Source organism: Malania oleifera, chromosome 8, assembly GCF_029873635.1.
Source record: "Malania oleifera isolate guangnan ecotype guangnan chromosome 8, ASM2987363v1, whole genome shotgun sequence".
NCBI lineage: Eukaryota > Viridiplantae > Streptophyta > Magnoliopsida > Santalales > Ximeniaceae > Malania > Malania oleifera.
In genome coordinates this window covers 60734681-60806769 of record NC_080424.1, presented here as the reverse complement: position 1 = coordinate 60806769, position 72089 = coordinate 60734681, and the positions used below count along the sequence as shown (strand labels likewise).

The 72089-nt window shown below is 37.8% G+C and overlaps 1 protein-coding gene and 1 non-coding gene across 2 annotated transcripts; both read left to right on the top strand.

Annotated features, from left to right (window-relative positions):
• Positions 1-21406: 21406 nt before the first annotated feature.
• On the top strand, positions 21407-21511 carry LOC131163184 (small nucleolar RNA R71). Its single transcript, XR_009138961.1, has one exon. It is a non-coding gene; the product is annotated as a small nucleolar RNA R71 (small nucleolar RNA).
• A 9256-nt stretch (positions 21512-30767) lies between these two features.
• On the top strand, positions 30768-34664 carry LOC131162499 (protein ECERIFERUM 2-like). Its single transcript, XM_058119055.1, has 2 exons — positions 30768-31374; positions 33680-34664. The coding sequence occupies exons 1-2, from the start codon at positions 30895-30897 to the stop codon at positions 34526-34528; spliced, it is 1329 nt and encodes a 442-aa protein (XP_057975038.1). The 5' UTR covers positions 30768-30894; the 3' UTR covers positions 34529-34664.
• The last annotated feature ends 37425 nt before the right edge of the window (positions 34665-72089 follow it).

Below are 72089 nucleotides of genomic sequence, written 5' to 3'. Positions count from 1 at the left end.
ACGCTTATGTTTGGCCGAAGAAGTACTCTATCGGGTGATGGAGGAGGATTCTCCAACGGCTATATGGCGAAAGTTAGAGAGTCGGTACATGTCCAAATCTCTTAATAATAAACTTTTCTTAAGCAACGTTCATATTGGCTTAAGATGGTTGAAGGATCAAACTTAGATCAATATATTAATGTTTTCAATCAAATTATAAGTTATTTGATGAGAGTTAATGTTAAGTTTGATGAGAATGACAAAGCTTTGATGTTGTTAAACTCTTTGTGCTCGACTCATACCTATGAAAATCTTGTGACCACTCTTACGTGGGGAAAAGAAACTCTTTATCTTGAAGAGGTAACAAGTGTTTTGCTAAATTTTCATCAAAGATTGAAAATATGTTATGAAGGAGAAGGACTTGTGGTAAAGGGTAATAATGAGCGAGGCAAGGGAAAATCCAAACATGGATCAAGTTAGAAATCCTGAAATCAATCTAAGAAGAAGAAATTTGGCGTTATAAATGTTATAGAGACCTAGAAAATAGAAATGATAAGAAAAATAGAAGAAAAGAGGAAAATGGCTTGGTGAAGAGAGAACCGGCGACTGTTTTCTCGAATACTAAGAAAACCATCGACGGTTATATAGTTACCGCAGCCGGGTAAAAGGGTAAACAGTGAAACTCGTATGATTAAAGACAAAACCAGTGACGGTTTGGGAACCTAAGAAAACCATCAACGGTTTTTGCCAGAGACAAAATACTATAAAAAGGCTGCAAGTCACTTTTCTTGTAAAAAACTTCAAAACCCTCATTCTCTCTCCTGTAGCTGTGAACACCCTCTCTCTCTCTCTCTCTCTCTCTCTCTCTCTCTCTCTCTCTCTCTCTCTCTCTCTCTCTCTCTCTCCTCATTTTCTCACTTTAAACTTGCCCCATCGACGACCAAACTCCATATTTTAGGCCTAGTGGCGATCCTCGTCAATTTGACTGGAGCAAAATTATGTTTTGAGGATCTCAGGCACCACTCTAAAGTTGACATAAGGGTGTTAAATGTTGGTTTTTGATTTATTAAATGAAGAATATGAGTTTATAGATATTTAAATGATTATAATTGTGGGGTTAAAGTCAATTGAATTGGGAAAAATATAAATTTCGAGGTTTTGGTGCGAATGTCGCAGGCACAAGTTTAGGGTCCCTACGGGCGTTTCCTCAAAGAATGAGGTAAGAGTAATAAATAGTTGATTATTCGATGTTACATTGATTAAATGGAGTATGTGGGTTCGGGAAAACGTGAATGTGATATTATTCTGAGGGATACATGATTTCGAGGTTCTTGAGTTTTGAACGCTGCGAGTGTGAGTATGAATTTTAGTAGGCCTCTCAATAATCAGGTAAGGGGAATAAGTTAAACTAGTTAATTTTCAGAAATTTTATCAATTAAAGTATAACATGTGTTTATGGGATTTGAATTTTACATCTATTATATGCTTGTGAAAATTCAGAAATTTGGGTTACAGAAAAGTTTTGCAAATGATATATATTATTTTTATATAGCAGGAAAATACAGTTTTTCCCGTATAGATTATAGTATAAGAATTTCATTTAAAATTGTGTGGCATGAGAAATATCAGATATAGTACAGAGATTTAATACGGAGTTTTATACAACCATTTTTGAACCATGATATTATAACTTTTACAGAACCATGATTATATACAGCTTTAACAAAACCATGATTTACAGTTATTACAAAACCATGATATGCAGTTATTACAGAGCTATGATTTATAGTTATTATACAAAATCATGGTTATTTCAGTGTATACAAAATCATGGTAAAACAATAATATATAGACATAGTATTATATAGTATCAGAACCCTGATGGACTAGAGCAGATCACAAAGCACGGTACCATAGCTATATAGTACAGATAGTGCAACCACACATCTCAGATAAAGTATGGAATTGACAATCGATTGTGCCTAGAGGAAAGACGAAGGCTCTCTAGCAGTCAGGTCCAGGTTGAGGAGTCCAATCGTACTATAGAGGTTATAGTTTGACTTAGCCTAGTAGGCCAACCAGAGTTAAGTTTAGCCCATGAGTCGCACAACCTGAGCATGTGGTGTTAAATCATGCATATAGTTATCCATGCAGGGAAGCTTTCACAGTTATATAGATAAATTTATATAGTTTTACTAAGAATAGGAACTATCTATCACAAGTAAAAGGATGTTCAAATAGAAAGTTTATTTTAAAATAGGTGTGAGTTATGATATGTTTTACATTGAAATGTTGTCACAGTTATAGTTGATTAAATAATTATGTTATTCAAGTAAAACTCATTTGCCACACACTAGTTGTAATTTATTCCGTCTTATTGAGAGGTGTCTCAGCCCAAAATTCCAAACATTTCATGTGATCCCGATAGACATGCGGAGCAAGCTCTGAGATAGAGGGGACTTTAGTACTGCCCTAACTGCAGGGGAAGTTTTTGAGTTGGGAGTAGTATTTTTGGGTATTCCCCTAAGTCATTGTGTTTCTTTGGGAGATGTATATGTATATTTTGGAAAATACTGAAACTCTGGTATTGTAAATAAGGTTAAAGTTTTTTTTTTGTGTTTTTCGCTGCATAGATGGTATGTTTAATAACAGGTATCCTCGATACCACTTTGGGTCCGAGATGTTTAGTGAATAGTATTATAAGTATTAAAGTAATAGTATTTATTAAGTATATAAAAAATGGTAATAATTTTGGGGTCATTACAAATGTGGTAAAAAGGGGTATGTGAGACCGGAGTGTCCGGATTGGAAGAAGGGAAATTCTGAGAAACATAAGGGTACTTCAAAATCTATGAATGTTATTCAAGAAGGAGATTCAACGCGTAGTGATGGTGATGTTCTATCAATTTCAGCAGGGTTGAAAAATCTAATGGACTCTTGGATACTTGACTCGGTATGTTCTTTTCACATGACTCCGAATAAGGAGTGGTCCAACACTTACAGGTTAGTGAATTATGGATCAGTTCTTATGGGTAATGATGCTTCTTGCAAAATCATTGGCATAGGAAATGTAAAGATAAAAATGTTTGATGGTGTTGTAAGAACGTTGAGTAATGTAATTCATATACCAGAGTTGAGGAAGAGTTTGATATCACTTGGAATTTTGGATTGTAATGGCTTTAATTACAAGTCCAAAGGTGGAGTTCTGATGGTATGGAAAGGTAATCTGACTATAATGAAAGGGCTGAAACTGGATGGGAATATCTACATATTGCAAGGAACTACCGTTGTAAGTGGAGCTGCAGCCATAAATGCTGAATCAGATGAGACCATCTTGTGGCATATGCGCCTTGGGCATATGGGGGAACACGGCATGAAAGAACTACACAAGAGGAAATTGTTGAAGGGCTTGAAATCATGTTAGCTAGAATTCTGCAAGATTTGTGTTCTTGGAAAATAGAATAGGGCAAGATTCAGATCAACTATACACAAGATAAAGGGTATTCTTGATTATGTGCATTCAGATGTTTTGGGTCTAGTTAGAGTTGCATCAAAGGGTGGACATATGTACTATGTGAGTTTCATTGATGATTACTCACTAAAGGTCTGGGTTTACTTCATGCGTCATAAATCAAATACGTTTTCCAAGTTTAAGATTTGGAAGGCTGAAGTGGAAAACCTGACAGGGAGGAGAATCAAATACTTGAGGTCGAACAATGGGACTGAGTATGCTAATTCTCGGTTTATGGATTTTTGTACGGACCAGGGCATCAAGAGATATTTTACAGTTCGTCAGACACCTCAACAAAACGTGTAGCAGAATGGATGAACCGGACTCTTTCTGAAAGGGCTCGGTGTCTCAGATTAAATGCAAGACTACCAAAGAACTTCTGGGCCGAGGCAATGAGTATGGCTTGTTTTCTAATAAACCGATCATCAAGGGCATCACTAGATGGTAGAGTGGCAAAAGAGGGGGTGTCCAGCCTATGTTCACATATCTAATGAGGAGAGGTCTAAGCTTGACCCAAAGTCTCATCATTGCATCTTTTTGGGATATCCATAGGGTGTAAAAGGGTACAAGCTATGGGACCTACTGGCAAAATGGTGGTCATCAATAAGGATGTAGTCTTTGATGAGAAGGCTATGGTGAAACGTACTCAAAAGTGTGATGAACAGAAACAAGAGCCAGAAAGTTGCGGCAGTGATGAACATGCTATGCAGGTGGAGTTGGAAGCTCAGGGCAACAGCAATGATTATGGTCCTATGGTTGCAATGAGCTCCAGCTCGGGAAACCAGCAAGTTGATGATATTCCTATACGAAGTTCCAGATGCACTATCAAACCTCCACCAAGGTACGGATTTGAAGAGTTAGTATCTTATACTTTTATTACTAGTTGCAATGATCCAACTACATTTCAAGAGGCAGTGCACGGCCAGAAGAGAGATAGGTGGATGGGTACGATGATTGAGGCGATGGAATCACTACATAAGAACCAAACTTGGGATTTGGTGGAACTTCTAGATGGGAAGAGACCGATAGGTTGCAAATGGGTATATAGGAGGAAGGAAGCAATTTTAGAAAAGGAAGGAGAGAAATTCAAGGCACAATTGGTGGAAAAGGGATACTCACAAAAGAAGTGGATAGATTATGATGAGATCTTTTCTCCAATGGTCCGACATACTTCTATCAGAATTGTTTTGGGGTTGGTAGCCCATTATGATCTTCATTTGGAACAAATGAACATGAAGACAGTGTTTCTTCACGGAGACTTGGAGGAGCAAAACTAAATGGTACAACCGAAGGGTTTCATTGAACCGGGAAAAGAAAATTTTGTTTGCAATTTGAAGAAATATCTTTATGGGCTAAAATAGTCTCCAAGGCAATGGTATAAACGGTTTGATTCTTACATGATCAAGATTAGCTACAAGAGATGTGAGTATGACTGTTGTGTATATGTGAACAAGCTTGAGGATGGTTCTCTTATTTTCTTGTTACTGTACGTCAATGATATGTTAATAGCTGCAAAATATTTAACTGGGGTGAATCAGTTAAAGGACCTATTGTATAAGGAATTTGATATAAAGGATCTTGGCTCAGCCACGAAAATACTTGTGATGGAGAATCGGCGTTGTAGTAACCCAAACCTGGAAAATTAAATAAAAATGAATAATGGAAAAAAGGGAAAATAAAAGAAAGGGAAAATAAAATTTAAAAAGGACATCAAGTAGGGACTCGTCGCATACTAGTTTTCCTCGTCGACAAACAACCTTTTGGGTTTCATCTATGAGTAATCGTGTCTCGTCTATGAGGAATTACCAAGATCAGGAAAAATTCAGGTTTTTAAACGCTTCATCGGCGAATATGATGACCTCTTTGATGAATGTTCTTCTTGGCTTCGTCGACAAACCTTTTAAACTCATCAATGAAGGCCAGGTTATAAATAGGCCTTGGATCTTTTTCTTCCACGAATTCTCTCTCCTCTCTCATTTTCTCTCTCTAGGTTTCAGTGGGTAATCTTCCCTATTCTCGGGAACTATCACTAAAAAATGATTATGCATGTGAAAGTGTAATTTGTATGTTCTACCTCTACTAATGTTGAATAACAAATGATTATATTTTTTATTTATGTAAACTCTCTACCACACACTGTTATGATTTATTCTTCCTTACTGAGATGTGTTTCACCCTAACAAATGATTATATTTTATGGTCCATCAAATGATCGAGCTTAGAGCTTCGGGCAGGGTAGTATTTTTGGTAAATTTAGGGGTGACTGTAAGAACATTTTATGTATAATTTATGTTTTAAATACTGGGATGTAATATAAACAGATGGAAGCTATTGTTTTTGGGATTTTTAGATATACTCTAGTATTTAAATTGAAATTGTTTATTTATTTTCGCTGCATGATTGTAGCACTTGACAGGTTCAGGGTGTTACAGCCATGACAGAACTGCAGGGAGATTATGGCTATCTCAGGGTAGTTATGTACAAAAGGTATTAGAAAGGTTTAGCATGGCTAATGCAAGATCGGTGTGTACACCTTTAGAAAATCATTTCAAGTTGTCTACTACAGATTTCCCAAGTACGGATGAGAAAATCCAAGACATGTCAAAGGTCCCCTATGCTAGTGTCATGGGGAGTTTAATGTATGTCATGGTGTGTATGAGGCCAGATTTTGCTTATGCGGTGAGGGTGTTTAGTAAGTTTCTCTCTAATCCAGGAAGGCAGCATTGGGAAGCCGTCAAATGGATACTTAGATACTTACGGGGTACATCGAGATATGGCATCATGTTTGACAAGCAACAGGGTTGTCCTTTAGTTATGGGGTTTGTAGATGTTGATTATGCTCGAGATATGGATGACAGAAGGTCTACAACAAGATATGTATTTACCCTTGTGGAAGGACCAGTATGTTGAAGATCCATGGTACAGTCTTTGGTAGCATTATCCACAACTAAGGTGGAATATATGGTAGTTTCCGAAATTGCAAAGGAAGCCTTATGGCTTACTGGTTTAGTTAGAGAGTTGGGGTTACAGTAAGATGGAGTGGTGCTACATTGTGATAGAATATCATTTACTTGGCGAAGAATTAGATATACCATGCTAGAACCAAGCATACTGATGTGAGGTTCCACGGGGTTCAAGAATTGATTGCTTCGGGTGAGCTTGTGTTAGAGAAAGTTCACACATCTGAAAATGCAGTGGATATTCTAATGAAATCAGCTACTTCTAAGAAGTTAAAGCATTGCTTGGACTTACTCCATGTCTCCAATTGATAGAAGGGAGGCAAACCCAACCAAACGGTTAAAGTTCAAGGTGGAGTAGTTAGACATGTTTTTCAGGCTTCTCCTAAGGGGCGTATAATCGCCAAGGTGGAGATTGTTATTTATGGTGTGGCTCTTATACTTTGGATTTCATAAAAAAAGAAGAAATAAAAACATAAAGGGGCAGCACAGTAGGGAATCGTCGATGAGTACCCTATGATCGTCGACAAGGAGATAGCAAGGACTCGTCGATGAGTGTCCTGTTTTCTTCAACGGGAAGATCCCAAGAGGCCTAAAAGTTCAGAGTTTTTGAGATACCGAAAGTTAAAAAATGGGATCGTTGACAAGTGGATAGATTCATCGATGAGTGTTCTTCTTGGTCTCGTCGACGAATCCCCTGTTCTCGTTGACGAGAAGTTCTGAGCTGTGAGCATTTTTTTTTTTTTTTTTAATTTGAATTAGAACGTTGGGGTGGTTGGGTAATCAAAGGGAAACCTCTGAGAGAGTGTTATATATGTCATTCTGGGCATGTATTGAGAATGTGAGTGATCATTTGTGAAGTGTATAGTGTACTTTGAGATTTCCATAGTGAAATTTGTGTGTCATTGCTTCCGTGGATGTAGGCTTTTCCAAACCACGTAAATCTTGTTGTTGTTCTTGTTTTGGTTGTGTGTCATTTACTTGTTGTGTACTTATTCCGTTGTGCTTTATATTCATCCCATCCATATTGCAACATCATACTTGCAGGAATGTGGTGCGTTGTGACCCTAGCTTGGCCATTCTCTTTCTATTTTTCATTTTTTATTTGGAGCAGGTATCTATGTATTTTTCTCTCTTTTTTTTTTTTTTCTTTTCTGCTCATCAATTTTTTTTTTTTTTTTTCATTTTCTTTCATGGCCAACTAGGACAATCAATACAACTGATATTGTCTTCGTACTACCGATAGGGAACTAAGCTTAAAAAGAAAGTACATGAATTATGATCATCTCTAGGGGTGGCTTAATACTCACGTCTTAAGTAGGCTACAAGACCAAAGTTTATATCTCCTTACTAGACATCACCTCTAGGCTACAAAATGGAAATAAGGAGACTAGCATACAAAGAATAACTTGAGAAGAAAAATTGAGTTTCATGAACTCAAAGTTTATGTCAAAAACTCTTTTTTAAAAAAAAAATGAATGGCTCAACAAAATCCTCACAAGGAGTAATAGTTGCCACAATTGTTCTCTCAGTGCTCAAAAGGAAACCTAGTGAAACAAATCATGTGAAAGTGTGTCCTAGTCTTGTAATACACTATGTAAATACCAAAACTTATATAACAACATTAAAGTGAATAAACTCCTAATCAACCCTCATCGAGTTACCAAACAAGAAACTAACTATACTTATGAAACTACGCACAAACAACTTATTTCATTGTTAGTGATCATAATAAATTCATTTAAAAGATACAACATGAAGTTGTAACACAAATTCTATGTAAAAGTATGTAAAGGGCATATGAATAAACTCCTAATCATGACATACTGCATACAATGTTCACTAAAATTTTAACCTATACCAAATTTTAAAAATATGTCATATTTATCCCCCAAATGATACGTGTAGTGCCTTCCTAACCCAAACAACCCCCAACTTAAGACTTTAGTGTCCCCACTGAAGTAAGGATAGAAAACATATGGAAAGTAGAGGAAGAAAACACTACACGATGATGAGAGCAAAACACGTGTACCTACACAAGAATGCACCCAGCATAAAACCAAAATATAGTAATGAAAATTGCAGTACACTAAGCACAAATGACAAAAAGCAAGTCACCATATATTCCATTAAGCAATTGGGTAGTACATTATGATAATAGATACAATGAAATCCACATTATATCCAGTAAGACAAATGGAGGTGATTATAAACAATAGAGACCTCACAGATCACAACAAAACACACAATAGTAGAAATATGAGGAAATACAAAACAAATAAGTTGTGCAGCAATCAAAAGTCATCATTAGTAGAGCCACCAGTGCCATCATCAAAGTCACCAATGCCCAGATCACCAGAATCATCTCAAGGTGTGCAAGCATCGATGACGTCATTCGCAGACTTGCTATCGACATCAAAAGGCGCTACCACCTCATCCTCAGATGCGCTAGCACTGGAAGTAGTGGGTGACTCACCAGTAGCAGGAGCAGGTGATGGAGGTGTGGGTGCGCACGACGAAGTAGGCACGAGGTTGACCTTATGTCATGTACCAACTGCTCAACCATACTGTGAAGAGAAGGAACAAGTGGTGGTGTCGGCTATGCTATGGCTAGAGGCTTCGGTGGTATGGCGACATCCATAGGTAGGATAAGTGCAATCGTCATAGGCATGGTCATAGGACGGTCTGGAATGACGCTTTCTACCTCCGAAGGCATTGTGGCGGCAACTGAGGACAATGAAATGGAAGCAGACTCAGTAGATGGCTTAATAAGGGGCATTGGAGGACCCGCAAGGGACCGAACCTCACCTATAGGAGCGGTGGCTGGTGCAGCAGGCTCTAAAGTTGAAATCAACGTGTCACTTGTGTTGAAAGTATCTATATCAATCATCACTACCGGGCTCGCCGGTGGGGTACTGTGCAGAAGTGGAGATGGAGGGGAATGATGTGGCACAGGAGACTGAGGAGCTGGAGACTGTAGAGATGGAGATGGAGGGACAGATGAAGAGGAAGCCCCCTAGGTAGCTATAACGGCAGATGGCAATGAGGCTATGGTGCAGGAAATTGAGGAACTAGAGAAACCAAAGGCCCATAAGCAGTGGTTGGGGCCTCAGTCAGCTTAGGCAGTGTTGCAAATCTCGAAAGCATAACAAACTCTATGGCTCATGGGAAGCAAACACTGAATACATCAATGATCACTCTAAAATCCTATTGCATCTCTGCTCGAGCCTTGGATAGCTCATGCTACACCGGTGATGTGAACCTCTGAAAATCCTGACGTAGATGGCCTAGGCTATCCCTTGCCTAAGGTATAGAAGTAGGGGAAGCCAACGGAGGAGGCGCAATCTCTAGCTGGGCAGTAGCCAATGTGGAGGGTGCAACAGTCGCTCTCTTCTTCTTCTTAGGAGCCCTTTGTGGTGGTGGCACCGGAGGATGTAACTGCACCTTAGGCCCGGGGTAGAACAAGGGTACTTCATGCTCTATCCCCAAGGTGCCCTCGAATGGTGCCCACCTGTTGAACTTTAGGTGCACGATGGCCACCAAACTCAAACTTTGGCTCCACGTCTTCTCATTAGTGAACTCTCTGATGGAAATGTGCGCATCAAAATCGCCCAGGTTGATCTTCTTCTACATCAGGATCGACATAATCAACTAGGCATATAGAATCAATTGCCTATTGAGCTCCTTGCCGAGCTAACCACGCATCGGCCTCGGCTTAGGCCTTTTTAGTCTAGGATTCTTCACATTACTCTCATAGAATATGAGCATGTCCTTTAGAATGAGTTACGAAATATCAATCGCCATATCCATATGTATGGCATAGAGGACTTGCAAATAAACGTCGTGTCGCTCCGAATGGTGCACGAATATGGAAATTTTGTACTGTAAGATGAGGTCAAGCAGGAGTAAGTAGTCTGGTAGGTGGTTCCGTGCCATGTACATCCCATTTTGATACTCGCCACCATCATAACATAAACCATGAAACATGTGGTGGATGATGTGGTGGGCATTAGTTGAATCGATCATCGGCCAAGGGATATCATCAACCTCCTCATGGGACCACGCCCTATCGATCAGCCCAAACGTCAATTCAAATGCAATCCCTTGAACCACCATGCTCTAGGTACCAGTGAATGGATCATGCTGCAAATGTGTGTAGAACTCTTGGACCAACTCAAGATGGTATGACGTGGTCTGCAGAGTCATGTAGTGGTCAAGCTTCCTCCTCTCAAGGACCTCGACGTAGCCCCTCTTCCTTTCATGGGCTCCGTTCTCGTCAAGTCGGAAAGTGTACATTGACCTGAAGTCATAGTCGTGGAGGGTCATCCTCTGAGCCCTCTTCCCTCTACTAGTTTGTGCCTACTCTCTTTGGGCCACCCAACCCCTCTTCTTTGGCTAGTCCGATGGAATCCAATTCGAATCAGAAGTCAGCCCTAGGCTAATCCTTTTCCACTTGAAGGTGGTCTGGGACAACTGGGGCTGCTTAGAAGCAGCCTAGGATGCTGAGCGGCATGTCATGGTCTACGAATGCCGGGTGGAGATAAACCAGATGCGATGAGGTAGATGGCAAAGAGACAATGCCCCTGGAAAGACCTATGCATCTAGATGGGTGAACCCTAATAGAAGGGAAGGTGTGACAGAAGGCCAAGGAGGGTGCCGAAGCTGGGAGAGCCACCGAAGATGGTCGCTAGAGGTGGTAGGAGGTGGGGCGACCAAGGAGGAAGTGGGGGCAACGAGGGGATGTGAAGAGAGAGTGAGATGAGGGAGTTAGGGCTTTGAGGGAATAAATAGGATTTAAAACAATTTTCACAAGTTCGACCAAGTCATACCCTAGATTGGCCTAGTCCCGCCCCCAACTTAGTTAGGGAAATGGGCCTTTGACCAGGTCATGCAATGATGAAGTGCTAGTCGCACTCTGGTCAAACCATTCTGTAATTTAGAAGGTCAATGGGCACCTAGGGATTCAACCAAGTTGCACCATAGTGAAGTGCTAGTCGTGCCTTAGTTGAAATACTCTATGAAGAGGGTTACATTTTTCTAATTCAAGACCATAAGGGGTGGACCTAGTTACACCTAGGGAATCCCTAGTCGCACCTATATTGAGATAGACAGACCCTAAAACCTACTCTAAGGACCCTAGACCCAAGCACACCTTACAATATACAACCTAAAGACTCAAAGGAAATTAAAATAAGAAAAAAAAAATGGGTTGCCTCCCAAAAGCGCTAAGTTTACCATCTTCAGCCAGACGCACTGAAAGCTTATGTCGAACCCACCTGGGTTCGATAATGGGAATGTTTTGGCTTTTTGAGTCTAATCTCTGTTTTGATGCTAACGAAACATCAGTATCTTATGTGTGTGTTGACTTTTTGAGTCCAATCCCTGGTTTTGATTATGACAAACTGCATGTTACTAATGTGTGTGCCTAAATACTTGAACAGGTTAATCAATCAAATCACACACATGAAAGTGAAGTGGAAGCCAAAAAGGACTTAAAGCACATTATCCTGGCTGATTCCATGAAAAGTCAAGAGCAAAAGAAGAAGATATTTGTTTTAATTGTATATGTATTTTTGTTTCATTATTTGGTCTACAATAATTTATGGTCTGTAATAACTGCATCACATCCATAATAGGTATTTATGCTCAACATGACCGTAGATTGACCATAGGAAACCAAATGACCTTAGGGCACCCTTTAGTCGACCGACGCTGGATTTTTAGGTTAGCTTAAAGACCTTAGAGAGACCCTAGGTCCTTGCATAATCACTTAGGAAAATCTCATCTATTCTATAAGTCATCATATATGCAATAAGGGATTAAAAAATGACTTAGGTTCTAAAATGAAAGGGGTTCGGGCGACCAAACTTGTGCGTTCAAAACGCCTCAGTCGACCAAATGTATGAAAAGTCAAAATGTTGACTGAAGATCAGGCGACTGAACTAAAACGAACTGACCTTTCTCAATTGACTGAATTTTTATTACTAACTTTTCCAATAACCCAGGCGCCCGAACTTCACATTCAAAATACGCTCGGGCGATCGAACATGCAAGTTTGGTAGACTGAACTTAGGTTCAGGGGACCTAACTTCGGATATTTTGAAAATCTCCTTGACCTCAGCCACTCAAACTTAACCCTGTGCACCTAAACTTCAAAAGTACCTTTTTCTGCATGCGTCTGTTATAGCTCGGTCGACCGAAACTCTTGGGTTGACCAAAATTTTACTGCGACTTAATAAGGGTAAATCAGGGTTAATTTGCTTAAACATAACTTAAACAATTCTAATAATTCCCTTTATGTCCCAAATGGTCAAAATTTTGGGCATCACTATATATATGGGTTCATTTGTCCTGATTAAGCATGGAATAGCAAGTAGATTAGCGAGATATTCTCTCAAACTTTCTCTACATTTTTTATTGCACATATTTTAAAAACAAGCATACATTTCAACTTTTGCATTGCCAAATCTTTTAAAAGAAAAGAGAGCTTCATCTATTCAGCCTCTTCACTTGCAAACTCATTGCAACATGAAGAGTGATTGTGTTGCATTGTTGTGAGCTTACCTTCATATACTTAAAAAGATTAAACTCTCTCATACTCAACATTTTGAAAAATCTTTTCAAAGTTTGTTTAGAAAGTTTTCCAAAGTATTCATTCAAAACATCATCTGGGAAAACTTAGTATAACTTGTAAACTTTGACATCTTCATTCCCAAATCTAAAAGCTTGCTTAAATTATTTGACAAAACTTGTTTTGCAAGCTTAAACCCTAGTCTTTGTTGTGCTTATTATCTGATAAATATCAGTTAAGATTTTTACTTAGGGTGTAGTAACCTGAACCCAGTAAATAAAATAAAAATGAATAAAGGAAAAAAAAAAGGAGAGTAAAAGAAAGGGAAAAGAAAATTTGAAAAGGGCATTAAGCAAGGACTCGTCGATGAACTAGTTCTCCTCATCGACAAGCATCCATTTGGATTTTTTCGACAAGTTTATGAGTCTCGTCAACAAAGATTTACCGAGAGAGGTTTTAGGTATTCTTGAGTTTCATTGACAAACTCACAGCTTCATCGACAAATGGTATTCTTGGGCTAATCGACGAATCCACATGTCTCGTCGACGAAGCCCTACCTATAAATAGTGTTGCTTTCATTTTAAGCGATGTTTTCTCTCTCCTCGTGCCTCCCTCTCTCTACCCTACGGTTCCCTTACTTTCTCTATCTTCGATTCTGGCTCCATTAAAGCCCAGATTGATGATCAGGAACCACCATGATATTTCTGGGAAGATTCTTTATAACTTAGGCGGAGCAAATTTTCAATTTGGGGTTCCGGGGCACCATTCCAAAATCAGGGTAAGTGAGATATTTTAGGGTTTATGTGTGTATTTGGAGTATGCTAGCCTAGGAAAGGTAGTAAATGATTTTTATACTGGGTTTTAGTTGATTTTATTGGGGATAATGTAATTTCAGGGTTTGGAGTTTTGAAGGCCTCAGGTGTAGTTAGGATTTTAGTAGGCTTTTCAAGAAGCAAGTAAGGGGAATTAATTATAGCAGGTTTTTATTTAATTTTAAACCGATTAAATTTGATTATACAAATATATATATATATATATATATATATATATATATATATATATAGGTATGATTTATTTGAACAGTGAGGCATTTGGAAAAATAATGATTTTTGATGTAGTATATATATGGAAAAAAATTGTGTGGCAAGAATGTAACTTTCATAATTTAATTGGTTGTTGTGAATGTTGATTGGTAGTAAATACTGACTGCTTGTGAATATTGGCTTGTTGTGGATACAATTTATTTATGAATATGGATTGGTTGTGAATACTAGCTATTTGTGATTGTTATGATGAATAATGTGATGTGTGTGAATGGGTCATTTTGTGTGGTTATTTGTATGTATCACAATATAACGTTGGCAGGCCTAAGGAGTTCATTATATTGCCTAGATATAATCACGATATACGTTGGCGGGCCAAAGGAGTTCGTATATTGTCATTATATATTGGGGTAAAGCATTGGCAGGCCTGAGGAGGTTGTTCTACTGATATACTACGGGTAGGTCATGGGGATTGGATACTGGTGAATAGTGGTATCTGTGTGAAGCATGTGTTATGGAAGCTGGAGTGAGTCCTGTGTGGACCATGTATCTTGTGTGGATGAGAGTCCTGTATGGACTATGTATTCTGTGTGGATGTGAGTCTTGTGTGGATAGTATTCTCCTATGTGGATAATTTACATGGAATGTGATTTGAAAAGATAAATGATATATGAATTTAATATTATGTATATTTATGGCAAAGTAAAACTTTCTGCCGAGGGATTGCTGAGAAAGGCGAGTGCCCTGGTAATTTTTAGTTAGGTACCAGATTAGAGGGAAGCTACTTATATGGGCGGGTAACCTTCCCTATTCTCTGAGACTTTGCCTATATACATACCCGAGGTCTTACTGAGTAAGGTGAGTGCCCTGATATTAGTATCAGAGTAGAGGGAAGCTACTTGTATGGGTTGGTAATCTTCCCTATTCTCGTGAATTATTACTAAAAGAAATTATGTATGTGTAAGTATAATTTGATTGTGCTTTCTTTACTGATGATGAACTAAAAATGATTATATTCTGTATTTATTTAAAATCTATGCACACACTGCTATGATTTATTCTTCCTTACTAAGATGTGTCTCACCCTAGCAAATGATTACATTTTTAGGTCCACCAGGTGATCGAGCTTAAAGCTCCGGGCAGGGTAGTATTTTGGTAAATTTTAGGGTGACTATAAGAACAGTTTATGTATAGTTTATGTTTTTAAATAATGGGATGTAATATAAACAGATAGATGTTATTGTTTTTGGGGATTTATAGATAAACGCTGGTATTAAATAGAGATTTTTTATTTTTTATTTTTTTTTGGCTGCATGATTATAGTTTATGGTATTAGAAACAGGTGAATGAAACACGTAACCTTCGGGCCCCACTTGGAAGGTCCGAGGCATAACATAGGGTTTCATTACTCCTTTGATTATGTTTAATTGCTAGATTATTTGAATCAAAGGAATTCACTCTCACATATATCCAAGTATATACCCATTGGTTGAGAGTAGAAATATTGCTTAACCCAATCTCACTTGAGCATAAATTTCCTATCATATGTGAGTGCATTAATTGATTGTGCGTAGTGGTACATAACTGCTTAGTGTAAGAAGCATATTTGTTTGTACAAAAAATTTCATATCTGTTGTATTCCCGACGTGTGGTCAGAAGAGGGAGACTTGCCCTGTGAAAAGTCTCGGACTGGTTCAGACCCGGTTTAAAGAACTAGGTGCACCATCCTAGTAAGGTGTTGTATTATGTGCTGCTCCACCTGTTAAGTGAGCCATAGTGGAATCCTCTTACTTGTGAGCTTGAGGCGAGGATGTAGGTAGCATTGGCCGAACCCCGATAACATATATGGTGCAGCTTTTATTTTCCTATACTTTTAATTTCAGCACATGTATGTTTTATGTTTGATTTATTATATGCAGTACATGTGTTTGGTTGTTTGAATATTTGATTGGGTTTATGATTATATAGAAAGACCCTAGGCTTATGTAATACTGTTTGTGGAATTTGAAGTGACTTAGGAGAAAATTTTTAAATACCTAATTCACCTACCCTCTTAGGAATACACCAATTCCAACAGTGGGTACTCAGCATGTGAATAGGTCTTTATTTCAAACACACACATAAGGAAAGGAAATGGAGGCTATACAGGACTTAAAGCTCACATCATATGGAATAATAGAAGAAGAAGAAGAAGAAGAAGAAGAAGAAGAAGAAGAAGAAGAAGAAGATATTTCTATTGTAAATGCATTTTTTAGTTTTTAATTTGGTCTGTAATATAATGCATGGCATGCATGATGTGGATAATAAGCTCAGAATGGCCATAGACTAACCCTAAGGACCAGCACTTTACACAAAAAATCATTTCTTAAATAACTAACTGGTTAGGGTTAAAGGTTAGGGCTAAAACGAAGTTTACAAAAGCTTCGGTCGACTCCCGTCGGATTTTTTTGGGCTTAATTAAAAAGCCTACACCATAAATTGACCTTAGGACACAAAATATTTCATGGAAAAATCCCTCACTTAAAAATCATACCTATACATTTAAGGGAAAATTTTGTTAAGGTCAAAATCAGGGGGAAAATAGGAATTTCACTTGCCTCTGTCGACCGACCATCGCAAAATCATTTGACCTTGGTCGACCCAACTGAAAAGTTGAACAAAGTCAAAGTTTTGATCAACCAAACCTGTGGCGCTATCATTGCCATGGTTGACCAAATCATTCGGGAGTCAACATTTTGACTTCGCACGGTCGACCGTTCCGAAATGAACGTGTCGTCTACAGATGACCGAATCAACAGGTGTCTGACACCCCAACTACTCGGTTGACCAAATATATAGTTCATTTTTGCCACAGTCGACCAAACCTTATTAAGTAGCCGACCGAGCCTTGCCTTGGTCGACCGAATAAATAGAAATAGAAATGGTCAACCGACCTTGTCTTGGTCAACCAAACCTATGAAGGGTTCAAAAATTGCCCTAAGATGGTCGACCAAATTCCTAATTCAAAATTGCCGCAGTCAACCGAACTCAGCAATATGGTCGACCGAAGCTCTTGTGTTGGTGATATTTTTACCACAGTAAAATAGGATTAATTTTAATTAAACATAATTAAACAATTCCCAAAATACCCGTTATGTCCCCAACGGTCATATTTTTCCCAATATCTATATGTACCCCTTCATAACTCCAGATTAAGAACTTGATTAGCCCAAAAACTCTCTCAAATTTTATCCTTACAAGAGAGCATTGTTTTAAACATTCTTTGGGCATTCGTTTTGCAAATCAAATATCTTTCACTCTCATATATTATTCATTTTTTTATATCTTATTTTGAGAGTATTATTTTAGTTTCTCCCATATATTTCATTTGATAAATATTCTTGGGAGTTAATATTATTTCCTTGGAAATCTTGCCCCTTCATTGCAAGATTCAAATGCTCATTTGCTTGTGCTTGCGAAAATATTTTTGAACCATAAACCCTAGATTCTCCAACACCTTATTTAGAAAAATATTTTTTGCAGAAATTTCTTATTTGGGCATAAAATCTTTGAGCACTCATCATACACATTTTTATTCAAAGATTATTTTTGGGAAAATCATATACTCACATTGAGCTTATTTGCATATCATACGTAAGTGTATTTCTAAGCATATTGTTGTAGAAATCTCCTTTTAAGAAGCATTATGGTTGTATGAAAAATATTCCATTTGAATATTTGTTGTAATCTCGATGGGTTGTCGGAAGAGGGAGACTAGGCTTGTGAATAGTCCCAAACTTGCTCAGACCCGATTAGGAGAGCACCGGACTAGTTCAGACCCGGTTAGGCAAACTAGGTGCACCATCCTGGTAAGGTGTTGTAAACGGTGCCACTCCACCCGCAAGTGAGCAACTTAGTGGAATCCTCTTGCTTGTGAGCTTGAGGCGAGGATGTAGGTAGTATTGGTCGAACCTCGATAACATATTGTTTGTCTGCTTGTAATTTCCTACACTTTATATTCCTACGCATGTATGTTATACTCAATAGATTGTGAATGCTACACATGATTTAATTTCCGCATATTATATTTATCTGCACAATTGGTATTTACTTAGAAAGCCCCTAGGTTATGTATTACTACTGCTGGTTAAATTGAACCTAGGAGAAAAATTTTAAATACCCAATTCACTCCCCCCCTCTCTTAAGAATACACCAATTCCAACAGAATGTCCTCCACTAGTCCCCTACTAGCTCTCTTTTTACATGCTCATATCCTACTCTCTAGGTTGGAGGTCAAGTCATAAATAGCAAAGACATGCTCATACGGGTCCTCTAGACCTAAGAAGGAAGGGTGATCAATCTGTAGCATAGCCTCAAGGGGATCCTTCGCAAGAATCGATGGGACAACCTCCTCAACACACTTGTTAATCATGTCCACATCCGAAGATTGGACGTCATAATATGGATGTCGGGAAGCATGAAACACATTCAGTTGGAGCTTTATGTTGCCAAAGGATGCATCCATGTGTAAAATAATAATACCAAGATTTGCTTTTGAAGAAACGATTGAAGAGATAAAACAAAGTTTTATTACAACAATCAGATTACAACAATATGTCCAACCATGCACTCATTAGATAAGCTTCAATGGTGAAAGGACAACAAATGAAAAAACAAAAAAGGACACAACCAGACAAGATGTGTGTGTTTTGCTCTGGTGGGAAGGGGTCTTATTTATAGTCTCTGGTCCGTGGAAGAAACACATGGGCGGCTCACCTACCATGGTAGGTGGTAGCCCTTCACCTACCATAGCTGTCATTGACATTAGTGGTCATCATTCACCAATTTTGGTTGTTGTTCACACTGGTAGCCATTGCTCACCTATCGTGCGCACCAGTGGCGCTGCCCCTAGACCCCTGTGTCTCGAAGGAGAACGTCTTCTGTCTTCATAGTACCATTGCGGTCTACCACTTCAACCTCATCTGAGTCATACGTCATGTAAGTGTGTCAATTAACTGGTGGGAGGTGGGCATTGCACACATACACACTAACATGATTCGGTCCGACACTGGATGCAAGCATTAGTCGTAGCTAAGAATAGTTGACCTAGAAGGACAAGGATCAAATCTTTGGCTGGGTTGGTAGGTTCCATGTCTAATACAATGAAATCAACGAGGTAGTAGAACCTATCGACCTTTACTAAAACATCCTCGACAACACCCTGAGGCCTTTTAACAAATCGGTCAGCAAAACTTAAGGTGACCGGGGTAGGCTTAAGCTCTCCTAAATCGAATTGTTTGTAAACCGAGTAGGGAAGGAAGTTCACACTCGCCCCCAAATCTACAACAGCCCTATCAATAGTTTAATCATCGATTACACATGAGATGGTGGTAGCACCGGGATCCTTAAGTTTTGGAGGAATAGAACCTAAAAGAATTGAGCTCACATGCTCGGTCAACCTAACTCTTTTATTCATGTGCACCCTAGATTTACGCTTTTTGGTGCACAAGTCTTTGAGAAACTTGGCATAAGCAGACACTTGCTTAATGGCATCTAAGAGAGGAAGATTAACCTTTACTTGCCTAAATGTGTCCATCATAGACTCTTTAATTTCTTCTTTCTTAGGCTTAGAATGTCCTTGAAAAGCTACAGGATATGGCACTACAAGGAGATAATGGGGCAATGCTCCTTCAATAGAGGAAGTGAAAATCTCGAGATTGCTCACTAGATTGGAGGAGGAAAAAAATACATGATTCAATATAAGGCTCTATCCTCATCTTCTCCTTACCCTTACCTTGGTCTAACTTCTCCCTAACCTTATTATCTACCTCTCTTCCACTCCTAAGGGTGGTCACAACCTGGGCTTGCTCATGATATGTCGAATGACTAGCAACTGCCTCACATTCTATCCCATACTGGCCTTTTGGGTTCGCAAGGGGCTGACTCAGCAACTTACCCTCATCCCTCCTACTCGATGATGTAGCTAGTTGGCCCATGGTGGCTTCTACCTTCACTATAGATTGAGAGTAAAAGTAAAGTAATTGTCGATCAACTTAACAATCAGCCTCGATACCCTTAAGGGCTTTCAACACCGTCTTCTGAAAAGAGTGATCGTATTGAGGTTGAGGGGGAGGTGGTTGTTGATAAGTTAATTGTTGCGGGGCAGATATGGGAGGGTTTTGAGGATTTGAATTTTGAAATGGGAGAGGAGGTGGAGCATTAGGTGATTGCTAAGGTCTTTGAGTTGGAAAACCCGGAGCTTGTGGCCTCCATGATAAGTTAGGATGTTTACTCCACCTAGGATTATACTTATTAAAGTATGGATCATTGGACGACATGTCATATCGATTATGGGTGGCTTTAACTTCTTCTTGCACAAACTTATGTGTGGAAGGCCCATGGGATCAATTATAGCATGTGTGAGAGGGATCACAGCAGATGGCACACACCTCTACACATGCCACCGGTTAAGGTGGTTGTCCCAAGGACAAGAATTGATCTAGTTTTTTCACAATGGTGTGCAAGGTGGATGCAAAGTCATGACAAGCGGCTAACTCATAGACTCCCTTGGGATGGGAAGTAGAAGGTTGAGAAGGTCTACGAGAAGCAACAATATGTTGCTGAGAATTCTCGGTGAGGGGCTCAAAGAGAGTCCAAGCCTCATTCTTATGTTTCGTGAGAAAAGTACCTCCACATGATGCATCGACCATGGATCTGTCATGCTCAACTAACCCCTCCTAGAAGGTTTGAACTAATTGTCACCTAGGGACTTGGTGATGTGGGCATTTATGCAAAAGGTCCCTAAAGCACTGGAGCATTAGGTGATTGCTAAGGTCTTTGAGTTGGAAAACCTGGAGCTTGTGGCCTCCATGATAAGTTAGGATGTTTACTCCACCTAGGATTGTACTTATTAGAGTATGGATCATTGGATGACATGTCATATCAATTATGGGTGGCTTTAACTTCTTCTTGTACAAACTTAGGTGTGGAAGGCCCATGGGGGCAATTATAGCATGTGTGAGAGGGATCACAATAGATGGCACACACCTCTACACATGCCACTGGTTAAGGTGGTTGTCCCATGGACAAGAATTGAACTAACTTTTTCACAATGGTGTGCAAGGCGGGTGCAAAGTCATAGCTGGCGGCTAACTCATAGACTCCCTTGGGATGGGAAGTAGAAGGTTGGGAAGCTCTACGAGAAGCAACAATATGTTGCTGAGAATTCTCGGTGAGGGTCTCAAAGAGAGTCCAAGCCTCATTCTTTTGTTTCGTGAGGAAAGTACCTCCACATGATGCACTGACCATGGATCTGTCATGCTCAGCTAACCCCTCATAGAAGGTTTGAACTAATTGTCACCTAGGGACTTGGTGACGTGGTCATTTATGCAAAAGGTCTTTAAAGCACTCCTATGTCTCAAAAATTGCTCACCATCTATCTGTGAGAAAATGGTGATTGCCTTCCTAATCTGGTTAGTCTTCCCAATGGGGAAGTACTTTTTCAAGAATTCGTGTTGCATGGTGGCCCAGGTGGTCACTGAGTTCGGCTCTAAGTAATTAAGCCAATATTTGGCTTTGTCCTTTAAAGAGAACAGAAAAGCCTTAGATGGAGGGCATCATCACCAAAGTTTGGTATACGAATGGTGGAACAAATTTCAAGAAACTCATCAAGATGCTTGTATGGATTTTCAGTTGAATTCCCAAAGAAGTTGGGAAGCATCAAGAGGGTTGAGGTCTTGATTTTGAATTGCGCCGCCTTGACATCCGCAAATTAGATGTAAGACGGCTACGTGTATGCATTGGGTGTGAAATAGTCCCTAAGCGGCCGAAGAGGTTGCTCCTCCTCCGCAGGTCGATGGGGAGAAAGAGGTTCCGGGTTTTGGTTTTAATGATGAAAATAAGGAACCGGTTGACGTTCAGCCATGATTTTAGGTTCAAAGGACTCAGCTAGCTAACTCTAGACTAAAGTAGATTTCCTAAGTGACATATGGGATCTCTCAATCTTAGGGTCTATAGGCACTAACTTGGGATCCAAAGATTGCAAACCCAACATATACAAATTTAGCACACAATCAAGCCTTCAAATATCAAACAAGAATAAAAACAAAAGAAACATAAGGGAAACTAAAAATACGCAGTAAACTACACTAAGAATTGGCTCACTACTCCAACCAAGTCCCCGAAAAATGGCGCCAAAATTTCGTAGGCTCACCAAGACTTGGGTGCTTAACTACCAAAAATAATATTTATAACTTAACTAATCCCAAGTTCAGTAGAATAAGGAGAGAGTCGGGTGTCAATCTCAAGGACTCTAGTGCAGCAGTGCACCAATTTTAATATAGTTAACTACACTTGAACAAGGACAAAAAGATGGAATTTTGGTTTGTTCATTAAACTACGAAAGCAATTAAAACTAAATTAAAGTACTTATGGAAAAGCAATTTCGTGGTTATGAATCCACCCTAGTCTTTACTGAGCTATAACTAGGTTTGGTCGATTATTTCATAATAGGGTTTCCAAGATAAGTAATTCACTCGAGTGGCATAGGGTATCAAGGTTTGCACCAATTGTCTGGAGCACAATCGGGAGAACGGAGTATACCCTATCCAGCAAATATGAATTCCTTTTTAGTGTAATCCACTCGAGTGGCATAAGGTAGCTAAGTCGCACCAATCGTCCAGAGCATGATCGAGAGACGGAGTATACCCTATCCAGCCAACATGGATTAGTTTTTAACACCGACCCCATTATGCACAATTTCCTGAATCCTAACTATGCCTTTCTCAGCCTAGGGTTTCATCACAATAAGAGAAATGAACTAAATAGCTACTTATGGTGTATGAAAATAAAGACAAGGTATTGAAAGATGAAAATTAAAGCATGAACTTTTATTAAAATTCTAAATTGAAATACAAAGCAGGAATTGAAATTGCACTTGAATGTAAATAAAGTAGTAAATTGACAATGGTATTGAAATCTACTTTAATGGCATCCAACGGCACGTCAATCTTGTCACGAACCAAAAGGAACCAAAGGTGAACCAAACTAAACTACCACTAATCTATAGCACCAATCGGAATTAAAGGTTTGTCACATGACCTCAAAGAACCAAAAAGGAACCTATCTACACTAATTGGAAACCCAACAGCACTCTAGGGTTTGTCACAAGACCAAAGAGAAACTCAGAGAGACCACTCTAGACTACAACTACTCTAGCAGCAACCCAATAGCACTCTAGGATTTGTCACAAACCAAATAAGAACTACGGGTGAGCACCATTGTAGATTACAATTTCAAATTGAATAAAGCAATAAAACTAATCTAAATGGCTCCAATCGGCACTCAAGGTCTGTCTCTAACCAAAAAGAGACCTAGAGAAAACCCTAATCACCTATTCAAAGTTTGATTTTATACCCAAAAGGGTTTACAAGCGATTGAATTCAAATCAGGAAAGTTTCGCCAGAAATCTCGTGCAACAGTTTCTGAATTCAATCACAGTCAACCTGATCACACCCTGGACTTCTCCTGGTCGCGCCCTGATCGAGGCACTCTGGAAAATCTTCAATTAATTCATTCTTCAATTGATAGCATCTTTTTGACCTAATTGCACCTCAAAGGTCTTTAGGTCACGCCCTCATCAAAGTATTTTGTGATTTTTTTTGTAAATCAGCACTTTGGAGTCTTCTTGTCATGACCTGGTCGCCCCTTATGACTTCTAGTCACACCACATGGTCAAACAGGTACATGTTGCTTTGGATGGAACAAGGCCTTGGAGACTTGGTCGAGCCTTGTGCTTCCCAATTGCTTCCTTGGTTTTTTGCATTGCTTAACTTCTCAGTTTAAGCTCCAATTTCCTAAAAGATAAAACAAACCATGTGTAACTCCAAACTAGGAAAAAAAGGGATAATTGCAAAGTAGATGAGAACAAAGCATAGGTAAATGGGGGCCTAAAATAGTACATTTTAGAAACACATCACTATGTCATCAACATGCGAGACCAGGTTTTGCTTGCAACTGTAAATAAGACAACAATGGTGCCCTTTGTCAGTGGCCAACTGAACAATCTAGAGCTTGTTGTCTATCTTGCCAAAAGAAGAAATATTCTTGGTGCCGAAAATTTGGTAACTTTACAGTTGATTTATATTTATATAAATAGGTACATAGACATATTTATATTTTAAAAAAATCGACATGTAATGGGGATTTTTTTAAAACATATTATTAAAATGAACTGATTTAATATTCAGAATTATAAATACCAAGACTTGTGGTAATGGGGGCATAATTCATTTTTTAGAGGACCATTGCATGGGTGCCTTTGAACCTTGCGTATCCTCCCCTTTTTTTAGTCACCAAACCTTCATGAGACCCATATTTTTTCCCTCCTTTTGTAAGAGAATGGGCGTTCTTGGGGTACTTTACCATAAAGTTGATTGTTTAAAACATAAAGTTCTATAAGATTAGCCAAATTTGTAAGAGGATAAGGTATGATACCAATAAAATTATAATTAGCAAGAATCAATCTTTGCAGCAATGCAAGTAACGAAAAGTCTGGAAAAATTGTACATACAAGACCTATTTTCTGAAAGTTAACAACTGCCACTTTCCTGTTGGCATATGTGAGTCCCAACCATGGTGTGCAAGGATCATTCCCTTTCCAATTCTCAGCGAATACGGTGGGATAACCCACCGATTCAACTATGTCAATCAATATGCGTACATGCGGATTGCAAGATTCACTAGGAGAAGAAGAACAAAAAATATGTTGACCTTATTGGTCGTGCCCGGTTTTGATTATGACAAATACTCATTGTATCTAATGAGTGTTTGAGGTTTTGTGCAGGAACCAAGACTGTTAAGATCAAGATGTGCACAAAGCAAGCAAAGATTGAAGACCCAATTACGTTGTGTTGTAAAATGTAATTCATTTGTGTAATTGGTCTGTAATATTAATTAGGGCTATCTGGTTTGTAATAAGCTCACACACATCACATGTATGATTTACTACGTAAGCTCAAACAAACCATGAATGAGAAAGGACCTTAGAAAGACCTTAGGGTGTACCCTTCGGTCGACCGACATCAGACTTTTTCAGTGTCTTCAAATTGGACCTCAAGTGACCCTAAGACACACACATATACACATATATTTGTTAGGCACTTGAATAGGGTTTATATGCTTCAAGATTGGACCAAAATGCACACATGGTGCACTTTCGATTGACCAGCACATTCAGTTCGTTTTGGCCTAGTCGACCGAAACCAAGCTTGGGTCAACAGTTGACCAAGGCCCTGGTCGACCGAACCAAAATAGTTCAAAAGCCCTGGTCTACTGAAACCCTTTTTGGTCAACTTTTTGACCACCTGGTCGACCGAACCAGGTAGTTCAAAAAGCCCTGGTCGACCGAAACCTCCTTGGATCAAAAGTTTGACCATCCGATCGACCGACCACTTTTGTACTACAACTACCTGGTCGACCGGAGGGTCCTCAGGAGAAATCCCAATGGTCTGGTCAACCGAACCAGGTAGTTCAAAATGCCCTGATCGACCCAAACTCAGAAAATTGGGAAATCGCCCTCTCCTAGTCGACCGTGCCCTTAGTTTAATATTTCCCTGGTCGACCGAACCATTTGAAACTTGGTCGACCAGACCTCTCGGGTTGCCATCATTTTTACTGTGGGTTATTACTTTTTAAACAAGGTTAAAATGCTTTAAACATCATTAAACTTTTCTAATAATACCCAATAGATCCCCAACGGTCATATTTTCTCCCATGTCTATATATATGAATTCATTTGAGAAAATTAAGAGTGATTAGCCACTTTGATTAGGGAAGAATTCTCTGAAAAATAAAAACCCTATACTACTTATTTTCTTACTCAAATCACTCATACTTGCCTTCTATTATTACCTACATCATTTGTAAGTTAATCGAGTGTTTTGCTTAAATAGGTTTGCTCTCCTTGTGCTACTTGTTTGATACAATTTTTTTGAGAGCCAAACCTAAGGATTCTTAGGGGGCTTTGCTAATAAGGGTATCCTAAGAAGACTTTGATTGATCTTCTAAGCTTGCACCTTCATTGCAATATCCTGAGAAGATCGTATAGTATTTTGTTTGCAAAATCTTTTCAAAATCATCTTCAAATATCTAGTGTGCTTTATATTGATAAATACATTTGAAGAGATATTTGTTTGTATGATAGTGGTCTTTGTTGCAATATTCTTTTACTCATATATTACTTGCTGAAATACAAAGATTGCACATCTTTTACAAACCAAGCATATACATCATTTAATACTTACATGCTTGAGATATCTTGCTGATTGATATACTTGAGATTTGACATCTTTGTGTGAATTTATTTGTTGAATATCTTGTGATACAAAATTGCTTGTTTGACACTCTCACGTATGCATTACACTAATAGAAAATACCTTTGAAAGTTGAACCATTTAGACCACATTGAGCTTACATATTGAATCATATTGTGGTGTATGTTATTGTGCGCATTTTGGTACATATCTGCTTTACACGAAAGCACAATCACTGTAGCATTTGATTATATACACATTTGTTGTATATTCCAGGCACGGACCTGAAGAGGGAGACTAGCCCTGGAATAATTCCGGATTAACTTTGACCCTGTTAGGAAAGTTAGGTGCGTCGTCCTGTTAAGGCGTGTAGGTTGAGGTCAACCCCACTAATTGACCTGGTTAAGGTTGAGGTCAGCCCTGTGTTAATTTGACCTAGTTGTAATTGGTGTCGTTCCACCCTTGAGTAAGCTATTAATGGAATCCTCTGGCTTGCGAGCTAGAGGCGGGGACGTAGGCACAGTTGGCCGAACCTCGATAACATATCGTGTGCCTTGTCTATATTTCTGTACTTTATATTTACCACACATGTATGTTATGGTGTGAATGATGTGTTTGATTTAATTTCCACATCATTTTTTTATCTATGCATTTGGAATTGCATAGAAAGACCCTAGGTTTGTGTAATACTGATTGTAGGATTAGTTGAACCTAGGAGAAAGAGATTTAAATTCCAATTCACCCCCCCCCCCTCTTGGGAATACACCAATTGTAACAAAATATTAGTCCCACTAATATCCACCACCACTGATTTATCAAACTTGGGCATCTGTCCTTGAAGAAAATTATTTGTCAAGTTACCTATCTTAAGACTAGGAAGATTGATCAAATATGGTGACACAATCCCTATGAACTAGTTATCCCTCAAACACATACTCTGCAAGCCAGTTAATCTTGAAAAATCGGGTAAAGGACCTGAAAAGCTATTCAATTGGACTAAATTGATGAAGTTGAAAAGTTGCCAGGCAATTCACGTTCAAGACTATTAAAAACAATATGCAAATTGACCATACCCATAAAAGTGTCACCCCCAAAAAATTCTAGGATTTCGTTAATTATGTTCACCAAATTCGCTGAGAAATTATGAAGCAACAAGACACTTTTAAGGCTACCTTGAATCGTCCATGCTGAGAAGGGATTGTTGTCGAGACTTATAGCTTGCAATGACGACATCTCGGAGAACAAATATGAGGGAATCGACGAGAAGTTATTGTTGCTAAGCAAGAGAATATTTAATTGATCTAGCCCGGCCATACTCGGTAGATCCCCACTAAGTTCGTTGAACATGACCTCAAATCATTGCATCCTAGCAAGGTTGCCGATGTTCACCAGCAGAGTACCCGTCAGTCCTTGCCATCCTAGAGTGCCTATCAGTCCTTGTCGTTCGATCTAAATCTGAGTGACCCACTTTTTGGGCAAGCACCCAATGTTATCCCATTGACATGGGTTTGAGTTCATCCACTTGAGCTTACTCGGCGTGTTTAAGATTTTCTTGAGAACAAGCATTACAGAAGCATCATTGGAACTAGGCTAACAATGAATATAGATGAAAAGATAGGAAATAAGGAGAAGGGTAGCATAAACCCTAAGACCAAGATGGGGTTTCCTCATTTCCTAAAGAAAACTAGACCAAACCATAGAAAAAACAAAAACAAAAAATTAAAAAAAAATAAAAAAGATAAAGCACAAGTAAAAAAGGGCATACCTTAAAGACTTCCATTAGAGAAAAGGAAAGAAAGAATGGGAGAAGGCTCTTTATAGAACAAAGTTTGCGCACAAAATGGTACGAATCCCAAAGAGGTGGAAATCCCAAAGAATCAGCTTAACTGATAAGCACAGATCATAAGACCTAAAGAATTAGCCCAACTGATGAGTTTAGCTCATAAGACTTGAAGAACCAACCCAACTGATGAGCATAACTCATGAGGCTTGAAGAACTAGCCCAACTTATGAACACAACTCATAAGCCCTAAATAATTGGCTCAATTAATGAGAACAACTCATAAGGCCTGAAGAACTAGCCCAACTGATAAGTATAACTTATGAGGCCTGAAGAACTAGCCCAATTGATGAGCACAACTCATAATGCCTGAAGACTGACCTAACAGATGAGCATCGCTCATGAGGAAAAACAAAAACTGAGCACTATTCAGCAGAGTCTCCCAACCGATGAGCACCGCTCATAAGGCCCAAAGACCAGCTCACTTGATAAGCACAACTCATTAAGCAAAACAAAGACTGAGCGCTACTCAACAAAGCCCAAATGATGAGCACCGCTCATGAGGCTCGAAGAACAACCCATTTGATGAGCACAACTCATGATGCAAAACAAAGACTAAACACTATTCAGCAGAGTGGCCCAACTAATGAGCACAGCTTATGAGGCCCAAAGAATTGACCCAACTAATGAGCACAACTCTTGAGGCCCGAAGACTAGCCCACTAGATGAGCCCATCTAATGAGGCAAAATAAAGACTGAGCACTGCTAACTGAAAAAGCTCAACAGATAAGCACAACTCATGATACTCAAAGGCCTATAACAAAGTTATCGACCTACGATGAAAGATTTAGTCGAACAATTGCTTAGATTAATGAAAAATAATATGCTCAAATTGCGCCAATGATCTGAGCAAACAATCACCGAAAAACGGTTCTGTAGAAGCTGAAATAGCTCATATAAGATCAATCGGCCCGGATGAGCCAACAACGGAACAAAATAAGTGGAGAAATGGCTTTGCAAAAGTCCATTTAGCTTTAATAAGCCCATAGGGACATAGAGCAAGCCAAGCACGCGGCACAAAAGTAGAAGAAATGGCTCAACATAAGCCCATTCGGCTCAAATGAGCCAATAAAGGCACGAAGCAAGCCAAGACATGACTTGGCCACAGCAAAAACAACTCAGTGTTAGTCCATTTGACTCGAGATCCTATGTATATAGCTCGGACTAGCCAGAACGCTCTCTCAACTCGAAATTAGCTAGAGTTATTCCCGTGGCTCGGATCTTCAGTGGACGACTCCGATGAGTTGACATTCACCTAACGCAAGAGCCACAAACCACCTATTGGCTCGAACTATCTAAATGCAGCTCGAAGGAGCCAATCTCCCCAAAATGCGGCACGAACAGAGCTTGGCTCTCTAATTGGCTTGGATAAAGTCGAATGGTCACGAGAATGGCTCGGACAGAGTTTACCAAAAGGAATATACAACTCAGAAGAAGCCAAACTATGGATAATAGGACTCGGATAGCCGAATGTCGGCCCTTCAGCTCAGATGGAACCGAAACATGAAGAATTGGGTTAAAAAAAAAAGGGGCTCAACAGTTTTAGAAGTCTTCGAACTTTGTAAACAAGTCTCAAAAAATTCAAAATCAAAGGGGAGGCAACTAATATACCCCAAAATATCTTCACTCAAAAGGAGGAATAGCTTCGATTCCGCCATTAAACCTCCTTACATAGCCAACATGCAAACTTTAATACATATACATTCATAGGAGGGAACCGTTACAAGACTACAATAAAAAATAAAAAATAAAAAACCATATAAATGCCCATAAAACTTTATAACCCCCATAAGCGCAATAATGCGCTCACTAATACCGAATCAATAAAGGGTCAACCTCCACTACTATAAAAAGGGATTTAAAGAAGGGGTAAGACATCTCACTCATACTCACTCTTTCTATTGTTGCAATTCAAAATATCTTATTAGTCCCTTACTTAAGCATCGGAGTGATCCTTCGGGGTACTCCTTGGGTCCTCCAAGTCATTTTTGCTTGAACTTTTTCAAGTTATCGTTATCGAGGATGATTCGTGAAGGACGTTCGATTTTCGGGTTGCAACAATTAGTAATTTATAACATGCTACTTATTATACTAGACTTGACATTGTATATGTAGCATGTGTTTCGGCTTGATATACTAATAGGCCCAATTAAGTAAATATCTTGTTGTATTTGAAGATTATATTGATACTAGTTGAAATGCGTTGTTTTTTTATTTATCACTGATTTACTACCTATATTTTTAGCTTGGAAGGCGGTGGTATATATAAATAAGCTCGAAATCTAAACATGGAAAATAATAGTATATTCATAAAAATGAATGTTGAGCTCTACTGTACCCCGTGAAGAAGCATAGGGACTTATATAATCCAAATTACTTGTGTAAGATATGATCAATCGTTCATCAGCATTAAGAAAAAGTAAATTAAATTAAATTATAAAATAAATAATAATGTTAAAAAAATAATTCCATGAACAAATTAAATGAAAACGCACTCAAAAATGTAATTTAAACTAAAATAAATTCTATTTTTCTATTATTAATTACAAGGCGCTCCAACCTCCTCAACTATCCTCCCCCAGCCTCTATAAAGCTACTGCTCCAGCAGAAGACCTCCATTATACGTATTCCTGCAACTCTCTCTCTCTCTCTCTCTCTCTCTCTCTCTCTCTCTCTCTCTCTCTCTCTCTCTCTCTCATTGAGATGGTGGTGTCGTCGTCGGCGGGGGAGGGGGAGGGGGGCGAAGTTATGGAGGTGATCGTGAAGATGTCGTCAACGGTGCCGTCCAGGGTGACGGGGGAGGACAAAGTGCACGAGTTCAGGAACATTGACCTTGCCATGAAGCTCCACTACCTGCACGGCCTCTATTTCTTTCAAAACGACGCCGTTCGCGGCCTCCACGTCAACGACTTCAAGGACCCCACCTTCCCTTGGCTTGACATCTTCTGCATGACCCCCGGCAGAATCCGCCGCCACTCCGCCCCCGACGGCTCCTCCTCCTCCTCTGGCCGCCCCTTCCTCAAGTGCAACGACAGCGGCATTCGCTACGCCGAGGCCCGCTGTAACTATGCTCTCCACGACTGCATGGCCGCCGTCGGCCGCGACCCTTCCCTTCGTTACCGCCTAATCGCCGGCGAACCTCTTGGCCCCCACCTGTTCTTCTCCCCTCTCATTTATTTGCAGGTAAGTTAAATCTGACAATATTTTCTTGCCCCTGAAGTTTGATTGAATCGTACTTTTATCTTTTCGAAATTTTAAGTTTAACAATTTAATCCTTAAGATTTCACTTCGATAAAAAAAATGTTTTATAAAAAAAAAAAAAAAAAGAAATTCACTTTTTTACTGTAAATTTTCTCTAGATTGTATACTATTAAAAGTGAATAATTGTAATTAAAAATTTCAAAAAATTAAATGTTAGAGATAAAATTATATTTCCTTTTCGTTGTTTTAAAAAAAGTTTTCAAGTTCTAAACAACCTTAAAATTTTAGTTTTAATTTCGATGAAATTCTTAATTAGGGACTTGAAATATAATACTTTGAGGACTAAGCTTAAATTTAATAAATTGAATTTCGACTCGTTTGCATGCTTTATTGTTTTTTTTTTTTTTTTTTTGTTTTTTAAAGGTAATGTTTTTCTTATACATTTTTTCTTATGTAATAATCAATGAAAAATGTGGATTATGAAAATAAAGCACTAATACCATTGCATATGTGACAAAGACACAATGCGATGATATTGATAACTTTTTCTTAAACAAAATGAAAGGAGATGATAGGAATGTGTTAATTAATAAATATTAATTTTTAAAAAGACATATTTAGGTATATTTAGTGTCAATTTTTTTTAATGCAAAAAATTTGACAAAAATTAAGGGCCCAGTTGGTATCATTGTAAAAAATCATAGAAATAGAAATGAAAAACTAAAAATAGAAACTAAAAATTTAAAATCAGTAACATGTTTGGTTAGTATTTATAAAACTAATACAAATTTAAAACTAAATTAAAAAAATTACATGTTTTAATATTTAAATCAAATAATATTAAAGTAATCAGTTTTAAGAAAACACTCTTTAAATCTTAGAAGAAGCGAAATCGATCTACCATTGTCATACACATATTATGTATGGGTGCTTATTAGGTGGCTATAAACAATTTTATCTGCAACTCCTTGCATTTGAATTAAAGATTTTGTTTAAGAAAAAACAAAAAGAAGATTATCAATTTTTATCTGCATCAAATGTTATCCCTAAACCCTTGCACCCTCCCCTTTCCCCCTCTTACCCAATTCCATGCATGTCTCATTTAAGTGCCAAAGTTAAAGTCTTTTGGAAGATGAAAAGGTAAATCTTGAATTTTCTCCCTCACTCTTCAACTCCCATGATTTCACTTCAATACAATCTATTCCTAAGATTAAACATATATGTGCAAAAAAGAAAAACAAGAGATAGACCCTTAGTTTGCCTCTTCCACATATATGATTTCAATATATATTACAAAATATACCTTTTCATTATTCTACTTCTCTCCAAAACCCATAATATATATGATGTGCAGTGTATGACTGCATCATGGACCACATCCAAATTACAATTTGGGTGGCACATTCAATATAGAGGACAAAATAGTTGGTGAGAATTGAATTAACATAAGGTCCCTTTCAACTTCTCAACCCATGAGATTTAATAGTATTCATGACCCATCTACTCCCATTTATGGACACCTATTGCCCCCCACTTGGAAATGGATTCCTTTACATTAACATTTTTCGATCTTAGGCTATGTTTAATTGATATTATGTGTTATTTGAAGTTGAATTTGAGCTTAGATTAAATGTAATATAGAATTATTGTATTTGTCGTTGGAATATATATACCCAGATCTAGATTTAAGATTTGAATTCTAAGTTTTCATGTATGAGTTAAGATTAACTTGTTTGTAACTTTAGAACATTAATAAAATGAAATAAAAAATAAAGAACTTTATTTATTTAGTTTTGTGTTTACATTTCTATTGCAACTTAAAAGAAAACATTAAAGAAGAAACAAAGTTTGTTTGGGTTTGAATTTGTGAATTTATACACAATTTAATATAATTTTATACTATATTTTATTCAAATTTATATAAAGTGGAATTCACGGTACAAACTTGAAGCCGCCAAATACAACCTAAAAAAATTTATTTTAGTAATATAATAAATATTTGTTTATTAGTTTATTTTATATATATATATATATATATATATATATATATATTTCACTTTCTTGAATAATTAAGTATTAAATAAATTATTTTAAAATTATTTTAGTAATATTTTTCAAGTTTCAAAGTCGAAAAAAGTGTTTGTTCTTTTCGTCCAGTCTCTACCAAACAAGAAAAATGCAAAGCAATGGAGTCATCTCTCCTTCCCACATCCATTTCTTTTCTTTCTCTTTTATCTTCCCTTCTCACCAACCAAACAGCCTTGACTTTTCCGATTTGCGCATGCAGATCACATGGTTCAAATGCGGAGGAGTATCTATGGGGCTCAGCTGGGCCCACATCCTCGGAGATGCTTTCTCAGCCACCACCTACATGAACCTCTTCGGCCAATTCATTTCCGGGTACCATCCCGAGTGGACTCTCCGGCCGTCAATCACCGGACAGTCCAAATCCCACTCCCCAGTTCACAAGAATCCGCTTTCCGTGAAACGGGTCGACCCGGTGGGGGACTGTTGGGTAACCGCCAATAACTGTAAAATGGAAACCCACTCCTTCCATGTCACTGCCACGCAGCTGGAAACATTACAGCAGCCAAAGATTGGTGGACCCTTTGAGATCCTCTCCGCCGTGGTGTGGAAATCTCTGGCAAAGATCCGGGAAGATTCGGGTCCCCGGGTCGTGACCATTTGCGAAAGCAATTCCCCGGACAGGGAAAATGAAATTCCTAGCAATGGGCAGAGCTTGAGGGTGGTGGAAGCTGATTTCTCGGTTGGGAAAGCCGATTTGGCAGTACTGGGAAAGCTGATTTCCGAGAAAAGGGCGGATGAGAATTGCATGATAGAGGAAATGATGGAGAGGGAAAATGGGAATGTGGATTTGGTAGTGTATGGAGCCAACTTGACGTTTGTGAACTTGGAAAATGCAAAGGTTTATGGGATGGAAATAAGGGGGCATAAGCCAGTTCTGGCCAGTTATTACTTTGATGGGGTTGGTGATGAGGGGGTGGTTTTGTTGCTGCCGATGCTGGAAAACGGGGAGGGCGGTGGCGGCAGCGGTTGGATGCTGACTGTGACCCTGCCACAAAATCAACTGGCAGAGCTCAAGGATGAACTTAAGAGGGAATGGGGTATTAATTGAAAGAAAAACGTTGAAGGGTGTGGATGGCGGTAACTTATTAATTAGTTTTAAGTGTTGGATTAGAAATAAGATGTTGTTACTTGTTTGTCAGATTGACTCTTAAAATAAATTAATTATGGATAATTTATTTGGCTAATTTATTTATTTATTTTCGTGTATGTTGAAATGCGCACCGAAGATATTACATGTACGCTCCAAAATTCTAGAAGGATAATGGGGGAGATATGGGTAATTTTCTAAGAAACGTTAATTTACTTCTTTTATTTATGACTCGGAAAAAAAATCAACCTTGTTTTTAAAATTTGAAGCTAAAGAGTATTTTAGCAACAACAATATTAAAAAGTGCAAAATAAAGGTTGTCTCTCCTACCTTAATTAATAGTGTGTGTGTATGTGTGAATGTATATACACATACATATGAGGTGGTGTGTTGGTGTGTGCTTCAAAACTTTACTATCTTTTTGTAACAACCAAAATATATATATATATATATATATATATATATTATTAATTAATTATTATTAAGAAAATTAATTAAATTAGGACATTTGAGGATTGTTAATTAATTAAAAAAATTAATTAAATTAGGAAATTTGAGGATTGTGGGTATATATATATATATATATAAATATATATATATATAAGTATATATATAAGTATATAAAAAGTATAAAGTAAGGATAAAAGAAAGAAAAAAAAAAAAAGAAACTTAGTGCTTAAGTTCCTAGAGTGAGCAAGAGAGGAAAGAAGAAAAAAAAAACTTCTCACGCTGAGCAGAAAAGGAAGGAAAGGGAAAGAAAGAAAAAAAAAAAAAAAAAACTCTCTCAGCTCACGCTCTTCACTCCTCCTCTCTTTCGTGGCGGATTCTCGCCCAATTGAAAATCCAAAAATACCACTAGACTCCATTCTCCGCCAACAACATATCTACAGAAGTAGATTTGTCGTAGAAGTAACGTGGGCATATCTCTTGGGGAAAGGCAAATTCTCATTCTTGTCTCAATTTTTCTTAAATTTTAAGTCAAATTGACGATTGAACACCACCACGAGAATCTAGAGATGATTCTTTACAAATCTAGCGGAGCGGATTTCTCGTGGAATCGTTGTAGGAATAACCACAAAACTAGGATAAATGAGTTATTTAAAAATTAATTATTATTTAATTAATGCAAATTAGGAAAGGTTAAAATAATATTTTATTGGAGTTGATTTTATTGAATCAAGGTTCGGGTGAGCGTCACGAGTATAATTTGGGGAGCCTTGTAGGCATGGTTCAGGGAATCAAGTAAGGGGGAATAAAATTATATCAGTATTTTATTAAGATGAACCGGTTATTTACGAGCATATGAAATTTATTATTTATCTGTATAATTTTTAGAACCATCTGAATACTAGAAAATGATGATTTTATTTAAAGTTTATATTTGCGATAATTGCATATGATAATAAATTCATGTGACATGGGAACAATTTTTCCTATTCAATTGAATATGAATTACTGTAGTATTTGGATTTGCATGCGGAAATGTATTGATCTGTTAGACTACTGTGTGGAAATGTATTGATCTATTAGATACCTGTGTGGTAATGCATTGATGCGTCTGTGTGAACTAACTGGTGTGATTATTCGTATGCATCTCAATATAACGTTGGCACGAGGAGGTTGTTATATTGCCTAGATATAAATCATGATATGACGTTGGCAGGTGAGGAGCCCATCATATTATCATTTATATGGGGCAGGACATTGGCAAGTCAAGGAGTTTGTTCTACTGATGTACGACGGGTAGGTCATGGGGATTGGATACTGGTAAATAGTGGTGTTTGTGTGGGCCACATGTCGCAGAAGTTGGAGTGGTGCCTGTGTGGGCCACGTTATATCCTGTGTGGATAATGGCGCAAGTGTGGGCCATGTTATGCATCCTGTATGGATGGTGGCACCTGTGTGGGCCATGTTATGTACCCTATGTGGGTAGTGGTGCTTATGTGGGCCACGTGTAGATAAGAAGTACGTAGGTGCCTGTGTGGGTCACATACTGATATGTACGCAGTTGCTCTATGTGGGTCATGTACTGAGGTCATTGGAAGATGAAGTATAAGATGCATGATTCTTGTGTGGATGTGTTGTGCACGTGTGAATTTAATTAAAACATAATAATAATGGTATAACATATTGTGATGCATGTGTGTGCATGCAGCAAGGTAAACATACCACCGGGGGCTTGCTGAGAAAGGCGAGTGCTCTGCTAGGTAGTTTCTTGGTATTAGTGCAAAAGGGATGCTACTTGTATGGGCGGGTAGACATCCCGATTCCTGGAAACCTTCGCCTTTAAAATAATAAAGATGTGTATACTGGCAGCTAGGTGATTCTTCACCTGAGGGCTTACTGAGTAAGGTGAGTGCTCTAGTAGGTAGTTTTTAGTATTAGAGCAGAGGGAAGCTACTTGTATGGGCGGGTAATCTTCCCTATCCTCGGGGATGTTCGCTTGCATAAAAATTATATACTTGTGCATATTAGATGTGTGTATGATATTAGATGTCGGAAATGTTATTAATGGTACATTTTCTCAGTTGTTATTGATATTGTGTGAGAAGCAGTTTATTTTGATATATAAATATTAAAACTCATTTGTCACACACTGTTATAATTTATTCCACCCTTACTGAGAGGTGTCTCACCTTAGTGGATTAACAACTTTTCAGGTTCTTCTGGAGATCGAGTTTAAAGGCTTAGGCTGAGATTGTATTTGGTGGTTTTTTTTTTTGGGTATTGTGATATACTAGTATATATACAGATATATATTTGTACTGGGTTATGTTTAAATACTGGTTGTGGATACGGATATCTGGATGTTGTATTGTTCGTTTTTGGGCTGTTATATAGAACTATGGTATTTATTTGAGGTCATTTATTTATATTCCGCTGCGTGCATGTTAATTATGGTATCAGGTACAGGTGACTGGAACACGTGGCACTTGGGGCCCACTTGGCGGGTTCAGGGCGTCACACTTTTACAGTAACTAATTCACTTTTCCTATTTGGGCTCAAACTACTTGAGTCATCCCTTCTTTATCTTATCTTTTGTCGGAGTTATACCTAACTTACTGAAAATGTATTCATTTATTAATTTTTATCTTCTAATGTTACATCACTCAACCATCTTAACATTGTTATCTCGATAACTTTTACTTTTTGGATATGTTGTTTCTTAGTCACCCAATATTTTGATCTATATATCATTGTTGGTCTTACAACCATCCCTCAAAACTTTCCGTTTAATTTTAAGGGTATTCTTCAATTACACAGCATACTCAAAGCACTTTATTTTATCCAACTTGTTTTAACTCTATGCATTACAACTTCTTCAATGAGAGGTTGTCTCTCTTATAGTCCAAAGCACTTCTATAACGCCCCGAACCCAAAACTAGGGTCCGGAGTGTTATTTGAAATATAACTCCGATACCACCTGGTGACGCCCTAAACTCACCAAGTGGGGCTCAGGTGCCACGTATTCCATTTACTTGAACCTGGCTCTATATCAGTTACGCAGTGGAAATAATCACAACTCCTCAATAAAATACCAGAGTTTCTACATCTATACAACCTCAAAAGTAACCAACATCCAATATTCACAAATATTCACAACTCTAACAACATAAATATATTACAACCCCAAAAATTATAACCAAAGTTTACACCCTCTCTTTCTTTCAAAAATGCTATACCAACCCCGAGCCCTCTAAGTTTGATCACGCAAAGGTCCTAAAAAAGATAAAATTCAACTATCAGGTGAGACACATTTTAGTAAGGATGGAACACATTAAATCAGTGTGTGACAGTCATGAGGTTTAAGTACAACATATATATATATATATATATATATATATATATATATTCAATATTTTCAAGTGAAACCACAATTATGAAATCATTCTCTGTTTTCACTCAAACACATGTAAGGTATTTTACCAACGAAAGTTCTCAAGGATAAGGATGATTACCCACCCATACAAGTAGCACCCCTTTGCTCAGATACCTTAAGCAACCTATGGTCACAACTGAAGCATATCAGGGGACTTATCTTACTCAATAAGCCCTCAAGTGGTTAGTTTATCTCGTACTTATGCATTCACACAAAAGTTTACTAGCAGAAGTTCCTAAGAATAGGGAATATTATCCGCCCATAAAAGTAGCTTCTCTCTGCCATAATACGTTATGCAGTCTAATGTGGCTACATCTGATACCTATTAGGGCACTCGCCTTTCTCAACAAGTCTTCGAGCAAAAAGTATACCTTGCCCTAAATACATGTAATACTATATTTAATACTAATAATACTTTACTACATTACTCTTTATGTTGTTATCTCTATGTCATTCATTACATTCACATCCATATTCTATATTTCTCATTTATGTATTCATGTCTGCTTTCACGTATTCTATTTTCATGTCATTTCCATCTACTGTTCTTATATCTATTGCTTCCATATCTGCTATTTCCATATCCGTTGTTCTCATATTATCCATGGTTAAACTTACAATTATGCGTTCAGAACCCTTTATACCGGTGATAATCATAGTCATGTTTCCACGCCATGATGGGTTGTTGGCCTTACAAGGCTTAACATCCTATTTTGATGCTAACAAATAAGTGAAACTTAACATATTTGGTTAAGTAATGACATTTCAGGACACAACCATGAGAAAGCAAGTTCAAGTATATAGAAGGATTCATGAAAGCTTATACTTCAAAGAAGGATGATAACATAAAGTTTAAAGCATGGATTCAAGGATGACTTATTAAAGTTTGAAGAATATGAGAGCATGGATGTTAAAGAACTTAAAGTATACCAAAGCTTAAAGCAAAGAGAGCTTAAAGAAAAACAAGCATGAAGACTAAGTACTTAGAATGGCAAATGTCCTAAAGAAGTCTTTATGTAAGTGTTTTATATTTTAAATATCTTTTGAAATATTTTTGAAGCTCATTAGGATGCATCATAGACTTAGAGACCTATTTTTAACCCTGGAAAATGATTTTGAAAAAATACATTTGAATCTTTCAAATAACAAGGGTTTAAAAATAAAACAAATGAAAGTTTTTCAGAAAATTAACTGGTCAGCTGACCGACTAGAATACACTGATTTTTTCTACCCGACTGACAAACATATCTGTTAGAAAATCTGCATAGTCGACTGACCATTTTGGATTGAGATCAATCAGCCGACTGACAAGTCCAGTCGACTAACTCCTTTTGAACTGTGTTTAGTTAGCCGACTAACAATTCCTTGGAAATTATTTCTAGCAAATAGAAGGGTCTCAGCCGCCTATCCAGCCGACTGACTCTGAGACATGAACTACCCAGTTGCTTGTCCAACCGAATGACTCCACGAGATTTTAAATTTTGAACCTCAACGGAAAAATTCTAAAAATTAGTTTTTCAAAAGTGAACGTTATAAAAACTTGGTAGACACTCCAAGTAACTTGGGAAACAAGGAAACTAATCCTAAAAAGTCTATAAATAATCTCTTAATCCCAAGAAATTTATAACCAATGCAATCACACAACAGTCTTGTATTCAAACTCTCAATCTCTCTCAAAGTTTTCTATTACTTATACTCTTGCTGGGGGAATTCATATGAATTGCTATTGAATCATCAACCTACGATTCTCATACTGAGTTTTCTTAATCACTAAAAAACCCTTGGTGATCTCTACACTTGAGTTTCAATTCTATATCATATTGATATTTAAATTCTTGAAGTACATAGTGCTGAATTTGTACTAATCTGCTCTGTTTAAGAGTATTCTTGTACGTAGTGTTTACTTCATATTTTTTGTAGTTCTTCGACAATTCAAGGTGTTCAAATCGTTGACCAAGTGTGGGGTATCGCTTGGAGAGGCGGGCTCTAGCCTATTGAAGGAGTGACCTAGTGAGGGGTATCACTTGGAGAGGTGGGCCCTAGCCTATTGAAGAAGTGTGTAACGGTGTTGTTCCACTTGGAAAGGAACTGGTTTAGTGGAATCCTTTGGTGGTTTGCCAAAGGCGAGGCCGTAGGCTAGGGATAAGCCGAACCTCGTAAAAACACGGTGTCACTTTTGACTCACTCGAGAAATGAGCAGCTCGAAAGCTATCCCAATTATAGGAATTATGTCGTATAATATTTAGCCCAAAGGTCAGATCGTCTCCTCAAGAAATGTAGTTTAATCTCAAATTTTATGTAATTTCAATTAGAAAATAAGAAACAAGAAGGCACTAAACACAGTTCAGATTCGGGTTTTCTGGATTGTTTGAAATTTCTTTTGACAAATTAAACAAACATGCAATTTAAATTCTAAACCTAACACGCAAATTAAATAACGAGAAAAAAAATCCTATAATTAACCAGGGAAGAATTGAAACACGTGTTGAACTTTCGGAACAAAAATTAAAAATGCTAATTTTCCTAGTAATTAAAACATGCAATTCTAAGAAACTCAATCAATCACAAATTTAAACAAAAAATAATTTTTTTAATGCGATTAAGAACTTAAACAAAATTCTGAACTTTAACAATTAAACAGTAAACGGGAACATGATAGAATCACTCGGATTTTACTAAGACTAAACTTAAATGAAATCAAACTCAACAAAATTTAAATTTGTAAGGAAACCAATTGATTAAATTTCTAAAGTAGATATTTTTTTTTTTTTTCGTTCAAGAAACCAACCCAAACGATAAGCAATTAAACTATTAACGCAAGCAAAAAATGAATCCAGCACTAATATTATTCAAGGAGGAAAAAAATAATAAGCTTTAATGAAAACACCCAACCAATAATTAAAATATTAAATCTTTAAAGAAACTTTAATGAACTGACAACAAATATTTAGACTACTTAGAAGAAATAATAACAAAACAAGAAAAAGAGATGAGAGTTTTTTTCTCTGGCCCATGGAGATTGCAAGAAACCATGGACAGCAGGGGGCTTCAGGTTAAGGAAGTTCTCGGCAACACCAAGGAGTCTTCTCGGGTTGCTCACGTGCAGCACACAGTAGGGCAGATAGTCCTCTCAGGTCTAGTAGAAGAAAAAGAAGAGAAAGGAACAGCAGTCCAACAGTGGTGGAGGTTCACAGCATGGCAGGGGCATAGCAGTTAACGAGGATAGCAGCAATTAACGGGGATGAGGGAGAGAAAGGAGAGAAGGGGGAGAAACCGAAAAGATTGCTAAGAGTTGGAGGGATTAAACAAGCAGGAAGGGAGGAGGAAGAATAGCAACAAGATGAAGAGGAGAAGGGCAACAGGTCTAGCCGACGGCAAGGTAGCAGCTGGTTCGGCATAGCAATCTTAGGGAGGAAAGAAGAAGGAGAGGAAAGAAAGAAGAGAGAAACAAAGGTAAGGAGAAAAGAAAGGGAAAGAGAAGAGAGGAGGAGAATAGAAAGGAGAGCGAAAAAGAGAGCTGGGAAAAAGGGTGAGGCGCTGCCTCCCTAAAGGAAAAAAAAAAAAAGGAAATATATGAGGAAAGGGGGGAAGCCCTACAAACAGTTTGGAGAGGACCCGATTTTAACCTTATAGGTCACACCCAATTTTGATAATGACAAATACTTAGGTATTTGATGATTTTCAAGAGTATGTGCAGGTCTATGTGAGCATTTCAATGAATGGCACTTGAAGCAAGATTTAAAGATCCTAAAGATTCTATTTCATATTGTAAATTCAATTAATGTAATATGGGTCTGTAATAGTAATTACGTATATGGTCGGTAATAATTACCTGCATGTCATGCATATAGGATATATGGTAAGCTCAGTAAGACCCTAGTATGACTCTAGGTCCCAACACTCATGCACATATATCATACAAAATTGAGGAATGTTAAAAATGAATAAAATTGAATAATATAGGAAAATTTGAGAGAGCTCGGGCGACCGAACCCCAGGAGCTCAAAACTCCTCGGGCACCCGAACTGTTCAAAAGTCAACAGTTGACTTAGTACTCAGGCGACTGAACCATTTTTGTGCATATCTTCCACGGGCGCCCGAACCCTCTAAAAGGGACCCCTCACCAACTCGGGCTACCGAGGAATTTAGTTCAAAATAGGCCTCGGGCGACCAAACACGTGCGTTCTGGCTACCGAACCTAGGAACAAATGTTTCGAACTTTTGTTTGGGCTACCGAACCTACACTCGGGCAACCCAACCGTTTTAAAGACTTTTTACCAATGTGTCTGTTTGGGCGACCGAACCTCGGTTCAGCCACCCGAACCTTGTCGGGTTAAAATTATTTTAACTGAGGTAAAATTGAGTTAATGTGGGTTAATAGTGTTTAAGCATTTTGAAACTTTTCTAATAATACCCTGAAGGTCCCAAATGGTTATATTTTTTACCTTACCTATAAATATAGGCTCATTTGTGAGGATTAGCAATTAATTATCAAAAATCATTATCCAAGAATTCTCTCTACTCCAAAAATCCTACTTTACTCAAATACCCTCAAATACTCACTCCTTTGATAAATCCTGGTATTGTAAGAGCTTAGTGAGTGTGCTTGTAATTGCTAGATAGTGCTAAAACTCCCGAGTGATTATTGATATTATTTTTGGGGAGTTTGGCTTAGTTTTATCCCACTGATTTTATATTATAAATCTTTGTTGGGATAGACTAGCAAGCTTAGGGGTCTTTGCATAGTTGTTGCAAGACTCCCATAACTTTAATTTTTGTTGTGCAAAAATATTTTCAATAAGTCAAAATATTTTTCAAACTAGTAATGTGCTTATCTCATTGAAGAAAATTTTCTTAAGCTAGTTTGAATATCTAATTGATATCTTTGGAATCTTAATTAGCTATTGAAATTTGCTTTACCTAGTTTCAAAGATATTGCTTTTATTGAACACTTTTGAGCATTCCATTGATCATACCCTATTGAGTGTTGTTTGCATAACTATTTACATCATTGAGCTTACATTATATCCATATTGTTGATGTGTATGTGATTGCTTATCTTGGATACATATCTGTTTTACATGAAAGCATAATCATTGTACCAGTTTTATTGAGAAAATTAATGTTGTATTCCAGGCGTGGCCTGAGGGGGCGGTAATCCAGCCCGGTAAAAATTGTGTGTAAAGGTTGAGGTCAGCCCTGTGCTAATTGACCTAATTGTTTAGGTTCCGCTCCACCCTCTTAAGTGAGCATTATAGTAGTAATCCTTATGCTTGTTAGCCAAGGTGGGGACGTAGGTAATTTACCGAACCTCGATAACACTTTTGGGTGTCACTTACTTTTTACTGATTTCTGGTGCATGCTTGGTTGATTAAATTGTGCTATTTAATTTCTGCTACATATTGTAATTGATTTATTTTACTTGCACTAGATTGACTTTAGGGTTGTGAAAATACTGTTGTTAGGATATTGACCTAGGGCATCAATTTTAAAATACCAATTCAACCCCTCTTTTGGGATCACGGTAAAGCTAAACAATTGGTATAAGAGCCACGTAGCATAGGCTCATAGTTATTTTGTAAAAGATCTTAGATGGCTTATAGCACCGTGACCCTTTTCCTTGAAGGACCATCTTCCACACGACCTCTGATTTTCAATGGTGTTAATTACACCTTCTAGAAACAGAGGATGCGCATCTATATTCAAAATATAGATTGGAAGGTGTGGAGGATCATCTCTAAGGGAAATTATGTTCCTATGAAAACAGAGGGTACAATTAGACTTCCTAAAACTGAGGAAGAATATAATGATGATGATATGAAAGTTGTTAGTTTGAATGTCACTGCTATGAATAATCTGTATTATGGTCTTGATGTGAATGAGTTTAATAGAGTAATGGCATGTGCTACTGCAAAATAGATCTAGGATAAGTTAGAAGTCACATATGAAGGTACTAGGGATGTGAAAGATAGTAGGATAGATATGCTGACTAGTGAATATGAGGCCTTTAGGATGAATGTGGGTGAGTCCATTCAGAACATGTACACTAGATTGACACTTAGAGGCTTGCCTTCTGTTTGGGAAGCTAAGGCTATGGCCATTTCTGAGGGTAGAGACCTTAAGGCCATGACTTTAGATGAATTGATAGGTTCCCTAATTACCTATGAATTAGCCAATAATGAGAGACTCAATGAACATAATAGGGCGAAAAAGGTGACTGCATTGAAAACCTCCACTAATACATCTACTGAATGCAACGAACCTGACTCTGAGGATGATATGGTCATGCTAACTAGAAAATTAAGCAGATTCTTCAGGAAGAATAGAAAGTCATACAAAAGATATAGGGAGTCTGCATCTGAGAAGGGAGAGTCTAGTAAAAGAAAAGAAGAATCAAATGCTCCCACATGTTACAATTGCAACAAAGTTGGGCACATCAAGTCGGACTGCCCACTACTGAAAAAGGATACTAGGGAAAAGAAGAAAGCCATGAAAACAAGCACTTCATGGGATAAATTAAGTAGCAATAACTCAGACTCAGACCTTAGCGACTCAGAGGTTGCTAATATGTGCTTGATGGCACACGATGATGAGGTATCATCTTCTTCCCTTTTATCTTTATATTATTCGTCTGATGATTACGATTCTAATTGCATGCCTATGTTTATAGAATTACAATTTGAATATATTCGTGTATCTAAATTGTTGAATAAAATGACCAAAGAAAATTATGATTTGAAAAATAAATGTGAAAATTGGTCAAAATCATTTGGAATTGAAAAAACCTCTCATGCTTCGATTTTGAAAGAAAAAGATGTGACTATAGATGAGCTTGAGAGGAAATTGGAGGATAGCTCCAAAATTGTTTTTAAATTCACCGAGCGCAAATGCAATTTTGAAAAACTACTTGGTACCCAAAGAAATTCTCTAAGTAAAGAGGGTCTAGGTTTTAATGGTATTGAAAATGTTAGACGACCTAATCTTTACTTGGGACATTTCACACGCAAATCAAAATCTCAAGTCCCACCTAAAAATTCTAAGTGTAGAATGAAATGTTTTAAATGCAAAAAAATTGGTCATATTCAATTTGATTGTCCACTTAGGAATAAGCATGAGAAAATTAGAAAAGTGTGGGTAGTTAAGGGTGATCCAGTTACTAACCCCTGTGGACCCAACAAAATTTGAGGACCAGCATCAGTTACTTAGCCTATTTTGCAGGTGTGTTTGAGATCGTCCTCCTAAAAGCACAGGTGGTACCTGGATAGTGGGTGCTCACAACACATGACCAGCGACAAGGCAAAATTTGCATCAATCATTCCCAAGGATGGAAGGTATGTGACGTTCGGCGACAATGCAAAGGGATGCATTATCAGCGTAGGTAAGGTTGGTAAGGATCCTTCCCTGGCTATTGATAATGTTCTATTAGTTGATGGGTTAACGCATAACTTATTGAGCAAAAGTGAGTTGTGTGATAAAAGATATAAGGTATCATTTGAAAATGATAAATGCATAGTTGAAAGTAAAACAGATCTATACACTACTACTTTTGATAACTTAGTTTCACAACAAGTAACTTGTTTTTCTATAATAAATGAAGCTAGTTGGTTATGGCATAGGCTCTTAGGACACACTAGAATGGACTTATTGTCAAAACTAGTAAGAAAAGATTTAGTAAAAGGCTTACCTAAAACATCATTTTTGAAAGGTAAAATTTGTGATGCATGTCAAATGAGTAAGCAAACAAAAATCAAGTTTTAAGAAAAAGAAATTTACATCTACCACTAGACCACTTGAAATGTCATGCCCCAAACCCTGAAATGGGACCCAGGGGTGAAAATGTAACCTAACATGTCCCTATATCATACAAATCATCACAGATACAGTACAAAGGATGAGGGCCCGACCCCGTGGGATTCCCAGGCACCCTAAACACATCTAAACACAATCATATACGCAGCGGAAAACCATATATACATATGCAGTACCATACCAGAGTCTATACAAAAGCAGACACAATGCTCTATCAAAACATACAAACAAGTGCCCAACACATCCCAAAATGGCAACCCACCAAAATTACAGTCCTAGCACTTACCTAGTGCTAAACATGATACACCGGCCACTACGCTCCCTACACTAGGACGCTAGTTCCGGTTATTCGAAGGATCTTTAAAAATGTACGTATATCAAGGGTGAGACACCTCTCGATAAGGAAGAACATAGGTTATATCGGTGTGTGGCATTTGAGTGTTATCATGATACAACATACACGCAGTTGAATGCAATCTAGTACTAGTTCACACAGTGCATACACGCACACACACACACAATCAGCAATTCTGGCGTTGTCACACCCTTCGGCCCGAAGTCGGTCCCCGACAATCCGGCATTGGCTCGTCCAAACACGCGAAGCACGGCGCCACCGGCACATGGCTAGTCCCCGACTCCCATGGCATCGTATCGGTGCTAACTTGTGGATCCACACCCTTCGGCCTGATCTGCCGATATAGGCTCACGCCCTCGAATATAGAGCTGGACACTCTTGCCTACGTGGTAGGCGATAAACACATGCCCTCGGATATAGAGTCGGATACTCTCAGTACCTGGAACAATTTCGAAACCTAATTCCTACTAGCATTTCAACATATCGCACACACATGCATGCTCATATAACCACGCAAGCCACACCCATTTGGTAATCTAAATCATGATTTTTCAAACAAATATAGTTTAAACAAGTCAAGGCACGGTCATCCCAATATCACAGTATAAATCACACATATACTTGGTTTTCAACAAAACCAGGGATTCAGCCCGTCGCCCCCTTTTTCCCAAAACTGTAATAATGAAAAACTCATAGTTTTCCCTGTTAGATCCCCCCAAATGAGTAGCCAAAACACACACAGGACCGTGGACCACAATTCCACCAAGTTCGATTTCAAAAATAACCAATATAAACATAGTTCCCCTTACCTTTTCCCCAAATAACAAATCTCGAACTCCAAGGCCCTAAACAGCAAACCGAGTTTCAAAACCTACAAATCACAGTACATAATATACTCACAAAACAGTTACCTACAAAACTATCGAATCATAAATGAAAACCGAGCCTTACTTCGATTTTTCTCCGAAACCCAGAAATCTTCAAAACGAGATTCCGATCCGAAGAAATTGTAGAGAATCATTCCACGATTCTCGTGGTAACTTCAAATTTTCGATTCCATCAACGATCGGCGAAGAAATCTAGAGAGAGATAGAGTAGTGAGAGGTTTAGAGAGAGAGAGAGATAAGATTGAAGTTACTTAATGAAGAAGTAATGAAATTTCCTATTTATAGCCCTTTGACCTGGCCCAATTCGTCGACGAATCTTTCACTACCTTTGTCGACGAATCAGTGACCTCGTCGACAAATCTGAGATCACCGGTTTTTTTAAGACTCCTCGGCTTCTCCTCGTCGACGAGTCTCTGAATTTCATCGACAAGAAGAACAAAGGCTTTGTCGACGAAATCTGGTTTCGTCGACGAAATCTGCCAAATTTCCAATTTTCCCCTCTCTTATTTATTTAAACCCAGTTATCACGGTTCGAGTTCTTACAATCTCCCCTCCTCACAAAAATTTCATCCTCGAAATTTACCATCTCTCATTCATAAACTTATTTTCGAAATACACATAAACAAACTACCAAAAAGAAACTAGCGACTACTACAGCGCAGTCCCATCATGCACATACATACCCTCACTTATGGTGGAGGAATACCGTGGTTACATATACAACTGTCTCAGGAGTTCACAATACACACACACTCCCGACGACTAACCACCTATCCTAACCCATAGTAGAATCATGTACAAGTGCTCAAAACAACTATGGATACTTCCGGCGTATTTCCGTTTTCAGTTCCCAAGAAGCTTCCTCAACCTCGTGATTTCACCACAATACCTTCACTAACGGTATCTCTCTGGTACAAAGCTCTGAACTTTACGGTCTAGAACCTGAACAGGTATCTCCTCATACACTAAAGTATCCCCAATTTCCAACTCATCGTAGCTGATAATATGTGAAGGATCCAACACATACCTCCTCAACATGGATACGTGAAACACATCATGGACCCTCAAAAGTGTTGTAAGTAATGCAACTTTGTAGGCTACTGGACCCACTCGCTCAAGTACCTTGAATGGTCCGATATACCTCAGGCTTAACTTGCCCTTCCTCCCAAATTTCATCACCCCTTTCATCGGAGCGATACGCAGAAATACCTTACCTCCCACTTCGAACTCTAACTCACGGTGGCGAATATCTGCATAACTCTTCTGCCAACTCTGAGCTGATCTAATCCTCTTTCGAATCAAACCCACCTTCTCGGACGCCTTCTGCACAAGTTCAGGTCCTAACACCTGACGTTCACAAACCTCATTCCAACACAAAGGAGATCGACACCTCCGACCATACAAAGCTTCGAATAGTGCCATCCCGATACTAGACTGGAAGCTGTTATTATAAGCAAACTCCACCAGTGGCATAAACTATATCCAACTACCACCGAAGTCTAACACACAAGCTCGCAACATATCTTCTAATATCTGTATCGTCCTCTCCAACTGTCCATCATTCTGGGGGTGGAATAATGTACTGAAAGTAAGCTTCATCCCCAATGCCTCCTGCAAGCTCATCTAGAATGAAGAAGTAAACCTCAGATCTCGATTTGACACAATGGACACCGGTACTCCGTGCATTCTCACAATCTCCTGCACATACAAATCTACTAGCCTACTCAAAGGATAGCTAACTTTCATCGGTATGAAATGAGCAGATTTCGTCAATATATCCACGATCACTCATATAGCATTCTACTCGTGAAGCGTTGGTGGCAATCCAGTCACAAAATCCATGGAAATATGCTCCCATTTCCACACCGGAATAGACAAAGGCTACAATGGCCCTACCGACCTCTGATGTTCAGCTTTCACCTGCTGACACATCAGACACTGCTCCACAAACTAAGCAATCTGCCTCTTCATACCAGACCACCAAAAGGTCTCGCGCAAGTCCCGATACATCTTTGTACTACCAGGATGTACCATATACATAGAACGATGCGCCTCCTCTAAAATCGTCCTTCTGATCTCATCATCGTTCGGAACACATAGTCTAGTCCCAAATCTCAACACACCTCTCTCAGAGATGTTAAACTCTATAGCCAGTCCCTGCTGTACCTTTTCCATAATTTCTGTCAATTCTATATCACTAGCCTATGCGGCCTTTATACGCTCAAACAAGGTTGGTTGAACCACCAAACAAGCAAGGTAAGCCTGATGGTCACCAATCACCAATTCTATACCTGAGCTTTCCAAATCCCGTCTAATGTGACACTGAGTTAAAATCACAGATACAGTCGTAGGCCCTGACTTTCGACTCAACGCATCAGCTACCACATTAGCCTTCCCCGGGTGATAACTAATCGTGCAATCGTAATCTTTTATCAACTCCAACCACCGCCTCTACCTCATGTTTAACTCCTTCTGTGTGAAGAAATACCTGAGGCTCTTATGGTCAGTGAAGATCTCACACTGCACCCCATAAAAATAGTGTGACCAAATCTTCAGTGCATATACCACAGCAGCAAATTCCAAATCATGCGTCAGGTAATTCTTCTTGTACTCTTTCAATTATCGAGATGCATACGCCACTACCTTACCTTGCTGCATAAGCACACATCCCAGGCCCTTCAAAGACGCGTCACTATAAATCACAAACCCATCATCCCCTGAAGGAATGGTCAACACTGGAGCAGTAACCAGTCGGTGCTTCAACTCCTGAAAGCACTACTCGCAATCACTGGTCCACTCAAACTGGACTCCCTTCCTGGTCAATCGATTCAGAGGTCCAAACAACCCTCTACGAATCGACGATAGTAACCTACCAGTCCTAGAAAACTCCTAACCTCCTGCACATTCTTTGACCTTACCTAGTCGACCACAGCTTCAATCTTGCTAGGATCCACTGATATACCATCCCCCAGTAACCACATGGCCTAAGAATGCAATCTGACTCAACCAGAATTCACACTTCTTCAGTTTAGCATACACCTTCTTCTCCCGCAGAATCTATAACACTAACCTCAAATGTTCCACATGTTCTTCCATACTCCTCGAGTATACAAGAATGTCATCAATGAATACCACCACGAATTGATCTAGGTACTCATGGAAAACCCTGTTCATCAGGTCCATGAACACCACCGGTGCATTCGTCAACCCAAATGGCATGACTAAAAACTCGTAGTGGCCATATCTGGTTCAGAAAGCAGTCTTCGCTACACCCTCCACTCTAACCCTCACCTGATGATATCCTGACAGCAATTCGATCTTCGAAAAGACCCGCGTGCCCTATAACTGGTTAAAGATATCATCTATACAAGGTAAAGGATAGCGATTTTTCATAGTCACCTTGTTAATCTCATGGTAATCAATGTACATCTGCATCGACCCATCCTTCTTCTTCACAAACAATACTAGAGCTCCCCAGGGCGAAACACTAGGTCGAATAAAACCCCTGTTCAGTAATTCCTGTAACTGCTCCTTCAACTCCTAAAGTTCTGTTGGAGCCATCCACTACAGAGCTTTAAAGATCAGTGCCTTATCGGGCAGCTACTCTATCGCAAACTCCCCCTCACGATCCGGAGGTAAACCGGCTAAATCATCTCGAAACACATCCGGGAACTCGCTGACTACCCGAATGTCTTCGAGTCTCCACTCATCCCGTGGCGGTTCCTTCATACAAGCTAGGTACCCTTGACATCCGTCCAAGAGTAGCCTCCTCGCCTGTAGTGCCGACAGAATCTATGGCAATGAATGCACACACGATCCCACGAATTCGTACTCCTGCTCCCCAGGAGGTCTGAAACCTACCACCTTCCTACGACAGTCGATCACAGCATAATTGAAGAACAACCAATCCATCCCCAGAATGACATCAAACCACGACATGTCGTATACCACAAGATTCACCGGTAGCAACTTCTCCTGAATTTCCACTGGGCAGTCTACCAACATCTTCCTATAGAAAGATACACTCCCAAATGGTGTAGTAACAGATAACACCTCATTCATGTCTTGGGTCTCAACCCCACACCGTCCCACAAAATTCACAAACACAAAGGAATGGGTTGCACCCGAATAAAAAAAAAATAAAAGCTTTATTCGAAAGCAATAATAAGGTACCTGTCACCACGTTACTTGCATGCTCAACATCCACTAGAGTAAGAGAGTATACTCTAGCCGAAGTTGTATTCACATGAACGATCCCCTGAGGTATCTGATTGCTCCCTCGGTTCCCACTGAATGCAAGCACATCTCGTCTTGGTGCTCGACAATCACGTGCCATGTGACCTGGCTGGCCACAGTTGTAGCAGTTTCCCCTCAAATAATCGACACTCACCCTTGTGCCGCCTGTGGCACCTGGTACAGTGACCACTAGTCTGGCTCATCTCAGAATCCTGGTACTCGGTATTCTAACGATAACCCGAGCCCTTGCTCCTCTTCTTGCACGATCCCTGACGAGATCCTACTTGAGAACCATAAGGTACTGTCCTCTTCCTCGATTCCTGATCCGCCTTATCCTCTTAGATACCGGTCTCAATCACCATGGCTTTATCCACCAACACCGAGAACTCGCGAATCTGAAGCATACCCACCAGTCTACTGATATCCTTCCTCAGGCCCTTCTCAAACCTCCGAGTCTTCTCATACTCACTCGAGATCAAACATGGCGCAAAGCGGGATAACTCTATGTACCGAGCCGCATACCCCTGCACCGTCATACTCCTCTGAGTCAGAGTAGAAAATTCATCTGCCTTCGCATCATGTACAAAATCCAGGAAGTATTTGTTGAAGAACACCTCCTTGAAACGACTCCACGTCATCTCCTCTAAACCAGCTCTCTGCTTCTCCAACAGACTCACCGCAGTCCACCATCGACCCATCTCCCCAGACAGCTGGAAAGTAGCATAAAGAACTCACTGCCTATCCATGTAGTGCAGGACCTCCAAGATCCTCTCAATATTCTCCACCCAATCCTCTGCTATCGTTGGGTCAGGTCCTCTAGAGAACGTCGGAGGATGCATGCGTGTGAACCTCTCAATGGTGTACCCCACAGCAGTAGGAGAGCGCTCGCGTCTCCCCACACTCCGCCCGATCTCCCATAATACCTGCCTCGTCAAACCTCGAGGCACAGAAGGAGACTCATCACTCGCAGTCCCCTTGGAGCCACTTCCTAGGTTATTATCCTTGGGCTCTATTCTGTAACACAATAGGAATCTATCAGTATCCCTACAATACATACAGCTAACACAATGATCTACACTAATCGTGTTAACTACTCCCTATCAGGTTTAGGTCTGTCTTATCACACCGACACGAAAGTGATTAGTGATCTACCCTACTTTTACTGGAATCATCATTCCAGGAAAAACAGAAAATACCGTCAACAAATCCTGGTCTAGCAACCGAACAACCCTCAACCAACTCTACCCATATCCACATCCTATACTCTGGTATGTACTCACAATTAAGCCTAACCAAGTCTACAAGATCTAGTAACCTGGTTAGCTTTGATACCAAGCTGTCATGCCCCGAACCCCAAAATGGGACCCAGGGGTGAAAATGTAACCTAACCAATACTTGTATCATAAAAATCATCACAGATATAATACAAAGGATGAGGGTTCGACCCCGTGGGGTTCCTAGGCACCCTAAACACATCCAAACACAATCATATACGCAGCGGAAAACCATATATACATATGCAGTACCATACCAGAGTCCATACAAGAGCAGACACAATGCTCTATCAAAACATACAAACAGGTGCCCAACACATCCCAAAATGGCAACCCACCAAAATTACAGTCCTAGCATTTACCTAGCACTAAACGCGGTACACCGACCACTATGCTTCCTACACCAGGATACTAGTTCCGATTACCCGAAGGACCTATAAAAAGTGTACGTACAACAAGGGTGAGACACCTCTCAGTAAGGAAGAACATAGATTATATCGATGTGTGGCATTTGAGTGTTATCATGATACAACAGACATGCAGTTGAATGAAATCTAGTACTAGTTCACACGGTGCATACACGCACACAAACACATGATCAGCAATCCTGGTGTCGTCAGACCCTTTGGCCTGAAGCTGGTCAGCCACAATCCGGCATTGGACCAGCCAAACCCACAAAGCACTGCGCCACCGGCACATGGCTAGTCCCCGACTCCCATGGGATCGTACCGGCGCTAACTAGTGGATCCACACCCTTCGGTCTGATCTGTCGGTATAGGCTCACGCCCTCGGATATAGAGTCGGACACTCTTGTATACGTGGTAGGCGATAAACACATGCCCTCGGATATAGAGTCGGACACTCTCAATACTTGGAACAATTTCAGAACCCAGTTCCTACTAGCATTTCAACATATCACACACACATGCATGCTCATATAACCACACAAACCACACCCATTTGGTAATCTAAATCATGGTTTTTCAAACAAATATAGTTTAAACAAGTCAAGGCATGGCCATCCCAATATCACAGTATAAATCACACATATACTCGATTTTCAACAAAACTCGGGATTCAGCCCGTCGCCCTCTTTTTCCCAAAACTGTAATAATGAAAAACCCATAGTTTTCCCCGTTAGATCCCTCCAAATGAGTAGCCAAAACACACACAGGACCTTGGACCACAGTTCCACAGAGTCGAATTTCAAAAATAACCAATATAAACATAGTTCCCCTTACCTTTTCCCCAAATAACAAATCCCGAACTCCAAGGCCCCTAAACAGAGAACCAAGTTCCAAAACCTACAAATCACAGTACAGAATATACTCACAAAACAGTTACCTAAAAAACTACCGGATCAGAAATGAAAACCAAGCCTTACCTCGATTTTTTGTCGAAACCCAAAAATCTCCAAAACGAGATTTCGATCTGTAGAAATTGTAGAGAATCCTTCCACGATCCTCTTGGTAACTTCAGATTTCCGATTCCATCAACGATCGGCAAAGAAATCTAGAGAGAGACAAAGTAGGGAAAGGTTTAGAGAGAAAAGAGAGATGAGATTGAAGTTACTTAATGAAGAAGTAATGAAATTTCCTATTTATAGCCCTTTGACCCGGCCCAATTCGTCGAGGAAATGGTGCCTTCATCGACGAATCTTTCACTACCTTCGTCAACGAATCGGTGACCTCGTCGACGAATCTGAGATCACCGATTTTTTCGAGACTCCTCGGCTTCTCCTCGTCGATGAGTTTCTGAATTTCGTTGACGAGAAGAACAAAGGCTTCGTCAACGAAATCTAGCTTTGTCGACGAAATCCGCCAAATTCCCAATTTACCCCTCTCTTATTTATTTAAACCCAGTCACACAGTTCAGGTTCTTGCATGAAATGCTTCACTTGGATTTGTTTGGTCCTAATTTTGTGCAAAGTCTTGGTGGTAAATCATATGCTTTTGTCATTGTAGATGACTTTTCTAGATTCACATGGGTGTTATGAATCATGTGAATAGTTTACTAAACTTTGCAGGAGAATTCAAAATGAAAACGTTTATAAGATAACTCATATTAGAAGTAATAGAGGCACTGAATTTAAAAATGAGGGCATAGAAAATTATTGTGACCTAGAGGGCATATCACATAACTTGTCTGCACCTAGGACCCCTTAATAAAATGGTGTGGTAGAAAAAAAGAATAGGTCATTACAAGAAATGGGTAGAACTATGCTAAATGAACATAAGCTACCTAAATATTTTTGGGCTGAGGCCATAAATACTGCTTGTTATGTCATAAATAGGGTATTGATTAGACTGTCACTTAATAAAACCCTTTATGAATTGTGGAACAACCATAAACCTAATATTTCATATTTTTATGTTTTTGGTTGTAAATGCTTTGTGCTTAGGGTTAATGAACATCTAAGGAAATTTAATCCTAAATCTGATGAAGGCATTTTCCTAGGCTATGCTCTTAATAGTAAAGCATATAAAGTTTTCAATAAAAGAACATTGACTGTCATTGAATCTATCCATGTCATATTTGATGAATCTAATCCATTTTCTAAGAAAGATGATGAAGATGATATTAACATTAGAAAATGCTTAGACAAGTTATCTATTGAAAAAAATGCAAGTGAAAATTTAGAAGTAAATGATAAATCATCTAAAGATAATGACAATGAAAATGAAGTTCAGGAGTTGCCTAGAGATTGGAAATTCATTAGGAACCATCATATAGATCAAATCATAGGTGAATCATCTCGTGGTGTAGTCACAAGATCTTTCTTAAAGAACCTAGTAAGTCATTCTAATTTTTTGTCCCAATAAGAACCTAAAAATATTAAAGAAGCCATAGAGGATGAGTCTTGGGTGATGTCCATGCAAGAAGAACTTAATCAATTTGAAAGAAGCAAAGTGTTGACCCTAGTTCCTAGGCCAAATGATCATATAATTATTGAAACTAAATGGGTATATATAAATTATAAAGATGAGAAAGGGATAGTAATTAGGAATGAAGCTAAACTAGTTGCCCAGGGTTATAATCAGGAAAAGGGGATAGACTTTGATGAAACATATGCTCGTGTTGCTAGGTTGGAGTCATTCGTATGCTACTTGCTTATGCCACTTTTAAAAATTTTAAATTGTTTCAAATGGATGTTAAAAGAACTTTTCTAAATGTTTATATTAACAAGGAAGTATATGTAGAACAACTGCCCGGTTTTTAAAATCATAAATATCCAGACCATGTTTACCGGTTGTCTAAGCCTTGTATGGATTGAAACAAGCTCCTAGAGCTTGGTATGAGAGGCTTAGTGGTTTTCTTCTAGAAAATGGGTTTACCGATGGCAAAATTGAAACTACACTCTTCATCAAATCCAAAAATGATGATATGCTCCTAGTTCAAATTTATGTTGATGACATCATTTTTGGAGCAACTAATGATGAGTTGTGTAATGAGTTTGCCAAATGCATGCAAAGTGAATTTGAGATAAGCATGATGGGTGAGCTTAGTTTCTTTCTAGGGCTGCAAATTAAACAAGCTGAATATGGAACTTTCATATGTCAATCCAAATATGTCAGGGACTTGCTAAAAAAATTTAATATGGAAGAATATAAAATTCTTGGTACTCCTATGAGTTTTTCCATCAAACTTGATAAAGATGAGCAAGGGATCCCTGTTGATGTGAAATTGTATCATGGCATGATTGGAAATCTTCTATATCTCACTGCTAGTAGGCCTGATATTATGTTTAGTATATGCATGTATGCTAGGTTTCAGGCCGTTCCTAAGGAATCTCATCTATTAGCTATTAAACGAATCCTTAGGTACCTAGTTGGAACTATAAAGTTAGGCTTATGGTACCCTAAGCATACTACCTTTGAGATTGTGAGTTATACTGATGCTAACTTTGCCAGTAGTAAAGTTGATAAGAAGAGTACCAGCGACACTTGTCACTATTTAGGACAATCTCTCGTTTCTTGGTTCTCCAAGAAGCAAAACTCAATTGCCCTATTTACAGTCGAAGCAGAATATATCGCGGCTGAAAGTTGTTGTACTCAAACTCTTTGTATGAAATAACAACTTATGAATTTTGGGTTGCACTACGATACAGTACCGATTAAATGTGATAATACTAGTGCAATCAACATTTCTAAAAATCCTATCTCACATTCATGAACAAAACACATTGAAATTAGACATCACTTCCTTTGTGATCATGTGTAGAAAGGGGATGTGGCTCTTGAGTTTGTATGCACTAGTGAGCAGTGGGCGAACATTTTCACTAAATCACTTCCAAAAGATAGGTTCATACAAATTACACGTGAATTAGGTCTCATGCATAGCAGAGATGCTTCCCTAGATATTTCATAATTTGCATAAATTTAGGGGGAGCTTTCAAATAATTTCAAAGTCTAACAACTAATATAACTATTGATATCTTTCATTGGCTTGAACTTTATGAAATTGATTATGTTTTGCAATACATAATTCTCATATCTACTGCATGATGATGATTGCATTTATATTTTATGAATTGATCATACTGGAATTATTTGAGTTGAGTACTTGTGGATAAATTGTTATGAAATTAGGAATAGCTTCCCAAGAGGGAGGGTGAATTAGATTTTTAAAAAATTTCTTTTAATTCCTTTTTAGAATTCTTAAACTTATTTTATTTCTTTTAACCAATTTGTGACTTTTTTGTTTAATTTGTTAAGCACTCAAGAACTTAGTTTCTTTATTTAATCCTTAACCATATAAACATCCAATCATTCAACCAAACCAATCAACTATAATTAGAAAACAAACAACCCAGCCAATACACAGCACGTATATAATATAAAAATTCAAGATGGTTGTTTGTTTATATTAGCCAAATTTGAACCAAGCCTTATATAAATGAATTTTCTTCTTCAATATGTTGTGCAATATAAAATCCAATCACTCTTTTCAAATATTTAGAATTCAGATAAACTCTTAGTTAATTTCTCTTTGGAATGTTTAATCAAGTAACGTACTCCCGTATGGTTTCCGCAAGATATGGTTTAACCAATGTACTCCCTTTCGGTTTTCGGAACCCAAATCAAACTAAAAATTTAAGTTTACTTGATTCCCAAATATACGTAGTATATATGATTTTCAATTTAAACCATCCACACAATTTAAATATGTACTGAAAATAAAGAGTAGAGAAAGAGAGAGTGAGATGGAGATTTTTACGAGGTTCAGCTTATACCCAGCCTACGTCCTCGCCTTTGGTAAACCATCAAAGGATTCACTAAACCTGTTCCTTTAATGGGCAAAAAAAACCTTTACAACACTCCTTGGTTAAGGCAAGAGCTCGCCTTCTCTAAACAATATCCCCTCATCCAGTCACTCCTTAACTAGGCTAGAGCCCGCCTCTCTAAGCAATATCCCCTTGCTTAGCCAAAGATCCAAACATTTCTTGGAATCATCAATCTACAAGATAAAGATCAAATAGATGCATACAAAGAACTTGCTCCTCAAAGAGCTGGTTAGTACACCAATTACAACACAACTAATATACTTCAAAGTAAATCACAATATGGAAATTAACTTGAAGCTCAAGGAAGTATATCACCGATTAATTCTTTCAATGATTGAAAATTTTAGAATTTGTAGTACAATTCTGGTGGAAGAAGATCAACTAAAACTCAGTTGAATTCGTGCACAATATGTGAGCTTGAGAGCAAGAGAGAGCCTTGAGAATTTGAGAGCAATTTGAGAGAGACTTTAAATTTTTTCAAAATTTGAATTCTTGGTTGTGTTGATTCAATGATCTTTGAGGCTTATTTATAAACTTTAAAAAGTGTACACTTGATCCTCAAGTGTTTTGAAGTATTCCCCAAGTTTCCATAAGTTTTTAGCCATAAACAACCCCATTTAAAAATTTGACCGTTATGAGAAAATTCATAACAGCCGCGTGACAGATGACTGTCCATTTTGGGTAGTCATCTATCCAGTTAAAACAAAGGGGCAGAAAGGTGGCAGTCATCTGCCCAAACCCACACAGATGTCTCAAAGTGCACTAGCAGTCGACTATCCAATTCTTGACAGTCGTCTGTCATGCTGTCAACTTCAAGCACCCTTCAGTATTTTGGTAATAACTTTTTCTATATAACTCCAAATTTTATGATCTTAGTGTCAAATGAAATCTAAGAGAAAATACTAAAACTTTCATGTTGAATACATTTTAGAATAGGAATATTTTTATGGATAAAAATGCACATCAATACAGATGTAGAAAAATTGATAGTATTTAAGAAATCCTATTTTTGGTGCTTTTCATTCCAAAACTAATTCTAACCCTTTTAAAACAATTTTTGACCTTATAAAAATATTTTCCAAGTATGTTCAAAGGTATCTAGGTCCAAGACATTAACCTAAGAACTTCATGCATCCATATTGAAATTTTTTGAAATACTTACATGAAATTTCTTAGACTCTTTCAAATTTTCAATCCTTGAATTCCTTTAGGTCTTTATGCTTGCTTCATCTTTCTTTAAGCTTTCCATGTTGATCAATTTGGCTTTCATTCTTGAATATTTTTCTTTAATATCAATGCTCTCATGATCTTCAAGTTTTAATCTTTAAATCCATGCTTCAAGCTTGATATAATCATCCTTATCTAAGGTACAAGCTCTCATGAACTCTTTAATCTTACATTCTTCATTTAGTCTTAAAAATACATCACTTAACATAGCATGTTAAGATCCACTAGTTTGTTAGCATCAAAATAGTATATTAAGCCTTATAAGGCCAACAATCTCCCACTTTTTTATGATGACAAATAAGAAGCAAAAATTGGAGTGAGCCTTAAAAAGACTCCCCCTTTCAATAAGCATCATCTTAACAATATTTGCAAGATCAATATCAATTTCAAAAACTCTTTTATAATCAGGCTCATCACTTCATTTTACAATCATGCTCATCACTTTAATCAAGTTCAAGTTTATCAATCAACATCAAGTACTTCTCCTCCTTTTGATATATTATGTTCATGCTCAATTTTTGCAATCTCATGCTCAATTTTTGCTTAAAACTTCTCCTCCTTTTGACATCGATCAAAAAGAGAAAAAAAATTATTAAGTTCAAGTAAAATCACATGTTGAGCTTAACATCAAACATGCGTATCAAACATATGAACATACTCAATTTATAGTTTTTCAATATAACATGTGTAGTGTGTTTTAACAATCATATCTTTACTAACAGCTTTTTCCTTCTTTGACATTACTCAAGATTTCAATTGTTGATATTATGATACCGATTTAAAATTGAATTCATGATATCTATTTAAAATTCATGATACCAATTGAGAATTGGTACCAATTGAAAATTTAATTCATGATACCAATTGAAAACTCTCTGAATTTATTAATAGGGAAACAATCATAGTATAAGTAATAAGTCATACTCCCCCTGAATTTAATACATTCAGTTTTGTTATCAATTATGCTTTCATCATCTTATGTTTCAAAACATCAAATGTCAATATTATGCTAAAATCATTAATGTCATATCATGCTAATAGATATAATTATACTTGTCATGCTTAAAAAACAAATTTAATTTTAGATTAAGATATCAAGTAAGCTTTTAAATTGTGATACCAATTAAAATTTTTAAAATGTGATACCAAAAATATTCATGGATACCAAAATACTTTATAGATTCCGAAGTCATTATCACATTATGCATAGCTCATGGATACCAAAGTATCCATTATCACATCATGTATAGCTCATGGATATCAATATAATTATTATATCTTTAGCTCATGGATATCAATACAAAGAGCAGTAAGTTTATCCATGTGATTCATCAATAGCATGCATGGTCAAGAATTAATCAGAATTCATATCAAAATTCATGCTTATACTCAATAATCTCATGCTCAGATTTTCAACATAGTGAGCCATAAATTTTCAATATAAGTCAAGTATATCATTTAGCATAGGTATGTGAGCATGTAGCATATAGCATATCATATAGGCATGTAAGCATGTAAGCATGTAGCATATAGCATTTCATTCTCAAATATCTTTAAAAAAATTTATGCAGTCGCCTGTCAATAGGAGGCAATTGTCTATCACTAAATAACCAGGTTTTTAAAAATGAATAGAAGGGTGATAGTCGTTTGTCCATATGATGACAGTCGTTTGTCCATGAATACATCAATTTTTCAATATACACAGAAGGTTGATAGTCGTCTGGTAGAACACTCACAGATGGCTCACTGGTCATTGGCAGTCATCTGTCCATTACTTGACAGTCGTCTGTTAGTCTTCTGACTTGTATTAAAACACTTCAAAATGTGCCAGTCGTCTGTCAACAGATTTTCCTCATTTCAACATATTTTTGAGTTCTCTCTTCTTTGCTCAATTAATATTGGAATATGAACTTGTTTAACTTTGAAAAACTTGTTCCAAGTTTTATACTAAGGTCTCTAAGTCTCTTTGCCTAGTGAGCTTCAAAATGAAAAATCATACTTGAATCAACTTGAAATACTTATGTAATAAGTTCAATTTGATATTTTCTTAATATATTCTTAAGTTAAGCCTTGTAAAAAATCATCCTATGATTTTTCTAACTATGTCATTTTGAATTTGTTATAATAAGCTTCTAAACTCATCTTTTAGTTTTTCTACTAGTTCGTTTGTTGATCATGAATTAAGTTACTTTCTCAATTTTTAAATGGGAATGACTTAATCCATGGAGTTTTTTATTTATGAGCTAGTCTTTCATCTTGGTACCCATACTTTCTTGAGTCTGGTTGGTTTGATAAAGGATGTTTCTTTAACTCTCCATATTTGTTTAGTTTTCACTCCTTTTCTCTAAAATGGACATTCAAACTTTATATGCCCCTTTTTCTTACATTGATAGCATATTGTATTAGTGTTGGCATTACTAGATGTGGTAGCATTATCTTTGGAGGCTTTTGAGAAATAACCCATGTAAAGATTCCTTTTCTTTTTATTTTCAATTCCATTAAATCCAATGCCTTCTTTGTTTAGAGACATTCTTTGGGAGCCTACCATTTTTTCAAAGTTTGTTTTTCCTCTAGTAAAGTTATAAATGATTTTTTCTTTATCTTCAATCTGAATTTTGAGATCATTTAACTCTAGCTCTTTCTTGTTATCAACCTTCTTCTGAGATTTCTCTAACTCTAGTGATAATTTTCTTATTTTATCCTCTAATTCATAAATATACATATCTTTCTCATATACCGTAGAGGATAGGGATCTAAGGTCTTCTATCATTTTTTCATTCTTGCATTCTAATTCTTTAATTTTCAAGTTGTTTTCTTTTTCAGCAAAAGTTTTAGCTTCTAATTCTTTCATTGTAGCGTCATACTTATTTTCAATTTTCTTGATCCTTGAATCCTTTTCCCTTTCAGCATTCTTAAGGGATTATAATTCTTTCATTATACCTTCGTTCTTATTCTTCAATGAAGCATTTTGTTTATTTACTTTGATCAGCATCTTATGTACTTTGAATAGATCATTTTGTAGTTCTTCATAAGATGGCATACCCTCATCATTGGATTCATTTGAAGAATTACTACAAGAATTATCTAAGGATTTGGCTAAAGAACTTTTCTCATCGTGCCAAGCCATAAAGCACGTATAAGCAAACTCTTGGTCACTTGATTCAATTTCAGAACTACTTGTATTCATCATGTCCCAAGTAGTGGCTTTCATGACCTTTTTCTTTTTCTTCTTAAACTCTTTCTTTAGTAGTGGATATTCAGGTTTTATATATCCAGCTTTGTTGCAATTGTAACACGTAGGAGTTTTATTCTTTGATTTCTTGCTAACTTCTTCTTCTGATTCATCTGATTCAGATTTTTGATTTCTTCTTTTGAATTTGTTTCTCCTTCTTAGTATCCTTGCTAGCTTTTTAGATATGAAGGCTTCTTCATCTTCATCGATTTTACTACTTGAGTTTTCTTTTAAGGCTTTAAAGGCTATTGATTCTCGGGCTTTGGTTTTTCCATTCTTTTCATTCATTGTCATTTCATATGTAAGGAGAGAACCCATAAGTTCATCTAAGGAAGTGTTTTTCAAATTTCTTCCTTCCGTTATAGCAGTGGCTTTTGGTTCCCATTTAGGTGGCAACCCTCTAAGAATTTTCCTAATCATCTCATATGTAGTGTGGGTTTTTCCTAGAGCATTTAGGGAATTGATTATGTGAGTGAACCTAGTAAACATATTAGTTATGGATTCATCCGGGTTCATCTTAAAGGCTTCATATTCACTTGTGAGTATATCGATCCTATTATCTCTAACATCTGTAGTGTCTTCATATTTTACTTCTAACTTGTCTCATATCTCCTTAGCTGATTTGCAAGTCATTACTCTATTAAATTCATTGGCATCTAAAGCACAATATAAAGCATTCATAGCACTATAGTTTATTTGTAACATTTTATAATCTCTTTCAATCATGTCTTTATTTTCCTTAGGTATTTGTTTTCCATCTACTAATGTGGTAGGAATTAGATAACCATCTGTGACAACCTCCCAAGCTTTCCAATCCATGGTTTGAAGGTATATTTGCATTCTCTTTTTTCAAAATGTATAGTTGTGTCCACAAAAGATTGGTGGCCTAATTGAAGATTGTCCCTCTCCAAAGGGAGCTACGCCTAAGTTAGCCATTTAGATCTTTTTATAGCTTCTAGTTAAGAATTGCTATAACCTTGCTCTGATACCAATTGAAATTAGGAATAGCTTCCCAAAAGGGGGGTGAATTGGACTTTTAAAAATTTTCTTTTAATTCCTTTTTAGAATTCTTAAACTTATTTTATTTCTTTTAACCAATTTGTGACTTGTTTATTTAATTTGTTAAGCACACAAGAACTTAGTTTCTTTATTTAATCCTTAACCATACAAATATCCAATCATTCAACTAAACCAATCAACTATAATTAGAAAGCAAACAACCAAGCCAATACACAGCACTTATGTAATATAAAAACTCAAAATGGTTGTTTGTTTATATTAGCCAAATTTGAACCAAGACTTGTATAAATGAATTTGCTTCTTCAATATGATGTGCAATATAAAATCCAATCACTCTTTTCAAATATTTAGAATTCAGATAAACTCTTAGTTAATTTTTCTTTGGGATGTTTAACCAAGTAACGTACTCCCATATGGTTTCCGAAAGAAATGGTTTAACCAACGTACTCCCTTTCGGTTTCTAGAACCCAAATCAAAATAAAATTTTAAGTTTACTTGATTCCTAAATATACGTAGTATATATGATTTTCAATTTAAACCATCCACGCAATTTAAATATGTACTGAAAATAAAGAGTAGAGAAAGAGAGAGTGAGACGGAGATTTTTATGAGATTCAGCTTATACCCAGCCTATATCCTCGCCTTTGGTAAACCACCAAAAGATTCACCAAACCTGTTCCTTTAACGGGAGGAACAAACCTTTACAACACTCCTTGGTTAAGGCTAGAGCTCGCCTTCTCCAAACGATATCCCCTCGTCCGATCACTCCTTAACTAGGCTAGAGCCCACCTCTGTAAGCAGTATCCCCTTGCTTAGCCAATGATCCAAACAACTCTTGGAATCATTAATCTACAAGATAAAGATCAAATAGATCGTACAAAGAACTTGCTCCTCAAAGAGCTGGTTAGTACACCAATTACAACACAACTAATATACTTCAAAGTAAATCACAATATGGAAATTAACTTGAAGCTCAAGGAAGTATTTCACCGATTAATTCTTTCAATGATTGAAAGATTTAGACTTTGTAGTACAATTCTGGTGGAAGAAGATCAGCTAAAACTCAGTTGAATTCGTGCACAATATGTGAGCTTAAGAGCAAGAGAGAGCCTTGAGAATTTGAGAGCAATTTGAGAGAGACTTTGAATTTTTTTCAAAATTTGAATTCTTGGTTGTGTTGATTCTTTGAGGCTTATTTATAGAATTTAAAAAGTGTATAACTTGATCATCAAGTGGTTTGAAGTATTCCCCAAGTTTCCATAAGTTTTGAGCCACAAACAACCCCATTTAAAAATTTGACCGTTATGAGAAAATTCATAACAGCCGCGTGACAGATGACTGTTCATTTTGGGCAGTCGTCTATCCAATTAAAACAAAGGGGCAAAAAGGTGGTAGTCGTCACCCACACAGATGCCTCAAAGTGCACTGGCAGTCGACTGTCCAATTCTTGACAATCGTCTGTCATGTTGTCAGTTTCGAGCACCCTTCAGTATTTTGGTAATAACGTTTTCTATATTTGATGATCTTGGTGTCAAATGAAAGCCAAGAGAAAATCCTAAAACTTTCGTGTTGAATACATTTTAGAATAATAATTATTTGATAGCTAAAAATGCATATCAATGTAGATGTATAAATATCGACAGCATTTGCGAAATCCTCTTTTTGGTGCTTTTCATTCCAAAACTGATTCTAACCTTTTTAAAACAAATTTTGACCTTATAAAAATATTTTCCAAGTATGTTCAAAGGTATCTAGGTCCAAGACATTAACATAAGAGTTTCATGCATCCATATTGAAATTCTTTGAAGTACTTACATGAAATTTCCTAGACTCTTTCAAATTTTCAATCTTTGAATTCCTTGAGGTCTTTATGCTTGCTTCATCTTTCTTTGAGCTTTCCATGTTGATCACTTTGGCTTTCATTCTTGAAGTTTTTTCTTTAATATCAATGCTCTAATTATCTTTAAGTTTTAATGTTTAAATTCATGCTACAAGCTCTCATGAACTCTTTAACCTTGCATTCTTCATTTAGTCCTGAAAATACATCACTTAACATAGTATGTTAAGATCCACTAGTTTGTTAGCATCAAAATAGGATATTAAGTCTCTTAAGGCCAACATGTTAGATCTTAAAAACACAAAACAGGTCATTTTTATACAGGATTTTTTTTTTGGGAAATTTCCTACTTTCAAATGGCATGTTGCCGAAATTTTTAAAAATTTCAAAACTTATCTTGTATACAAATGATTCATACCCATTGCCTAAAGCTATTACTTTCATAGCCCTTTTTGCAGCTACCAAAAGGGGGAGATGAATAAGAGGCAAAAAATTGGGTTACAAGCACTTAAGGAAAATACTTTTACATAATGCGCATTGTTAAGGGGAGCCTTCTAAGGTTATACCCATTTCTTGCATGATGTATTTATCATCATCAAAAAGGGGGAGAATGCGGACCTTATAGGTCATACTCGGTTTTGATAATGACAAATACTTAGGTATTTGATGGTTTTCAAGTGTATGAGCAGGTCTATATGAGCATTTCAAGGAATGGCACTTGAAGTAAGATATAAAAACCCTGAAGATTCTATTTCATATTGTAAATTCAATTAATGTAATATGCGTCTGTAATAGTAATTAGGTATATGGTCTGTAATAATTACCTGCATGTCATGCATATAGGATATATGGTAAGCTCAGTAAAACCCTAGTATGACTATAGGTCCCAACACTCATGCACATATATCATACAAAATTGAGGAGTGTTAAAAATTAATTAAATTAAATAATATAGGGAATTTTGAGAGAGCTCGAGCGACCGAACCCTAGGAGCTCAAAACTCCTCGAGCGCCCGAACTGTTGAAAAGTCAACAGTTGACTTAGCTCTCGGGCAACCGAACCATTTTTATACATATCTTCCACGAGCGCCTGAACCCTCAGAAAGGGACCCCTCACCAACTCGGGCTACCGAGAAATTTACTTCTAAATAGGCCTCAGGCGACCAAACACGTGCGTTCGGGCTACCAAACCTAGGACTGGGCAGCTGAACCTATGAACAAAAGTTTCTGACTTCTGTTCAGGCTACCAAACCTACACTCGAGCTGCCAAATCGTTTTAAAGACTTTTTAAAAATGCGTCTGTTCTGGCGACCGAACCTCGGTTCAGTCACACGAACCTTGTCGGGTTAAAATTATTTTAACCGAGGTAAAATTAAGTTAATGTGGGTTAATAGTGCTTAAGCATTTTGGAACTTTTCCAATAATACCCTGAAGGTCCCAAATAGTTATATTTTTTACCTTGCCTGTAAATATAGGCTCATTTGTGAGATTTAGCTATTAATTAGAAAAAATCATTAGCCTAGATTTCTATCTACTTCAAAAATCCTACTTTGCTCAAATACCCTCAAATACTCACTCCTTTGATAAATCTTGGTATTGTAAGAGCTTAGTGAGTGTGCTTGCAATTGCTAGATAGTGTTAAAACTCCCGAGTGATTTTTGATATTATTTTTGGGGAGTTTGGCTTAGTTTTATCCCACTGATTTCATATTATAAATCTTTTTCAGGATAGACTGGCAAGCTTAGGGGTCTTTGCTTAGTTGTTGTAAGACTCCCATAACTTTGATTTTTGTTGTGCAAAAATATTTTCAACAAGTCAAAATATTTTTCAAACTAGTAGTGTGCTTATCTCATTGAAGAAAATTTTCTTGACCAAGTTTGAATATTTGATTGATATCTTTGGAATCTTAATTAGTTATTGAAATTTGCTTTACCTAGTTTCAAAGATATTGCTTTTATTGAACACTCTTGAGCATTCCATTGATCATACCCTATTGAGTGTTTTTTGCACAACTATTTACATCACTGAGCTTACACTATATCTATATTGTTGATGTGTATGTGATTACTTATCTTGGATACATATTTTCTTTACATGAAAGTATAATCACTGTACCAGTCATATTGAGAAAAATACTATTGTATTCCAGGCGTGGCCTGAGGGGGCGGTAATCCACCCCGATAAGGATTATGTGTAAAGTTTAAGGTCAGCCCTGTGCTAATTGACTTGGTTGTTTAGGCGCCGCTCCACCCGCTCAAGTGAGCAATATAGTGATAATCCTTGTGCTTGTTAGCCAAGGCGGGAACGTAGGCAATTTTCCGAACCTCGATAACACTTCATGGTGTCACTTACTTTTTACTACTTTCTAGTGCATGCTTGGTTGATTAAATTGTGTTATTTAATTTCTGCTACATATTGCAATTGATTTATTTTACTTGCACTAGGTTGACTTTAGGGTTGTGAAAATACTGCTCTTAGGATATTGACCTAGGGTATCAATTTTAAAATACCAATTCACCCCCCCTCTTGGGATCACGATAAAGCTAACACCCAGCTGCATGGCCGGGTCAAATCACCTTTTTTATTTTTATTTTTTTTCTTCTTTGTTTCTGGTTTCCTTCTTCTTACTTTCCTATGAACAATACCAAAATAGGCCTTCCTAGGGCCCGTATCTGTAGAGACCAAAATAATTATTATAATTTAATAATAGAAGGAAGAGAGGAAAGAAGAATTAAGGAAAGAATATAACAGGGTATCATCGACGAACAGAGGGGATTCGTTTACGAGCACACATGAGGGGCTCGTCGACGAGGACGTGTCTCGTCGATGAGAAGATACCGAGAGACTATATATCAGATTCTAAACTTCGTCGACGAGGAGTAGGTATTTGTTGACGAACTTCCTTCGTGGTCTCGTCGATGAAGTGATGTGTCTCATTGACGAAGCTCAGAGTATAAATAGTCCTAAACTTGGATTTTTATGTAGAATTATTTAGCAAAATCCTCTCTCTCTCTCTCTCTCTCTCTCTCTCTCTCTCTCTCTCTCTCTCTCTCTCTCTATCTATCTATCTATCTCCTCTACGATTTTTCCCTCTTCCCTCTTCACTCTTCGATCCCGGCCTCATTTCTCGCTGGATCGATGAATTGTGGCCACCACGACGCTCTTGGGAAAGTTCTCTCCAAGTTTGTCAGAGCGGATCATTGGTGGAGCTGGGTTGAATTTCATCCCAATCTCAGGGTAAGGAATTTTTTTTTAATATTTGCCTTTTTCACAGTAATAAGAAAGTAGTATACGAAGAAATAATGATATTTTGTTCTAGGAAATGTTATTTTCAGGGAGTTGAGTGGGGAACTCTGCGAATGTAAGACCAGTCACAGTAAGGGACTTTTGCAGAAATCAAGTAAGGGAAATATTCTATGTTAGTTTATATAGAAATTTTACCAGTAAAATATAATATATATTCACAGGTTTTCAGAGCAGGATTTTAGAGAGTTTAATAAATTATGTTTAATGAATTTTAGTTTGTGTGGCATGAGAATATTAAAATAGTATAGGACATTATACGGTACTTACAGAAGCATGTTCTATAGTATTTTTCAAGTTCATGTTTTTACAGTATATACAAACAGGAAAATGTTTTTACAGCTTTCATAGTATCCTGATTATACAGTTTTACAGAACCATGACATACAAATTTATAGTTTATTTCAGAAATACAGTTTATTACAGCGTCATGGTTAATACAGACATACAAAATCATTGTAAAATAGATAGAATTTATATAGAAATGTATTATATAGTATTAGACCCTGATGGAACATTACAGATCAGTTTATAGAGCACGGTATCATAGCTATTTACAATTCAGAGTGCAACCACATGACACAGATAGTATGTGGATTTATAGCAGTTGATCGTGTCTACGAAGTGGATAGGCTCCCCATTAATTAGGGTTGAGGAGGCCGATCTGACTTTCGGAGTATAGTGATTTATCCTGTAGGCCAACCAGTGATAAGTCCCGCTTACGGGCCGCACAACCCTGTCATGAGGGGTTAAATCATCACATACAAGCATCTAGGGAATTTTTATTATTTATTATATGTATAATCTGATTGAAAGAAATAGTGGGTGTACTTATGAATATTAGAAGTATTGTGAATAGAAAAATCATGGAAATAGCTTTGTTAAGTATCACATATATGAACTATGCAGTACTCTATTTATATGTTTTCCCAGATTCAATTATTTATAGTATTTCTAAATCAGATTTTACGAGTATGTAACTCATTTGTCACACAGTAGCAATAGCATATTTTGTCTTACTGAGCGTTGTCTCATCCCAATAATTTAATATTTTTTAGGTGATCCAGCTAGGCGAACAGATCAGGCTCGCAGATAGAGGGGGCTACTGTGTTACCCAATCAGTAGTATGAGTATTTTGGGAATAGTTGTATATGTATATGATGGGAAATATTCTGGCACTCTGATATTGTATATATATGGTTATGGTTATGGTTATGTGAATTTAGCTTCTCGCTGCTTAGGTTGATGGTTTGATTTAAATTAAAAAGGTGTCAGAACGGTGGAATTTCATAGTATTTATTATTAAAAAAATGGCAGTAGAAATCAGGTCATTACAGTTTGGTATCGGAGCCTAGGTTGTTAGGTTTTGTAGACTTTAAAATGCAGTGGAAGCAATACCAGAGTATAGGAAAGGATTGAGGTTTTGTTTTATAATCTGGGTACAGGATTTCCGTGGTGGTTTCTGTGTCTTTCCTGGGGTGACGATTTCAGGAAAGCCATAGTAAACTATTTTCGGGTCGTGTGTCTGGGTACAGGATTTGATTTTGAAATTTAGTACGAGGAGAGATAGTTAGGTATGAATATGGGATTTCAGTTAAATGGAATAGTATAGGTTTGCATGGGAGATAAGGTCTTTAAAGGGTGTTCTTTGTTTTTTTTCCGGATGGACCCAGGAAGCAATCACACGAATGCTAGGGAAGACAGACCAGGACCTTCTAGTATGGGAGGTGGAGATACTGATGCAGTACTGTGCAGCATCACCCAGCAGGTGATGGCTGAGATGGCCAGGAGCTTTGGGGAGTGTAGCTGCATGATTGAGCAGTTTACGCTGATGAAACCCCCATCTTTTGCCAAAGGAGATGACCCGATTATAACTGAAAATTATGTCCAAGACATTGAGTATACATTGGCAGTGCTTCCACGTACGGATGAACAGAAGGTGGTATTTGCGGCGTTTAAACTGACAAGAGAGGCGAAACGCTAGTGGAGATCAGCGCGACTGATTGAGGAGCAGAGGTCGGTTCCAATGCCAGTGACCCGAGACCGATTTAAGGAGCTGTTCTTCAAGCAATATTTCCTTGTTATTGTTCGGAGCGCGAAGCCAGCAGATTTTATGCACCTAGTATAGGGGCAGATGACAGTATCTTAGTACATAGCTTGATTTATTGAGTTGTCACGATTTGCCCCACATTTAGCACCAGATGAAGAGAAAAAGGTAAGAAAGTTTGAGGAAGGTCTGAGGTAGAATTTTTTTGAGCAGGTGATTGGTTTTAAGGCCCAAACTTTTGTAGAGGTTGTAGATAGGGCTGCAATTATTGAGAGTGGCATATAAAGAGGTATTGCAACTCAGAGTCTAAAGAAGAGACCCGCAGTTCAGGGTTTTCAGATAGGTTCCAGTCGGGGCCCATGGAGAGGAGGCCGTGATAAGGGAGATTAAAGACAGACGGCAGGACTCCATGAGAATCAAGGTGCGCAAACCTATTCAGTATGTCAGATGTGCGAGAGACGACATTTGGGGGAGTGCTAGGTGGGGAGAGATGTATGCTATCGTTGTGGGAAACCTGGCCACATGGCACTTGCATGCCCAGGATCGCCAGCCCAGGTCCCAGCTCCCAGACCCTATTGGAGAAATTATCAGGCGGCTCATGGAGGCCAGTAGAGGAATGTAGCCCTAGCGAGGGTTTACACTTTGACGCCTGGTGATGTTGAGACTGCCGTAGATGTGGTGATAGGTACTTTTACTGTTCTATCATATCCGGTTATTGTTTTATTTGATTCAGGTGCCACTTATTCCTTTGTTTCTATTACCTATGTCAAATTGTCTAGAAACGAGACTTAGTTATTAGATATGGAATTGTCAGTAGCTACATCGTCAGGATCAGTAATGAGGTGTCAAAAGGTACTCGGGGGCTATCCAATAGAAATTCAGGGGAGAGTGTTACCAGCTAACCTGACTATATTGGATATGTGTGGGTTTGATATAATATTGGGTATGGATTGGTTGGCAGTTAATCACCAATATTGATTGTCATCATAAAGAAGTTGTTGACCTTATAGGTCACGCCCGATTTTGATTATGACAAATACTCATTATTTCTAATGAGTGTTTGAGACTTTGTGTAGGAACTTAATTGACAAATCACAATGCACATGGAGAGAGTGAGGCTTGAAGACCAAAT

What these genes read in the sequence shown, in the direction of transcription:
- LOC131162499 (XM_058119055.1), top strand. Translation starts at nt 30,895, where the DNA reads ATGGTGGTGTCGTCGTCGGCGGGGGAGGGGGAGGGGGGCGAAGTTATG. An exon ending in CCCCTCTCATTTATTTGCAG is followed by an intron (nt 31,375 to 33,679) that starts GTAAGTTAAATC and finishes TTGCGCATGCAG; the next exon opens with ATCACATGGTTCAAATGCGG.